Source organism: Salvia hispanica, chromosome 4, assembly GCF_029641045.1.
Source record: "Salvia hispanica isolate PSC_SH4W2 chromosome 4, Shi_PSC_v1, whole genome shotgun sequence".
Taxonomy (NCBI): Eukaryota; Viridiplantae; Streptophyta; class Magnoliopsida; order Lamiales; family Lamiaceae; genus Salvia; species Salvia hispanica.
The window spans coordinates 16,471,058-16,526,163 of NC_142695.1; the positions used below are offsets into that span (position 1 = coordinate 16,471,058).

The following is a 55,106-nucleotide window of genomic DNA, read 5'->3' on the forward strand; positions in this document are numbered from 1 at the left end:
CCTAGGGTATATACCATCCGCCAAGTAGTAGCCCATATCATGCCGGTTGCGTTGGCCACAAATGAGACAGCCGGACCGATGCCCAGACACTGCTCGTTGAAGAGGGGCGACGAGTTGAGGACGTTGAGGTCGTTGTTCGACCCGGTTACCCTAAAATACGCATGTCAGATCCACAGCCGGTAATCAGCTACGGCCTCGAGGATCATCGTGGGATTCTTTGACTTGTAGCCGGTCGTGTAGGCCCCCTTCCAGGCAGTCGGACAGTTCTTCTACTCCCAATGCATACAATCTATGTTGCCTAACATCCTGGGGAACCCATGCTGCTGCCCGTGCATCTGCATCAGATCCTGACAATCTTGGGGGGTAGGGCTTCGAAGGTACTGATCACGGAATATTTCAATCACGCCCTGACAGAAATAAATCAGACATTCCAGGGCTGTCGACTCACCGATGTGGAGGTACTCATCCCACATGTCTGCCGCACCTCCGTAGGCCAACTGCCTGATTGTCGTCGTGCACTTTTGAATAGGGTGTGGCCGAGTCTGCCAGACGCATCGTGCCTGAAGCGAAAATACAGATATCGACGCTTCAAAGCGTCAACGATACGCATAAACAACTCCCTGCGCATTCTAAAACGCCGCCTGAACATGTTTGCGGGAAACCGCGGGTCCGGAGCGAAGTAGTCGTCATATAGCTGCTGATGTGCAGCTACGTGATCCTGATCAATCACTGCTCGGCGGTGGACAACGGGTGGAGGGCGAGGCACCGTCTGCTGTTCGACCCTTCGCATGTACCGCTCTATCTCGCGGTTCATATAGGCCTCCATAGCCTCGTTCATCCGCCGTTCGTACTCCTCAGCATCTCCACCACTACTACAACTACCACCACTGCTACCACCCGCGTTACTTATCGCTCGATGTTGCTTTTGTACAGAAATTTAGAGAGAGAGAAAACTCGTTAAAACAAGTGGTGCAAATGAAAATGAAACTAAAATCGCGTTTATATAGTTTTTCAAAAATTAAAAAAAAATAATAAAAAAATAGCGCTGGCCGATCGGCACGACGGCGAGCGCATCGGCCAGCGCTCGCAAATCGGCGTGCTCTCGCCTATTTTCTCGCCGATTTAGCGCTGACCGATTTCAATAGTTCGACTAGCCAACCGGCTAGCGACGCGAATCGACTAGCCGGTGGACTAGCCGCCACTGGAGATGCTCTAATGCTCTAGGTCCACAAATGCGGTTCATAACAATTGATACGCCATCACGAATTTTCATAATTTAGTATCCAAATATCACATATTTTCAATTGAAAAATAAACTATTATTATAAAATAGTAACAAAATTGGAGATAGCTTCACATTGAACAACTTTATGCACTTTCAAGGACCAATCTTATTTTTTAAAATAAATTAAAATTTGAAGTTGTTATAAATAATATTCCAATTATGTTTTCTTTTTATTACTATGTTAATTTGCTAATTTTATATTAAAACACATTATGTTTAATAATATTTTTTTATGTGTAAATGAATTATAGATAGTGGTCCGTGGAGTATTAGAGAATTGGATATGAGTTCATGACCCTTATGATGTTAAAGTAAGTGGGCAATCCAGTCAATTTAATCTGTTCTTTCCTAAAACCCAAACGAGACATTTTTAAATAAATAAATATGATAAAGCCTAACGTAGTGAGTGATTGACAATTTAGACTAAAATCATCTGTTTTATAAGTATATTGTTCACAACGACTCGTAGATTGAATGTATACAATGGTAGAAGTAGAACTAAATAATAACATGTCGGAATTGTATATGACATGAATAATTAATTTCTAGTTTATTGGATGCGTACAAACTAGGATAATTTAATTAATGTATACTTTTTTTCGAAATCAAAATTATTATAGTCAGGATTGCCATTCTTTGTCGCATATTTGTTCTCGTTGATACGATTAATATCTTCTATAATTATTATATGTAGCATCGAACACAATAATTATAAAATACTAGTACTCAAGATTTAATTGGGACAATATCAATTTATATATTTAGATCAATATAGGATACACAATTGAAAGAAATAAACACAACAAAGAATCAAACAAGTGGTACATAAATTAAAGAATAAGGAATGGGAAATATGTGTTTGTGCCCTAAAAAGAATGAATGAACTCAATATTTGTTAAATCCAGCTATATGGATTGAGAAAATCTAAGAAGGTGAAGCAATTTAGTAACTAGTTTCCAGCTCCTGGGCTAGGACCAGATTTCTTGATTCCTTCAAGAGTTAAAGCATATCCATTATTTCTTAGCCCTCCACTTTTAATGTTTAGAACATCCAAAACCTTCGCTATCTCCCTCTCGATGACACTTTTAGGTTCAGAGGCTCCCAGGGGACGAGCGTCGCAGGAGATGGCAGAAGAGAGAAGAAGGAGAAGAGCGAGGAATGTGAGAGTTTTCGACATTACTAATAAAATCTTTTAGTAATAAACTCGGGTGATTTTATAAGTGATGTTACCGTAGACTTAGATTATGAGGGGATTTGTAATAGTGCATCCATATATGATCGAATGAAGCATTTATAGTGTAGAATTTCCTTGCATGCGTTGTGAATTTTGACCGTAATTGTTTAATTTTTTTCGTTTTGAAAAAGGGGTTGTCTAGTTTGACGTAACTTTTGTGATGGTGATATATAGAGAAATATAGAATCATGCATGATGCAAGTCAAATTTTGAATGTGGATTGATATACAAAGTCCAATTTAACTTGTATCAACAACATAAAGTAGTAGTATTTCAAAGTGAGAATCCATTTGCGACTTCCACTAAAATATTAGTAGTATTAAAGTTTCGTCCTTGCACACGTAACAACATGACACCATTTTAATTATGCATTAATCATTCTCAAGTTGGAAAAGACCTTCCATTAAATCACACAAATTTATTATAGTAGTGTCCAATTACAATTTTAAATTTTTTTGATAAACCTCAGCTATTGAAATTCATATTTCGTAATTGGATGTGAATTTTAATCCCGCGTCAATGATGTAAGGAAGTTGACGTGGAGTTTAAAGACTAAATGAACTCTCTCTATCTTGGTAAACTAGTGTTTTATGATAAATTCTCGTACTCCATTTGATTGTAACATTTGTGGTGTGTATGGAAAAGGGCTTGTCATGAGTTAGGTGATCATAACCGACGAGGACGTTGGCATTTAACGACATCTATTGTTATGGATTCTAGCGTCTCAAATAAATTTCATAATATAATTGGTGCGAGGTTTATAAATCAAATGAGCAGTATCCATAGCCTGGTAAAAAAGTCAACCTCGACCAACGTGGTTGTGATCCTATGACCAACAAGGCAACGAGAATATCGGCCTTTAAGAGGGTCATAGACTCATAGTGACCCAGTAAATGAAACTAGCTTTGATCAATTCATATGATTTTATAGAATAAACGAGTTCTCTATTGTATAAACTCATGGTGTAATATTTTGGAGATGAGAACTAGCATTATCTTTGTTGTTTGATTTCGTGTAAAGGACATGTGGATTTTGTGTACCAAGAAGATCAATTTTTTCTTACTCCTTGAGAGTTAAAAAAAAGTCGTCTACCTCTACCGTTTGTTCATATTAGACTTCCAACTAATTTAATCTATTTACTATGCGCCCATCTTAGAATTATATTTTGGATTCTCCACTAATCCCATTAAATGCCCTAAACACTTGTTCTATTTTATTATTTTATAATTTCGAGTTGCATGTAAATGATCAATAAGTGCGGCAACGACGAGTGGGAACTGATTTTTTTAATTTCTTTTCTTCTCTTTTTCGTCAAAGAAATATTGAAGTTCAAATCTTAACATGTGAGTAATTGGGAGATCGAATCCAATATTTCTTGTGTTGTTGGCTCCTAGAAAAAAGGCAAGTTAGATATATAGAATTTGATTTGAGAAAAGTTGGTTGAATCGACTGAATTATTTTTCATTGATGATCATATATCATTAACACAATTGTGAATCTTACAAACATGAGGAATTAGGTACCCTATATGAGTTTTAAGTATATTGCACTGTTTGTTGAAATTCAACATGTTTGTTTCTACATAATTTTGTGGTGATGAAGTTTTGTTAATCGGGAGAGGGATTTTAAAGTAATTATGCATTAGAAATACTATTTGAAGCTATAAGATCTACTTATAAGCTAAAATAGAAAAAGATATTAATAATTGATTTTATAATTGGTGTGTGATAAGTGTGAATCATCTTATCAATCCTTGTATTTGTTTGTTGTGTTAGATGCTTTGCAGTGGTGGTGTCGACATGGAACATATTTTGTGAAAGTATTTTATCGCAATGATATATATTTTGCATATAATTACTACTCCCTCCGTCCCGTTTAAGATGACACGTTTTCCTTTTTAGTTTGTCCCAACTAAGATGACACATTTCCTTTTTTGGTAACTTTTTCTCTCTAATTAATACACTCAACCACTTTTTCTCACTCCTATTAAAATAGTCATCTTTCTTTATCTCTCTACTTTAATACTTACACTCATCTTCTCTCTCTTCAATTAAACACTTTAACCAATAACTCCTAAAACCCCGTGCCGGTTAAGTAATGTGTCATCTTAGTCATCTTACAGTGTATAAAAAAAAAAAAAAAAAAAAACTTGATTATGTCACCCATGTCAATCATATGATATGAATCAGATGATTGGTGTGACGGAGAATGAGTGAATTGATTGTTGGATGAACTACATATAGATTAGAATGCATTTGGGAAGCTTGTTTGATGTTTCCAAAAACACACGAAGCGTCATAAGAGCATCTCCAATGCCGGCTAGCTGATTCGCGCCGCTAGCCGGTCGGCTAGCCGAACCATTGGAGTAGGCGAGCGAGAAATCGGCCAAATTTTTGGCGTGGCGCTGGCCGATGCGCTGGCCGCCATTGTGGCGGCCCGATCGGCCAGCGCCGAATTTTGATTTTTGATTTTTGATTTTTGATTTTTTTTTAAACCTATATAAACGCGATTTTAGTTTCATTTTCATTTGCACCACTTGTTTTAACGAGTTTTCTCTCTCTCTAACTTTCTGTACAAGAGCATCATCGAGCGATGGATCACAACAACGAGTTCAGTCCAGCGACGAGTGGATCTAAGACTCCCACGGTACCCGTGGGATCTGGATGGGGCCAGATGGGCGGGCAGATGGGCCCAGGGTTTAACGTCCCTTGGAATCAGCTGATGGGGATGATGGCCGGAGCGCCAGGGGGTGGGAACATGCCGTGGGGTATGCCGGACGGCGGACAGGCCAGCGGGGGCAGGGGTGGGGAGGTATGCCCCAGATGCAGCAGCAGATGATGGGTATGCATCCCGGGATGCAGGGGTCACCGGGGGGGGGACACGGTTTATCGTCCCTCTCTGGATTTTTTGACCGCTTCGTCTCACACGTCGACCCCAGTGGAGACGCAGTTCACTGGCGATGACCTTTTGTCATTGCATGACATGGGGATCGATCTCGGCGATCCGGACACTCCCGTTCCAGCGGGGCGGCCGTGGCGAAGAAGAAGAAGACGAGGGGGAAGGCCAAGGCGGTCGGCGAGTCGTCGCAGCCCGTTGTTGACGACACCCCCGGCCGGAGGAAGTGGACGGAGGATGAGTACGCCGGGATGGCCAGGGGGTGGTTGGAGGTGTGCGACGATCCGCTGGTTGCGAACAACCAGCGGGTCGTCAACATGTGGGCGAAGATTAGAGCTGCCTACAGGCGGCACTGCCCGCACGGGAAGGATTTCAGCAGGGAGGAGGTCCGGAAGGCGTGGGAGCGCATCAGGGCCGCGGTCGGCCGTTTTTCGGCGTTGTACGCCAACGCCCTCCGTCAGCTCACTAGTGGGCAGAATGAGGAGGACGCCCGGAGGATAGCCGAGAGTCAGTTCCCCTTGGCGGGGAAGTACAAGGAGTTCCACTTCTGGGAGTGCTATGTGTTGTTGAAGGACTCGGAGAAGTTCCGTGCGGGGTGCGACGCTGGGTGGCCGAAGAAGCAGAGGCTGAACTATACCGGCGACTACAGCGGCAGCAGCGGCGGATCCCACGACCTCCCCCCCGGATGCTGAGGAGTTTCCATCCCCTCCTTCATTTGCTAGTCGCCCTCGCTCGGTTGGACAGAAGTGGGCGCAACGGGCTGCGAGGGGAGGATCCCCCCTATCGCCCCATGAGGTCCAGTCCGCCGCCCTCCCACCCGCCCCACTCGAGTACACTCTCTATTCGCGTAACAAAACGCGGGAGCAGATGTACAAGGTCGTCCAAGAGTGGAAGAACGCCACTGACCCCACGGAGAAGATGTTTCTTCACTCAATGCTCGAGAGCATGCGGGTTGATTTGGATACCGCGAGGGCACAAATGGGGGGTTCCGACGTGGGGTCAGATACCCCGGGTGGCGGCAGCGACGGCGGCGACGACGAGGACGGCGGCGATGGCGACGAGGAGTAGAGAGTGGCGGGGCTCGTGTGTGGAAGCCCTTTTTTAAAAAAAAAAATCATGTATTTTTTTTAAATCTTTGTACTTTTTTGAATGAAATGAATTACATTTTCCGTATCTATGTCGTAAATTTAATCCGTAATTTAATCGTAATTTTAATTCCGTAAATATAGTATATTTTGAATTATTTTTATTGCGGCTGGCCTATGACTGGCCTAAATCTGATGTGGCAGGTGGATTTTTAGTGTTGCTGATGTGGCAGGGAGAGAGAGTGACTGGCCTATGGCTGGCCTATTTGTTTGCATTGGAGATGCTCTAATAAGCAAGAAATATGGGTTGCATCAAGGTATGTCAAATCTCACCAATATGTCAAGCTGGTCGTCTCTAGAAATTCTGACATCAGAACCAACCACCCACATCTTCCCCCCCGCGCTCCACCAAATCGATCCACTACTCCCAGATCGCACTTCACCACCGATTTGGACAAAGGAGGGAGAGGAGAGAGATGCAAGTCTATTTTGCAATTCCCTTTTTTTTAAAAATAATCATGTACTATTAATTAGGTCAAAATATCATTTCGGGTGTTGACTGTTTTGGACCAAATTCGTATTTCGGCGATATGTTTAGGATAATTTTTGACGTTTACTCTAATAATAATAATAATAATAATAATAATAATAATAATAATAATAATAATAATAATTTGATTACGCTGGTGGTGCTCATTCCTGATTCCCACCCGACACAAATAAATAATTAATACATTCCATAAATATAATCACAAAATACTGTTGTGACATAATTAAAAAAAATGAGCAGCTCAGGAGCTATAGAAAGCTCCACGCCAATCTCCGGCGGCTGCGACGACGGAGGTGGCACCACCAGCAGCGTCACCGATAGCCCGATGAGAGACGAAGCCGTTGATTCAAGCCCTTTCCAAGAAGGTGAACGCGTCCTCGCTTTTCACGGCCCCTGCCTCTACGACGCCAAGGTATTATCCTTCTTCATTTCTTCACTCAAAACCCTAACTACATTATTCAAATCAAAGCCTTTTCTTTTAATTGTCTCTTAGTATTCATCAAATACACTTTTTCGAGATTTTATCCCCAATTTGATTTCTACTGGATGATACTACAACTTTGATTCCTATATGGAGTACTGTATTTGCTTCAGTGGATGATTTTCAGTAATTGATTACCTAATTCCTTCTATTGTGTGCGTTATGCTTCACAAGGTGCAAAGAGTTGAATCGTGCTCTGGGGGATGGAGGTATTATGTTCATTATCCTGTAAGTATATTCGTCTAATTTCTGCTTCAGCTGTTTAGCTATTTCTTTTGCACTCTAAAAATGAGTTACAATTCAGATGCATATTTTGATATGGTCAACATGTTTGGGCAGTTTTATTGGCTAATATTTTGCAAGGTTTAACTGTGTGTTCCTTATGTTTTAATTGTCCAGGGATGGAAAAAAACGTGAGTGCACGTAATCTCTTACATTCCGATGACCTGAATTTTCTGGATTCCGACTAATGTATCCATTGAAGACTAGTAGTAATTTATTTCGTGAAGTTTGGGAATTTGGGATTTTTGTTTCATTAAACTATCCTTTTGGTGAATTATTGCTTTTCACTCTCGATTAGCACAGGCTTTTTCAGCAAACTCGTGTTGATCATAAGTGCATTTTACTTCCGACTGTCCAAGTTATCATATGCTTCCAAATTAGTCTCTGTACTGATAATCTTTCGATGCTTTGCTTTCTCGGAAGCTTGATGCATTTGAGGAAAACACGGCGCATTTGGAAGTTACTACTATTTCTCTAGATCAATATTCCAAGTGTCTGTGTATTGTTTTCTGAATCTATTGACTCTTGATTGGAATTCGTGGGTGTTACTCAACTTTTCCTTTGCAACACTACAGTTGGGATGAATGGAAGGGTGTCGAAGACATGCTAAAACATACTGAGGCGAATATTCAAAAGAAAGAGGATTTAAAGGCAAAGCATTCTCTGGAGAAGAATACGAAGCTTGGGCGTCCATCACTTGATAAAATTAAAAGTTCTACTGGTTGGCTTGTTGCCGCTCTTTCTAATGGCTAATTATTTGCTTGCGACATCTGTGTTTTAATTAACATATTTGATATCCTTGACATCAAATCTAGCACTTAATACAGTAGTATATGTTTTCTCCAACTAAAGAATTTAGCTTCACATGTCATTTAGTGGATCATTAGCAAGTTAAACTTCCCAATGAAACGACTGATTGACAACTAAAGCAGGGAGGCCTTAAAGTTATGAGTCTTTCTTCCGTGTTAAGCAGTTCAGAGTCTTTCTTCCGTGCTCACTCCATTTGAAATCATGAATTACATGATTGTTATATCTATCCTTTCTATATCCAGGATTAACCAATTTGTACCTTATTTCTAAGGCCAATAAATGTGTGTTAAGATGGTTTCTCCTTTCCATCGGCACAATGAAATTTCAAATCCAAATTATGTTTACAAACTCAGCGCTGAAATCTTGATTGCTATGCGATCACAGGGGTCAGAGGCAGGAAGCGGAAACATGAAACTGTCAAAAAGGTACAAATTGGTTGTATGTATAATACGACTTGATAACTAGTTGGTTAGTGTTAATTTTGTGTTACAGTGAGTAAGCTTTTGGTTTTAGTTAGTTGAAGGGTTCAGTGAAGTTGTATGTTGTTTTGCTTGGTAGGAGGAGAGTTTTGTTCCATCAGAAAAACATGTAAATCTCCAAATTCCATCTATTTTGAAGAAACAACTGGTTGACGATCATGAGTCTATAACTCATCTTGGCCAGGTAAATTGTGCTGCAAATATTATGGAATCTATTTTTCCTTGTATGCTAGTTAATATATGCCAGTTGGAAATGCTTTTCAACTGTAAACCCTTTTATGCAGCTAGTCAAACTTCCGCGCAATCCTAGTGCATGTGAGATACTGAACAAGTATTTGGATTACCAGGTGAAGAAAGATGGCAAGTAAGCCCATATTCCATATCTTGTTTTTTTGCAATATCATGTGTAGGGGATTTGTCCACCTAATCTATGTTGTAATTTGTGCTTTTTCGCTATTATAATCTATACACACCCAATTATTTTTCTTTCAAATTAACTTTATATTCTGAAATCAGTGACATCTATTACATGTTGCACTTGGCATCAAAATAATCAAACTTCCTGTTTATGGACATCATATCCGAATAAAATGAAGTGGTTTTACAGTCTACTAATACTAGTTTCTGGTGACGCCACTCAAGGTAGATTCTAAATTAACAGTTTTTGTGATTTTGGTGAGTGAAGGATAGTGGAGACTGTTAAAGAGATTGTAGATGGACTGCGCTGTTACTTCGACAAAGCATTACCTGCAATGCTCCTCTACAAAGAAGAACGACAGCAGTACAAAGAAGTGATTGCTGATAATGTCTCTCCTTCGGGTGTATATGGAGCTGAACATTTGTTAAGACTCTTTGGTTAGACTGGACTCTACTTATCTGGATAATCTGATTTAAGAAAACTTCCCTAAATATGTTTCTCAAATGAAATTGTGTTAATTGTTTGAAATTTCATTCTGAAATGTAAAGTTTTGTTCTTGGTTTGTTGCTCTTACATAAACAATGTTTCTCACTACAGTTAAACTACCTGAGATGCTCTCATGTGTGCATATTGAAATGGAGACACTGTCAGAGCTGCAGCAAAGATTGCTGGAATTCCTCAGGTCTTACGATCTTGTATTTTAAGCTTGGAATAACTTGTTCTTCCGTACATAACCTGCAGTCATAACATGATTTTGTCTCTGTTTATATTTCTATGAGTCGGGGGTGGGAGGATGTAGGGATCGAACCTCGGTCTCTGACCTTAATATATTTGTCTAATTGACCTCGAAAAATTAGGTTCATAGTTATTCAGCTAAAGAGATAATCTGATTGCTATCAAGGTGTCTTGAAAGATCTGAGATCCATGTTATGTTTAGTGTTAATATATAAATGCAAGAATGCACATAGGATATGTTGTTTGTTGCATAACCATCAAACTGAAGATTTTTGTCGTTTCGATTCAAGGTATGCATTGACCAACTGTAGGAGATTTTACACTTGATATATTCTTGCGGCTGGCATGAATGTGCTTCTTAGCGCATCTGTGTTTAGGTTATGTTTGTAACATAAACTAGAATTGTTTGTGTTGCGAAGCAGGTTCCTCCAGAGCAATCAACGTGAGTTCTTCGACTCGAATTATGAGAAGGTGGATGGCATTGATAATGCGGTGAAGGACAAAGAAAATTGAAGAATGTGGACAGAGGTAATAGCTGTTGTAAGGAAAGCATGTGGGATCTAAAGATGCACACCTTGCTATTTATGTACCACCCTGTTGTATAGCTCTCTAATTGTTGCCTTCTATTTTAAATGATTATGTCTCTTGTCTATCATATGCTTGTCTTGCAACATATCCCCTCTCCCCACCCACACATCCTATGAGCAACAGCGATGCATAACATTTACGCACTACATTGAGTGTGCATGCTGAATTGAACTGCGTTGGAGGTCGAAGAGCCCGGTGTGGTTACACTCTACAGAGTGTAAAAGCACACCACGGGCCGGTCCAATCTTCGCCCAATCAGCAGGTGCTGCTGCGACTGGGCTTAAAAAGCCTGATTTATATGTTTTTTTAAAAGTTGAAATCATTTTTTAAAAATTTAATATAATTTAATTATTGGTTTCTAGCTGTTGATCAATGATCTTCCCAATGTTTCCTTTTCAATGGAGTATATTTGCATTTATTTTGTCTTCTGGAAATAATCCTATTAGCCTACTTCATTTTCAACACATCTACATTATGTTCTCCTTTTTCTCAATCGTAATTTCTTCCATTTGTGGCGAATTTCACAATTGTGCTGTGTGGAACTTCTCAACCAATTTAGAGACGAAACCGTTGAAATTAATGCACAATTGATGCCATGTTAAAAAGACTCAGTGGCTTCCTTTCAAGTTAAACATGAAATAAAGTACCACTGAATTTAGGGGTAATATGGAATGGAAAAAATGAACAATGCCAATAGAGTAAATCATACTACTTAATAATCATGGCCTATCAAATCGGGTACCTGCAGATACCCGATCCGAATTTTTTTTTCAAAATCTAATACCCGATATTCGATTCGAAATTTATTTCGGGTACCCGAATACCCGACTTGGGTATCCAGTCCCGAAAAACCGGATATCCAGTCTCAATTTTGAATTTTTATTTTTTATTTTTTTAATTATAGTTTGAATTTTGATACACAAACTTGAAGTAGTTCGAAGTTATGAGAAAAAAAAACTACTAAAATTTAATTATTTAATTTTTAAAATAGTAGAATAAATAAAATAATATTTTAAATTTAAAATAAAATTAGAAAATCGGGTAATTTGGGTATATCCGATCGGGTATCGGATTACCCGATATCCAATAATCCAAAAATCCTATACCCGAACCCGATTCCGAAATCCAAAAAATCAGATATCGGCTATCCAATAACCTGATATTTCGGGTTTGGATATCGGGTATCCAATACCCGATATCCATTTTGACACCCCTAATCATGGGTGCTAACGGCTAGCGTAGGTTTAGAATTCAAGGCGAGTTGAATTCAAACGTATAGAAAAAAATAAGGGAATTAATTATGTTTGAATATTGATTGGGTCGACCAAACAGTCTAGTTTAGTAGGCTGTCGAAATTGTACGTGGATTTGAGAGTTTTTTCCCACCGGACTAACTCATATTTTCGTGCATTCTTCTAATAAAGTCACCTTAATTGTACCTACTAATACTACTATTTCATTCGTCCATAAAAAATAGTTAATTTGCTAACACGAGTTTCTAATATATAATTAGTGAAGTACAAGAAGAAAAGAAAAAAGTGGATAAGCAAGAGAAAAGGATAAAAAAAATATATGCTAAAAAAAATTTCATATAAAAAAATTCTCAAGACTTATTTTTTTAGGACGAACTAAAATAAAAAATGAAATTATTTTTCGAGTGCAATGGAGAAAAATATAGTGACATTATTTCTTTAAATATTACGGTGTAAATTTGAACTTCCAACTTATTTGGGGGCGTGTTGTATTTGTTCTTATAAAGTCCAGCTAAAACATAAATATTAATAATATTGTTTTAAAAACTTACTGTTATGATTTGAACTTCCACCCTAATAAAGACTTAATTACTCAAAAATTTAGTCCTAAAACATCTTTGCCGCCAAGGGCACATGGATGTGCTTGGTGCCTGCCCAAAGCAAGATTTCACATTCTTAGAGCCAAAGACCGTGTCTGCAATCTGGATATTTTATTTATTTTTAAATTTTCAAATATATTAATAAAAGATATTCAAAAATTCCCAACAACTTTAGGACTAGTTTGATTTTTGATTTCTAAATTCTCTTTTCCCTATGAATATAAAAACAATTGAAAGGTTATGCTTATATGAAGTCACAGAGTCGATCCATAATAAGTTGAACTTCGATCTTGATAATTCAAGACTCGGTCCATCTTTCAAGCCAATTAACTGTGAGTTGGACATAGCCTTGTATCAAGCAAAACAGTTGGATTAGTCTTTGAAGATACATGAGTGTGTTAGTTACTTGGGTTTCAATTAATTAAGTAATTAAGGAAGATCAATAAGTAAAACATGAGAAGCCCATCACGTTCAAGGCTCTACTCTTTTTCTTTGATTTTCTTTCTCTTCTTCCTCATCGTCTGTACATTTATCCCCAAATTATTCAAAACCTAAAAACATCGAAATTAACAACATTTTCCCTCCTTTCCTTTCCGATTCAAATCAATCAACATTGCTCATCCCCATCCGCTTAATCACGCCATTAACCATCGCCGCATCACTCTGCAAACACATCCCCTTCTGCCCCATCTCCATCCCCGCCATGTAATTCCTCACCTCCTTCCTCACTATCTCCTGCATCACCCCCAGAAATTCCGCGCTGAAAAACTGCTTCTCCACCGCCGATTGAACCTGACTAACCGGATTCGGATCCGGATCCGCCACCGGTTCGGGTACGGGATCGGTTCCGGGCAAGGATAAACTGAGAGAGGTTACGATATGTGCGGGTCGGGCCACGGGCCGGTACACATGGTGAGTGGAATGACCCGAATCGTCCGACCCGGACGGGCTGCCCGGGTTGAAGCAGAATCCGGAGCAGATCGGGCCGGAGCTGGCGGATCGCTTGTGGCGGTGTTGAGCCTCCGGATCGAATTCAGCGAGCTCCTCCGGCATGGAGAAGCACTTGCGCTTGAGCGTCGAGTTCCAGTGGTTTTTGATGGCGTTGTCGGTCCGACCCGAGAGGAATCGGGCTATGGTCGCCCATTTGTTCCCGAATTTGGCGTGCGCCTTGATTATGGTGTCGTCCTCCTCCGCCGTGAAGGCGCGGTGCTCCACCTGCGGCGACAACTGGTTGCACCACCGCAGCCGGCACGATTTCCCCGATCTGCCGGGGATTGATTTGCTGATGAGCGACCAATTTCTGGCGCCGTGCTTCTCCACCAGTCTCTGCAGCAGATCGTCCTCCTCGGGGCTCCACGGGCCTTTGATCCGATCCATTTCTCTTCTCTGTATTTGAAATTCCCCAAAAATTGAAGATGTAGATACAGATTTGAGAATAGAGATACAGTTTTATTGTGTGTGAGAGGAGAGTGTAACAGAGGCAAAGCCTCGCTTATGTCATGAGAGAAGTGAAAGGAGAAATGGTATTTATAGTGAGGGGAAAGGAAGATAGGGATGACGCGTGGGAAAGATTAAATATTTGTTCTACTATTAATTATTACTATTATCACTCTTTTTTTTTTTTTACTTTTATTAATGAGATAATGTTAACCGCCGTTAAACCAAATTTTAAAAAGATAAACGCCAAAGAAAACCTTGATTTATGGAATTTGATTTATTATTAATAACAATCCGGCGACGAGACGCGGCTCGTTTGTGCATCGGATTGTGTGTTTTGTACTTATCATTTTACTTTCTTATTGTATAAGTATTTTTAAATTAACATGACTTTTAGAAAAAATAATTCAAGTAAAAGAGAATTAATTTTGCAAACAAATTAAAATACAAATAGGACTATTTTTTGGGGCACTTGTATTTAATTTGATTATGAATTACAGTGGAGATTAAGACATGTTTTTTTTAACATTCACTTATTATTTATAGTCACATTTTCGACATATTATTACCTAGCATCGCTTATATATAAAGTATTTTATAGTTTTGAACGACGATTATCCTCGAAATATATGGGAAGATTAAAATAATGTAGGTAAAAGTGATGGTGATTAAGACTGAAATTTGAATACAAACATTGATAAGGATCTTATATAGATTAAGGGAGTGAGTGTGGAAATTATAGAAGGGGAAAGGTAGTTACAGCTGGGAGAGGACACGCGTCAGCTAGAGGGGGAGTCGTCGGAACCTAGCTGACCACGTTTTGTGAAAGCAAGGGTAAGTTGATGATGAATAAAAAAAGAAGAAGGGGTGTCAAATCACCGACCGTTTTGGAAGTTAATATAAGTCGAGGTTTGACTGAGGCCAGGCTGGACACCATTATTTTTCATTTTGTTGGGAGAGAAGAGAAACGACAAAATAGAGAGTGAAAGAGAAAGGAAGAGTAGTGTGGCGGAAGCCAGGCTGTCCAGCCTGACACAACCTAACGCCCACTGTGTCCCTCTCCACGTGCCGCTCTCTCTCTTCTCCTACTACTGCTCCTTTTCATTCTTAATTTACTCACGAGTTTAGCCTTAACCTTGGACCTAATTAAAATTAGGAAATGAATGTTTAACGACTTCAAATGAATAAAAATATACAAATATAAACAGAAAGTAGAGAGATGAAATTGTTGCCATTTTTCCATCCTATAAAAAATAATACTAATTACAAAGAACAATTTTTAAAAAATGCAACTCAACTATAAGTCAAATGTAACAGTTTACGTTTAGCTTTTTATTTGTTTTATATATATATATATATATGCTTTTTTTTCAGGACGCCCTCTTACTCTCCCATGGCACAAAAAAGAAAGTAAAGTATTCAGTGGTAGAGATGTCAATTTAGTTTTGATGAGTGTTGATTTAAATAGATTATAAAGGATTTGAGTAAAAAAAATTATGATAAAGATAAATTGTTTGATAGTGTTGGGGCTAGTTGGGGCTAATTAATCAGTTAAATTTCGTTATTTGCTTCTTAAATTTATTATTTTAATTTGATATTTTTGTCAAAAGTTGATAGTTATCATTCACTTAATGAGTCTTCCCCAAAATTGTATCGACAAATTTTTGTCATGATTTTTTCATTTATAAAAAGGGGATGTATTTAGAAAAATACTATTACTCTCCCCATTCCAAGGAAGACACTTTTTTTAGGTAGTATGAGATTTAATACAATTTTATTTTGTGTGTTAAGTTTAGAAAATAAAGTATGAGATGATATTGATGAGAACGAAAATATTTTTAGCAATGAATCATCTTAAATTGGACGAATTGAATAGGAAAATGAGTATCTATATGTCAGCTTTTATCAGTGTTATCTTTCATAAAATTACTCTATTCGATATTGCAATGACATACACTTTTACAATTAATATACTAAATGAGTTCAACTGTTTTGTTTGGCAAAACACGATCTAGTTTAAGTGATTAATATCATCCTTCTTTTGATGGCTAGAGATTTCAAGTCGAATCCCAATTTCTCATTTTCTAACCAATGCATTTAAAATGACTCATTTCGTTAAAAAAAAATTCAAACTAGGAGGGGATTAGTACTCTCTCCATTTCTTCGTAGTTACGGCTGAATTTTTGGATACGAAGTTTTAGAAATAAATGTTGGATGTGTTAAATAAATAGATAAAAAAGTAAGAGAGAGGAAATGGTGAAGAGAATAAAGTATAAAGTGAATAAAGTAGAGAGAATAAAGTAAGAGAGAGTAAAGTAACAAAAATGAAAAAGTTATCATATAAGGAAACGATCCAATTATAAAGAAACTTTTCGAAATGGTAAAATAAGTTAACTATGAAGAAACGAATGGAGTATTATTACATACAATCAAGGATTAAACTGGATATTTATTTTCTACTCAAATAGAACACGGATTAAACTGGATATTTATTTTCTACTCAAATAGAACAGTACGAGTAAGATACATTGAATAGAATGGCAAACAACAACTTGGCTTATTTAATGAAGTGAGACAGAAGTTGAGCGGCCGTTACTAGTCGGTTACAGCTGTATCTCTATCTTCATTGTCATAGTCACGTGCTACCGACGACCCATATATGTCCTTTCCCCGTACCTCACACGTGCATTCCTTGCTAATTCATGCGTATCCATCACGTGATCACTGCTCCTTCACACGAGTCTCTCATTCCCCTTAATCCTTTCTCTAATTCTTTTGTTTTCTAAGTAGGAGTATTAATTTGATGCAATTATAATATTTGCCCTTTCACATACTCGTAATATCTCTGAAACAACCCTTTAAATATAACATTATTTATAGGTATTTGAAGTTTGGTTCATTTCATTCCAACTCATCATTAGCTCAATTTTACACAGATCTTGCTTATCGTTTGGCAATGAACTAATGTAGCTGGGATTATACATACATGAGCAAACAGAAATATTTTAAGACATGTAACACTTCTAAATGAAATTAAAGAGTGATAGAGAAATACTCCATTATGTTACATATCTCAGTATTATTTATTTTATGTTTATAAAGTATAGTATTTAGTTTGATTCTTATAACTCAATAAATATTACTCCTACTACTGCTAACACCATTAATTTTGCAAAATATTAAAAAATTCAAGTTTATTTTATTATTTCATTCATTGTTTGGAGTTATAGTTAAAATGCACAATTTAAACTTTGATTTTATGAATTTTTTTAAAATTAGTGATGTGTAATTTGGATTTATTAAAATCAAAATAAATATACAAAATAAAATAAATAATGTTAATACGGAGTAAAAGAAAATGGTATTTTCATATATTGGTTTACGCCTTTCTCTTCGTATTTGTGTGATTTGTGGGATATATCATTGGAGTACAAAACAATTTTTTCTTATAATGTTGTTTTTTTATAAATTATTCCTAATTAGCAATAGGAATCCAACGTTTGGAAAGCTTCTTTAGGCAAGTCTAGTGCACATGGTTTTGCCAAATTGTCTTTTAATTATTGTTTATGGCCCGATTATTTATTTTTAACAGTTCATACGGATCTACGGAAAACTGAACCACACGTAGTACTTTCATTTTTGCTTTATTTGTTTCCTTTTACTATTTTAATCAAAAGTAGCAATTCTTATTATAGCCCAAAATATATAAAAAAGCACACACTATCGTTAGGCTAGGTATAGAGGTCTGAAAATTTTCTTAATGCGGCTCTTGATTCAATGGTTACCTAACCAATTAAAAAATTATTGCAATTATAATCAGAATATATACTTTTTCTCTCATGGCAAGTACACTGTAGTACAAGCGAGGAATTATCTTTTTCATCTTGTAGAAGTAATTTTCAATGATTATTCTCTGCATTTTGGGAGTAATAAATAATTTCAGTTCTTATAAGGGTTTTATCACATACTCATACTGTGTATATTAACAAAGTATATACTTCCTCTGTCCTATTAAATACGAAATAATTGAGAATTAGGATTTTATCAAGTATTGTTTTGTAAGTTAATGAAAAGATAGTAAAATAAGAGATATAGAAAAAGTATTATTTTGTAAGTTAATGTAAAGATAGTAAAATAAGAGATATAGAAAAATAGAGATAGAAATGTTTCAATTTTAATGAAATAATAAAAAAAAGAAAAAATATTTCATTTTTAGTGATACAGATGGAGTACACATATATTGTGGGTGTGTTCGCGAAAAATTCTACAATCTCAAAAGTTTACAAATTCTATGTATTATTGTGGGCAGATAAAATACCTATAAAAATACATTTTACCCAACAATATTAATACAACTTATAATTAAATGAACATTATAAAATAAAGGTAAAGCTCAAAACATTTTATTCCACTAGGATTTGCAATTTGCAATATTGCCAATATGTGTATATAAATATTCAAATCCGACTTAATATATACTACTTCATATGTCCCATAATAGATAGCACACTTGAGTAATAAGTAATAATACTGGATTTTAGGAGATGTTATTTGTGTGTTAGGGGAAGAGAGAAAATAGTACTCCCTCCGTCTCATAGTAGATGTAGATGTCACACTTGGGGATTGACATGAGATTTTAGGAGGTGTTGTTTTGTATATTATGTGGAAAGAGAAAATAATATATTTATTTAATGTGGGAGAGAACCTTTTCTAAAAAAGAAAATGTGATATCTTTTGTTGGACAAACTAAAAAGAAAAGTGTGACATCTACTATGGGATGAAGAGAGTACTTATATTAACGTGAGAGAAAACTTTTTCTAAAAAAATGTAAATGTGACAATAAATAATATTTTTTATGAAACAAACTAAAAATGAAAATGTAACATTTATTATGAGACGGAAAAAGTAAAGTAGCAAGTGCCTTTCGTAACTCATCTTTTTAGTAAGTGCGTTTCGTAACTCATCATGTTCCTTATATCGGATAACTTAATAAAGTAATTTGAGAGTTAAGAAAACTGTAAATTTTGGACCAAGAGTGATAAGTTTAACCTTTTATTAAAATATCCCAGCTTTATTGTTTCACTCATGGATAAGAAAAGAACAAAGCAAGAAGTAAATAGCTTTTACCCATAAAGTAACAAATGGTGAAAGCAACTTTAGCAATATTGTCGAAGAAGATATATAGAGTGTCTTGTGAATGATACCGTCCAAAATGACTAGAATATTATTGTTTGGTGTTCGATTTTATAAACTAATTAAAGCACTAAGTTTTGTGAATATTGTTCAATTATGTAGATAGGATAATCTCGGAATAATAACACATGATTAGTCTTGATTTATGAGGCTATTCCCTTAACAAAACTAATTTGATCAGTTCATCTCGTACAAATCAATATCTTGACAAATTAATATTACGCCACCAAACCAAACTATGCATTCGTCATTGCAAAATCACACCCCTCATCGGATATAGTATATTTTTTTAACATTCAATATTACAAACATTACTGATGCACATAATGTGATAATCACATTAAATTACTACATAGTAATGCATTGAGTAAAGACAAAGATATAATCATGCCAATGTGTGCACACATAGTAAATTACAAAATGAAACAATAATATTATTCTATACATAAATAATATTTTGTTGAAATATAAATCTTCATCAACCATAGTCGATTTTTCATAAAGGTGTTTCCGCAAGGTGGCATGCTGGATGAATTGCCATTTGCCACACACTCCCCCACCCCCAAAGAGGTCATGAATTCGTTGTTAAATTAATGATTCATTTTTTTTAAAAGGTTGCTCTAGAATAAGTTATGTACTTCTAAAAGGTAATTCCAAAATTAGGTATTGTACATAAGTATTTAACCATGCTTTTGAAAGAATTTTCTATTGGCAAATTGAAACAAATAAATAGTATAACAAAATTAGTGGACTTTGATCATAATGTTAGAATGGATTGACTGTTAATAGAGGAAATTTTAGTCGAAAGAGAGAACCGAGACCTTAATTTTAGATATTTTCATGTATTGAGTAATGATTAGGTGATTTTAAAACATTTAGATTTGCATTTACTCTCATGTCATATTTTTTCATTTTCGTCCACCAATCAATAAATATCATATTTATTTTTGTACTATTTTTAGTAATAGACTCACATAATCACATTCCACTAACTTTATCACACTCATATTTTCGTTATAAAGTACTCATACCAAAGTTAGACTAATCTTTCATCAACTTTTTTCACTATGTTTCTTAAAACCCATACCTGATCAAAGTAGGTCTTGTATTAGTAGACGAAGAGAGTATATAAATTGATTGCTATTGTCATCAATGTAATGTAATTAAACAGTAATATTCTCAAAATCATCTTCCCTCTTATTTAGAGCGCTAACGAACGTTGTTTTAAATTTACAAGTAAATTAAGCAATAGACAAATTGAAAAGTGTCGTAATTCCCCCTTTTTTTTTTTGTCCGATTATGTCTCTACATGCATTATACAAAAAACTAATTTGATACTATATTAAAAATTGCGAAGCTTAAATAGAAAATGAAATTTGTAGTGGATGAAACAAAAAGTAATACGTGTATGTGATAATGGGGTTAATGATAGCCCGTAAAATACAAGAATGGATCACCTACCACACTTCCTATTCCATCACCTAATACACACCACAAACATGATAAGTGATGGTTGGGTCCATCATACATGTTTTTGTGTGTATTAGGAGATGGAGGAGGAATTGTGGTAGGTGATCCTTACCGGTAAAATACGGGTAAGGCTGATGACCCACTAAGGATTCGGATCCGGAGCAAGTAGTAAGCGGATCGGATCTCCTGTCAGAAGTTTGTTGAGTGGGACCCAAGGGTAGTGATTTGTCGTTTAGTTGCTTTGGCCTAACCGCTTCGTAGCTTTAGTTTTGTCAACTACTTTTGCCAATCACTCTGTTTCATGATCCCAATGTACACTATACACTCCAATGTGATTTAATAGCTCCATCAATTTCTCTCAATTATCACTATCACTAATGGGATGAGGATAACTCAGCTAAAAATTCACTAGTATCCGTCTAAAACAACAAAATATGCAATTTTTGTTATTAATTACTCTTATATCTAAATAAATTGGAGTATATAAAGAAATTGAAGAAAAAAATCATTTACAATCATATATTAACATGAATAATAATTGTTTTTTTTTAAATGAACAATAATTTTTTTCCTATTAACATGAATAATCTCTAATAGTAATTTATTTATATAAAAATAATTATATTGTATTACAATATTTATTTCCTAGGTTTTAATAGATATGATCATAAAGATATAATCAAATGATAATATCTTTTCTAATAAAACTAGTAGTGGTAGTATAATTTTTATATCGTTCTAGATCTGATGTTAATTGATGACAGATAATGTTAACACAATGTCTTATTTCATCTGAATTGATATGTAACAAGTTGATATTCATATACTTTAATCATGATTGACATTTTTATGAACAAAATTGAAATTCATTTATTTTAATCTCGCTGGTTCATTCGATAGATTCAACCATCTCACATTGTTTAGTTGTTATCCACTAAATAATAGTAGTAATAGTAGTAGTAATATTTTTGTGGGATCCTATTTATATATGTCATTCGTGACTTTTCTTGCTTCATGAGTAGTCAAATTTATTACGTTCATTTACCTTGAGATGATATAAATTTCTATTATTCACCTCTCATTTTCCACGTCATCTTTGAGATCTTAAATATTAAGGAGTTACATTCTCTGAATCGTATGGTGTCATCTCTTTCTTAAAAAAAAAGCCATAGATTGCGTTACAATTAGCAATTAAATATGGGGTTTAATTAATACAAAAGTTGAATAATAATCCATGTCTAATGCATATATTGATTATCATTTCCTTTTCGAGTTATTTGGTTCTTACACCTACATATAAATTTGGTAAATAAGAATTGAATGCAATTTATTTCGTTAAAGTGAAGCATATAGGAGTCTGTTTTTAATTATGATATTACAAACTTAAATCGTGAATAACGTGGTTTAAGTCACACCATGTGAAGGAAAAGTGTATTGCATAAGAGTGACACATGGGACCTATTATTATTTTACTATTTAATCTAATTGGGAAAACGGCTAAAAGCATGATTATGAATATGAGTTTTGCTAAGAAATTAAAAATATATTCCTTTTAAATTAGTATATGATATTTTTCTAATGGAGTAGTCAATATCAAATCAGAAATAAAGTGGGTTACAACCGGAAAAAAAGTTGTGGCCGATTAAGGCTTTAACTAATTGTGGTGAACCAAACAAAAGCGATCCATTCTTATCATGATCATTTGTGTTAATTATTGTTTAGAAACAATACATTTTTTTCCACTATTTTAGATGATGTAATGGTTTCAAGAAAACAAATTTTTTATGATACGTTCTTATAATATGTACTTGAACCCACATTGTTTCTCGTATCAACAATTAATTCTATCCCATTTCATAGAGAAAAAATAACTCGATTGCTCAAATAAAGGACAATTTTAATTCGACGAGATGATCCAATCTATATCCCCATTAATAAAACGTATTTTAATGGAGTAATATTTTTATATGCTCAACTAAAAACAAATCGTAGATGTTGTAGTTGTTGTTTTTCATTTGGATAAATAATGATTCTTCATTTACATTTGTTCGTTGCGGCCGTGACTCAAATTCCAAATTTATTAATTGGAGAAGAAATTTATTACCATTTACTAAATAAATTATCTTTTATTATAGCATCGCATATGTTACATGCTAAATCGGATAACTCATTCTAAAAGATTAGCTTATTAGGAGAGAAAATTCATTTAGTCTATAAACTCCACACCAGTTACTCTTACGTCCGATGTGGGCCATTAAGTCTGTAACAATCAACCCATCAATGTCCTCATTGATCAAGGTTGGTTCTTTGCAAGACCACCACTCCGAGTTCTTGTAGGTCACGACGAGTTCTTTGTCTGACCACCACTCTGAGTCGGCCACAAATGTACTTGTTGGTCACAATGACTTCTTTACCCGACCATAACTCCGAGCCGTTTGTGCTCTCCACGAAACCTCACGCTGGTTACTCTTACTGCCGATGTAAACATTGAGCTCATAATATTGAATACTTTTTACAATTCCATTTCTAACCATATTTAAAAGTCAAAACTCTAAATCTGAAAGCATTTAATTTCTATAGGCCCACTAAATACTTAGCCCATATGACCTTAACGGATCCTCCCCCATAATCCAATTAAAATTAAAAGTACTTTTATAATCTATACTATTTCTTTAGTTAAAATAATACATTTGGACTTATTATTAAATAATTTATATATTTCAATTTTTTATAAGAAATTTTTTAATTACAGTACCAACATCCAACTTGCACCAAGTAACCAAAATTCAAAACAAAAGCTAAGCAAAAAAGAGAGTCATATGAGTATATGATTGTAAAACCAAATGGAAAGAAAGATGTATTCAAAACATTTAGGCAAACAAGTGATAACCCTGGCCTGTTGCAACACATACAAAATGTTTCGCACCTAACCCTTCCAAAATTTAGGAATCTAGGCAATTTATTTTAGAGGGAAACACCACATAGCAAATTAGCAATAGCAATACTACTACTACTAAATGAGACTATAAAATACTTATGTACTAATTCCAAATCCCAACTTCCATGAATCCATCTTCAGTAGCACAGCCCCTGAACATCCCATTGGAATTGAACCCACACACCACCTCCCCTTTGCTCGACACCGCGATGAGCCCGGCCTGGCCGCCGCCGTCGAGCCGCGTCTCGATCACGAAGTCCACCGCCTCCTGCAGCCCCAAGCCCTTGTACTCCATCACGGCCGCCACGTCACGCGCCACGGTGCCGCGTATGATGGCCTCGCCCTCGCCCGTGCACGACACCGCGCACACGTCGCACGCGTACGTGCCCGACCCGATTATCGGGGAGTCCCCGATCCGGCCCGACATCTTGTTCATCAGCCCGCCCGTGGACGTCCCCGCCGCGCACCGCCCCTGCCCGTCCACCACCACGCACCCCACCGTCTCCGGGGCGTACACGCTGATCGGAAGGCCGTTCATCATCAGCGGCGGAGCGTCCGCCGCCTTTTCGCAGATGTCCGACCCGGTTAGAGGGATCCGGTAATCGAACTGTCAATGTGATTAGTATTAGTCATGAAAAATCAGTGCACATTTAAATATTTTCTATTTATTCAATCTAAATCAAGAATTTGTGACATACTATGATGGAGTTGGCTTCTTTGGCCAATTTGAGCATTCCGAGGTTGTCCTCGGTGATGAAGTAGTCATTGTCAACCATCTCCACGCCCTAAAATAAATCCAAAAACACCAAATTAAATCGATAAAAAGAATGAAACAAGCGGTGCATGCACTTTTGGATTTTGGGAATAATTAAGACAGGTGGAATAGCAATTTATTGGGACATAGATATATTTTACTTATATTTCAGATAACAAAAGGTGGCTAAGAAGAGAAAATACATACCACAAATTCCCAGTAGACGTTTTTTTTTATATAATTCGAACCTGAGACCTTTGGCCTGATTATAATTACCTGTTGTTTGGCAAATTCCTCGGCGCCGGAGAAAGCAAGATAGGAATGCGGCGATTTGTCCATGACGAGACGGGCGAGAGAGATGGGATTCTTGACGGTGGTGACGCCGGAGACGGCACCGCAGCGTCGCCCGACCCCGTCCATGATGCTGGCCTCCATCTCCGCCGTCCCTTTCGCCGTGAGTGCGGATCCACGGCCAGAATTAAACAGGGGATCACTCTCTAATTCTCGAATCTACACGCCCAAATCAAAATCAAAACATGCATGTTAATTAATTAATTAATTGTTGAATGGTAAAAAAAGAAAAAAAAAAAAACGTACGACGAGCTCGACGACATCAATTGGAGAGAGAGAGGAGCGGAGGGCGGAGATGCCGATGTTAAGGCAACGAGTGAGGAGTTGCCTGGCCTCTTCCTGACGTTGAATAGGGAGGTTTGGGTCCACACCAGCGCCGCCGTGCACCGCTATAGCCCAACCGCCCATCTTCTCTCTCGTGAATGCCGGCGTCTCCACCGTGCTTTTTTATATATTTGCGGTTTCTGTATATTCCGTTTTGGTACTACTTGTATATAAAGAGGCGATGAGAGGTCCACATTCTCTAACCTTATTTATACACAACCAACCATTACCACATCTCTATTTATTACTACGAAACACGTCATTATATTTTGGATTTCTTTTGAATTCAGTTACAAAGTCCAAATAGATAAAATTGTATTTGTTGTGATGAAACAAATCTTTATATTAGGACTCTTCATCAATTTTACAATATAACTATCTATTCAATGTATCATCAATGTAAAATATGTTTGTGTAATCGGATAATTGCGAATATGTTAAAACTTCGTAGTATTTCAGTTAAAGTTACGAAATGGAACAAAATCTAACCAAATTTCATTTTTACAAAATTTACATCTGTTTTTTTTTTTTTGTTAAATTAGAGTATTTAATAATTTGTTTTATAATTAGTTTTGGGTTCACATGCACAAGACTACAATTATGTCAAACTTGTGTCAATCCCAGATACTGTAAGAAATAACCTCATTTTTTTGTCACGATATCACAAAATACACGTGGTGCATGAACCTCATGCCTAACATAACAAAAATAATTTATTATTCAATTGAAACTGTTAATCAATATTCTAAAACAAAATATGGTTTTATTTTCCAAAACAGTATTACTTTTTTCTATAATAAAAATCATTGTAATCAATAGCATTGCATTGTAAATTTTTATTTGTAGGGATATGAATATATGATGGAAACATATGTTGTACACTATTAAATCTATAACTATATATATTTGTAACATTAATTAATCGTAGTAAAAGAAATAATTCTAAAAATAATAGTCTTATTAGGAAGTTGATATATTATAACATTGAGGATGATTAGGATGTGATAAGGATGGTGATTGGTTGATGTTGCTTAGTTGGACGATTAAGATGCCACTAATATTCTTAGATTAGCTTAGAATTGGTCCGAATAAAAAATCATAGAGTTAAGGAAGGAATGCTGCATAATAGTCAACGTGTCGCACGTGTATTATTTTTTAGGTAAGTGTATGTCTATATAAGATAAAATATTATAAATGATATGAATAAGAAATATTTTTTGGTATTGGATTGGGAATGGAATGGGTTATGGAAGGATTAATTGAATTTGAGATATGATAAGCTTCATGGCATGCGTGAAATATATTATATTAAGCGTTTTGCCATATCTAGTGGACACAATTTTACGAGTTTGGTATTTGTACGAATTAATAATGAGGTATAATTCAAAAGGTAAATTGCAAATTTTATTTTTGAAATTTAATCAAATTTGGGTTTGATAGTCAAAGTATGGATTTATTTTCAAATATTTCATGGTGAAAATTTGAGTTTCCGCGTGTAATATATGGTTTATATTTTTAAACCAAACGACATAATTTACTTTATGAATATGGAGTACAACATTGTTTAATTAATTCATCAACGGTGACGTCCATGTATTTTTTTCGAGTTTCATATCACAAAATGTTTCACCAAAGGATTGTTGAAAATAAATTCAAACTTTATGCATTTTGTTTGGCTAATTTTCAAGATTGTAGGATATACTAGAATTTGACCAAATTTTATGATTTGGATTTATTTTACAATTTTCCCCAATTGAAATGAGTCAAATGACAAAGTTGAGGTGTTATGAGACTATCTCCAGTGAGATGTTTTGAATTTAATCTCACTTGTTTGCGGACCATGCGGTGTTTATTTCCAAAATTTTAAGTAAATTGTCTAAATTTTCTAAATTTTGACAAAGTTAAGTGTTTTGAGTGAATTGTCCAAATCTTGTGTTTACGATTTCGGGAAACCAAAGTAGTCTAAGGTTATCTAGGTTTTTTTTATAAAGGATGAACTTCGAAAAATTATCATGCTCGAGAATTAAATGCATATTATTTTTTTAGGAATATATTATAAATGAAAGAAAATGTACTAGATTAGATTAATAGGAAACAATTTTATTGGGCTTGACCCAATGTTACAATTATTCTATTATATATATGCTTTATTGTAGAGAACAAAAGATATAGAAAACCTAATTCTATGAGAGAATAAGGCAGGCGCAAGAATACATACGTTCAACAAGAGATTCCCTAGCTTTCTCTATAGAAAGATTGTACCGAGGAATTTTTTCTGTATCGGATCAGAATACACGTAGACCTCGATAGTGGTGGATATATTCATCTTGCAGGATTCGTACAATCAATGGAAGATAACGACACAACAAGTAAGATTTAATTCCATTACATGCTCAACTTGCAATATGATTATGAATCTAGATCTGTTATTCTTCTATGCAATTTCCGTTGCGCTCATTAGATGAATACAAGGATTACCAACAGTGATATCAGATCCCATGGCTTGATTCATTATTAATTTGAATTTGCTAATTACTTGTGGATTAATCGTATTTATATGGTTGGGGATAAAATTAGATTTACATAATTGCGTTGGAATGAGAAATTAGATTTCTTATTTCGTTTCTGGAAATCTACGGTCTAAAAACTTTTGGAGTTTCATAATGAAATTTGATTTCATTTAATTTTGTGTAAGTGTACATGTGGCGGGAGGTGTTGGCTGTCATCTGATGGCAGGCTTGGGCCAGCCAATACCCGAGATGGACTTTGATGCGTTTGGACATACACCATGTGAAATAGAGCTCAGTGGTGGTGATGTTGGATCTAGCAGTGCCCATCAAATTGTAGCCAATGAATTCCTGGGCAAACCGGAGGAGGTGGTCAGTGATATGGATCCCTTTCGACACACTGGTCTTGAAGGTCTCACTCCTTGCGTGTGTTAAATACTCCCAAGCTGTTTGCGGCGTGAATCCAGGCGTATCTCTTGGTGGGCCGTACACTCTGTTATCCCAAATGCCCTCGTCATCTTCAGCGTTTGTAAATAGTCCCATTCTGAGGGACCACTCCCTGACACTCATTGTGTGCTCGATGGTAAAGAGACGGAAAGAGATGGAGTTTGCGTCCGGATCGGTAGTTTCCTTGAAGCGAAAAGTGGAGAAAAACTCTCGTGCTGCTTCCACTGGCACCTCCTGCTCGTTGTGGTTTAGTAGCCACTCGAAACCGATTCCCTTGATGTGGTCAAGGAACTCCTCCTCTGACTCTATCTGCTTCAGAGAGTCTCTGTCATATCGGTTTCCCGACTTGGCCAGCTTCCCCACTGCACTCCGGTCCTTGTGCGTCTGTGCCCTCCTGGAGTCATTAAATTTAGCCATAGAACCTAAGAGTTTCTTTGTGATCCAGATCTCTTCCCGCTCAAAGTTGGGGACTTCCTCTTCTCCCTCTGACTCTTCCTCTGACTCGCTGTCAACATCACCAGGTCCAGAAGCTTTGGGTAGCGTGTGAGGAGATTCCCTGACTGAGTGGAGTGTCTGTGACTTCCTAGGCCGAGGAGTGATCACTGTCTTTCCTTTCCTTTTGCGCTCCCTGGCCACCCGACGCTCTTCTGCGGCGTCCACCTTTTCCTCCGACTCAGGAGTTTCTCCCTCCTGCACGCTCCTCGCTCATGGGGCCAGGAACCCTGATCCCCTAGACTGGTCTCCTTCATCAACCTCATCCAGCACGCTTCTCCGTGCCATTCTCCTCGACTCCCGCAGATTAACCGGCGAGTCCTCTGGCACAGCGTCCATATCTATAACTTCCAATGGCCTGTCCTCCTTGGGCCCTTGTCCTGCAGCAGTAACGGGGATCTCATCCCCTCCAGATTTCCCAGGGATTTCTCCCTCGGCAAACATAACTGGGTTTTCCCCCTTAGATTTTTTCGGAGTCTCCTCCTCAGGTTTTTCAGGGATTTCCCCTCAGACACAATTGGGGTTTCCCCCTCAACAAACAAAGTCGGGGTTGCCCCCTCAAAATTCCCAGGGATTTCTCCTTCAGCGAACAAAGTCAGGGTCGCCCCCTTAGATTCAAACGGGGTTCCCCCCTCGACATACAGACTCGTGGTTTCCCCATCCATATTCCTCGAAACAGGGGTTTCCCCCTCCACAGACTTAACAACAAGGATTTTCCCCTCCACAGATTGTAATACAGATGCGTTACCTTCCCTTGCGGCTTCATCAATAGAGTAATCCACTGCCATCCTAGATCTCGTCCGCAAAACCGCTGACGCTCTCCTCTTCAGTTCCGCCACCACCATTTCCCTGTTCTTCGATGTCTGGGCTCGGCCCAGTCTACGTACGTGCCAGATCTAGGGTTTGGGATCCTTCTGGGTGTGAACTAGGTGGCTGCGCCGTCGATTCGTCAGGAACCATCTGTGGTTGTTGGCGGAATGCCAAGAAGCGAGAGAAGAGTTTCATGGCCTCCTCTTTACTGCCAAATTTCTCCTCCAACTCCCTCAAGAACGTCTCTTCTTCAGGGTTACTGACGACGGTTGGCTCCGGTAATGCGGGCGCATGCCACTCAGAGCGTATATCCAGGACTGGAAAAGTCGCCTGAGCCGGCGATTGTCTGGACGACTCGCCGGACGGTGGTTTGGTGGCGGGGTTTCCCTTCTTTGCGATGGTATCTTGTGCCTTCTTCATGATTTTTCTGCAAAAACTTACAGTAGCTAGGGTAAATTTCGGGTTATGGTTTGAAGAAATTGGGGAAAATTTGAGAGAGAGAATTGTGAGAGTAGAGAGAGAAAAGATTGATTAATTTTGATTTGAAGAGATCTCTTGGCTTTTCATGGTGGCAGGCGAACGGTTGCGTGATGATGTAAGCAACCATATGTCCCCCCCTCGAAAAACAGAATTTGAAATTCGAAAAGTAACCGCCTTCCCTCCAAATCTTTACTATGAAAATTCTTCCTCCCCCTAGCAACTCACAATTTCTAAAAAATTGAAACAGCAAATTATTGGGTCGGAGATCATGAGTGACAAAACAATTTCCCCAAAGAGTTTGGTGCTTCGAAAATATTTTTGGAAGATTAAATTTTTTTTAATTTGTTTGAATTTTCTTGTATTAGAAAGCAACTAGATTATTTACACTTGCAAATGAGTATCCTCAAGATTTCCTAGGTCAGTGTACAGATAAAGTTTTATTTCCCATTTTACTTGACCTAGGAGTTCATTGAGAATATCCATTTGCCTGACCAATTAAGAAATAATAGCAGATGCATGTAGTGGCGTCTCTTCCACCACATGCAGATCTGCATTATCTCTATATTCCTTCACCCTGTGTCCATTGACTAGGAAAGTAACAGAATTTGGGGCGCTTCCTTGGATCTCCACTGCTCCATTTGCTCGAAGGCCAACGATCGTGTATGTTCCTATCCACTTGGATTTTAACTTCCCAGTCATTAGCTTGAGTTGAGATTGAAAAAGAAGTACTTTCTGCCCTACTCTTAGTTCCTTGACCCAGAGGTTTTTATCATGCCAGAACCTAGTTCTTTCTTTATACCACATGGCTGAGTCAAATGCCTCTAGCCTTAGCTCCTCCAGTTCTTGTAGTTGCAGCTTCTGTTCTTCTTCACAGGCTGACGCCCTCATATTCATCTCTTTTATGGCCCAGTATGCTTTATGTTCCACTTCCACGGGCAGATGACACATTTTCCCGAACACCAACCTATAAGGTGACATCCCGATCGGTGCTTTGTAAGCAGTCCTGTAGGCCCAGAGAGCATCGTCGAGGTGCTTACTCCAATCTCTCCTCGTGATGTTCACCGTTTTTTCCAAAATGCTTTTGATTTCCCTATTCGAGACTTCAGCTTGACCATTTGACTAGGGGTGATATGGTGTAGACAGCCGATGATGGACACCGTATTTCCTCATCAAAGCCTCTATGGTGCGGTTGCAGAAATGCGTTCCTTGGTCTGAGATAATAGCTCTGGGTACCCCATACCTGTTGAAAATGTTGGCCTTCACAAATTTAGCCACTTCCTTTGATTCACAGGTGGGTGTAGCCTTTGCCTCTATCCATTTGGATACATAGTCCACTGCAACCAAAATGTACGTGTTACCATGAGAAGATGGGAACGGTCCCATAAAATCCATTCCCCAGACGTCGAAAATTTCACAAACTATTATTGGCACTTGAGGCATCTCATCTCTCCTTGAAATCCCTCATGTTTGTTGACATCTTTCGCAAACTTGACAGAATTCGAAAGCATCCTTATTCAGGGTTGGCCAATAGAATCCGCTATCCAAAACCTTTCTGGCAGTTTTCCCGGGTCCGAAATGACCTCCACACGCCAGGGCGTGACAATGGTTGAGCACATCCCTTTGTTCCCACTCCGGTATGCATCGTCGAATCACTTGGTCTGAGCACATCTTCCAAAGATAAGGATCATCCTAGTAATAGTATCTGGCCTCACTTCTTAGCTTCATCTTCTGGGCCCGGGAAATTTCTTGGGAACCTGGCATTTCTCCTGTGACTAAGTAATTAGCCAGGTCAGCGAACCATGGCTCTACATTCAACGGATGCTTCCCTTTGTCTGATGTTCCTGGACCTGTTACCGCCAACACTGCTTCCCAGTTGATAGGTCTAGCATATTTCCATAGATAATAAAGATGTTCCTCGGGGAAGGCATCGGATATAGCTTCGTCTGTGTCCCCTTGGAATATTCAACTTAAATGATCTGCAACTCTGTTCTCTGTCCCTTTTTTATCCTTTACTTCCCAGTCAAATTCTTTTAGTAGTAGCACCTACCTAATCAACCTTGGTTTAAACTCTCTCTTGGCCAGGAAATACTTAATGGCTGCGTGATCAGTGTAAACTATCACCTTCGACCCTAGCAAGTATGGTCGAAACTTCTCGATTGAGTATACCACTACTAACATCTCCTTTTCTGTGGTATCATAGTTCTTCTAAGCCTGGTTGAGGGTCTTCGAGGCATAGAAAATGATATAGCTTTTCTCGTCGATCTTCTGGCCTAGGACCGCTCCTACTGCAAAATCACTTGCATCACACATCACCTCAAAAGGGTAGTTCCAATCTGGTGCTCTAATTATTGGGGCAGAGACATGTCTATCCTTTAACAATTGGAAAGCATTCTTGCAGCCTTCATCAAAATCAAACTCCACATCATTGTGCAAGAGATGCGTAAGTGGCTGGGCAATCTTTGCGAAATCCTTGATGAATCTTCTATAAAACCCTGCATGACCCAGGAACCCTCTAACCTCATTCTGATTCATGGGGTAGGGTAGTTTCGAGATCACATCCACCTTGGCCTTATCCACTTGAATCCTTCTCTCAGAAACCACATGACCTAGGACTATTCCTTCTGGCACCATGAAATGGCATTTCTCGAAATTAAGGGCTAGATTCTTCTCCTGACACCTTCTCAATACCAGATCTAAATTGGCCAAACACGAATCAATGGAATTTCCATACACCGTGAAATCATCCATAAAGATTTCAATATACACTTCCAACAAATCTGAGAATATGTTCATCATACAACGCTGGAATGTGCCTGGTGCATTGCATAAACCAAGCGGCATTCTTCTATACGCATAAGTGCCAAACGGATAGGTAAAGGTTGTCTTTTCCTGGTCTTCAGGATCCACACATATCTGGAAGTATCCACTGTATCCATCTAGGAAGCAAAAGTATTGCTTCCCAGCCAATCTTTCCAACATCTGGTCAATGAAGGGTAAAGGAAAGTGGTCCTTTTTGGTGGCTTCATTAAGCTTTCGGTAATCAATGCACATCCTCCATCCAGTCACCAATCTAGTAGGTACCAACTCATTCTTGTCGTTCTCTATCACTTGTATTCCTGACTTCTTTGGCACCATGTAAACTGGGCTGACCCGTTCACTGTCTGGAATAGAGTAAATAATACCCAAGGATAGCAACTTCAAAACTTCTTTCAGAACCTCTTCCCTCATGTTTGGATTTAGCTCACGCTGCGGGTCTCTACGAGCCTTTGCCCCTTCTTCCAGTCGGATGTGATGCATACAAAGGTTGGGGCTGATTCCCACCAGGTCGGAGAGAGTCCACCCTATGGCCTTCTTGTTTCTCCGGATTACTTCCAGTATATCATTCTCCTGCTCCGCTGTCAAGTGGCTGTTGATTATTACTGGGAATGTTTTATCTTCCCCAAGGTAGGCATACTTTAGGGTCTCGGGCAGTTTCTTCAACTCCTTCTTTGGTGTGATGGCTTCTTGGGGCAGGGGATTTTTCTCCAGGCCTCTAGTTGCCATTTCACCCAAGTCAGTTCCCTCGTCTGGGCTCCTCACTTGAACAGACCCTGTAGACTCGAATGACAATGGTTGGTGGTAGAATGCCATGATCGCTTCATTGATCTGTTCGTCTGACATGTCCCGAGTTAATAGGGTTTCACACCACCCTGCCACCTCCTTGTCAACAGACTGACTTAACTCCGAATTGTTGAACTGTTCCTACATTAATTCGGTCTCAAGGTACACCTGGACCAGGGGGTTAATAACATCAACAACATGCAAATTTTTCACATCCAATGGTTTTTTCATGGCTTCATCAATGCTAAAGGTGTATTTCTCCCCATGGTAGTTGACAGCCCGGAGGTTTTCCTTTCCCCTTGTGGTTTTTCGTATGTGAATTGGAGTGTATCCAACTGATCAGGAAGAGATTCCCGACCCAGCTGAGTCGTTGGTACGATAACCGGGACCTGGCTTCAAACAAGTTTCCTCAACCCACTTCTACTGGTTAGTATAATGGAGGTAAGGGTCGAATCCCACGAGGATGGACACGTTTTGATAACTGCGGTGACTTTCCTGGGTGTTTCGGTTAGCTACCACGCTTGGGTTGAGAATTTACCAAGACACGAATTAAAGGTGGCACTCTACTGACTAGTAGGCGTAAAAATAACAGGCATGTGGTGGTGTTCGTGAAAGTAGGGGACAATGTATCTCAAAGACATATGGAAAGTAGACAGTTACTAAAAGAGGAAAATTAGACAACAAGGTATATCTGATGGCTGGGTGGTTCTCTGACAGGTCTGGGCAGTACATCTGAAAAGTAGGGAACAAAAGCAAAAGTAACTTAAAAGTAAAGTGGTTCAAACTAAAGTTGATTTTGACGTTTTCTTCTTCACCAAGTATTAACAGAATTCAGATAAACACAAACACCATGACTGAACTTCAGATTCACAAATTCAAACTCAAGATCCATCGATTTAAATGCTCAAACTTAAATTAAACGGTGAAACTGCAACTTTACTTCTACTGACTGACATGCAAGGTGGTAATCACGGCGCAGAAAAGAAACTCATGCACGAAAACTTGACTAAACATAGCTACAACTTTGAATCAACAACTCCCGATAAGAAAACACTTAGAAATTGAAGGCAATAACTAAATCTAACTTTCCTAGGCAGAATGAAGCAAACTCGAACCAAAGTGACATGCGAAATAGAAACTTCATAATGTAAATGTTGGAAAATAACAAAGTACTTCAAAAGAGCAACAACGATGAGTGTTTGCAAATAACTAACGATGAAAACAAGTAACCTTTAAACTAAGAAAGCGATTAAGATTGTTTGTGTCACTCCGGGCGATGATACTACTACACTGCTACGATAACTGGCTGGAACGGCGGACTGATGACTTCTCCGGCAAACTCTTGGACGTCAAGTGACCTTGGCTGTGGCGAGGAACGAGAGGTGGGATAATGCTAAAGGAACTGATCTTCTAGACAGAATTCTACTAAGTGTGTTGAGAACCGAGAACTTCTAATCGAAATCTAAGGAACCAACTCTAAGTGTGATTGTCGAACTTTTTGTTTCTCTCATCCAAGTGGCTTCTTTTATAGGGAGGCTTGCCCCTTGCTTTTAGGGTAGACTTCTCCCGCATTTTGACCTTTTTGCCCTTGTCAATGATCATCCCAGCTATCCTCCTTCTCCATCTCGAGCCTTTTCTCTGGCATGCATCCTGGTCAGTATCGCACCCTTCTGGCGCCCTTTTCACTTGCGTCACCTGAATCATCTCCTACTGACTTGGATCCTTTAATCCTGCACACTTAAGCAACTGTTTTGCAGATAATACATGCATTTCATGACATACTGACCAGTAACCAAGGCTTAGAATACGACTTATCAGTATTCTAGGCATATAGTACCGTCAAACACATCAATAATAGTCTCAGCGGTGCGTAGGAATGGTCTTCCTAAAAGCACTCTGCTAGACTCAGCAGATTCGTTATCACTCATTTTTATTACATGGAAATCAGTTGGGTACAGGAAATCATGCACTTTTACTATCACATTCTCCAGCACACCCTCAGGTGAAATGCATGTTCTATCGACTAGCTGAATTACTACTTTCGTATCAACCAGACTTACCCCTATCAACTTCTTATATATCGAAAGTGGTTAACATTTATCGAGGCTCCTAAATCACACATTGCATGCTCAATTTTTATGTCACCCAGAGAAATGGGCAAAGTGAACATACCTGGGTCTGTGCATTTTGATGGCATTCTCCTTTTCTGTATCACAGCCGACACATTTTCTCCAATTACTATCTTCCCGCCGGGCTTAGCTTTTCGAGCTATGAACTCCTTAATGAATTTACTGAATGTAGGCAGCTTCAAAGCTTGTAGGAAGAGTAGGTTGATTTTCAGTTTGCCGAAGATCTCCATGAAGTCCTCAGTGTCATCCTTCTTCTTCCTAGCTTCCCCTCGGTGAGGAAATAACTTCATGCGCTTCAACGTTCCCGCTGGACCCCCGACTGAAGATTCCCCGATTTATTTTCTTCCTTCCTTAATCTCCACTCCAGGCTCTGGGTCTAAGAAAAATGGATCAGCCATACGAGGTAGTGGTTTCTCCAAATCACCCGTTTGAAGACCATCTTCTACCCTGGTGTTCCTTATCTCAGTATCCCCTTGATCAGTGGTCAGTTTCCCGTCTCCATGGCTTGTCATAGGAGGTATACTCTCATCATCTTTCATTACTGGACCCCCCATAGCCCCGTCCTGACCTTAGAGTAATCTGACTGATATTTTCCCGGTCAGGTGGTTTTACTGAAGCTGGTATCCTTTCCTCGTGTCCCCTCATCTCATTCAACGAAGTGGCCAATTGCGACATTTGCTTGGCCAACATATCCATGGCAGACTTCTGCTCTTGTTGTGCATCTTGAATTTTGTGTACCACATCATTGTTTGCCTGCATATTGTTCTGCATGTGTTGTTGAGAGCTGACTAGGTCGTGTACCATATCATCCAGATTCCTCGGAGGCTTATAGTTCGATTGATTTGAACTCGACCCTTGATTGTGGCCCGGTCCACTCCCCTGATTTGGGCGATAGTTCCCTTGACCTCCTTGATTGTTGCTGAACTGACCCCCTGATCCTTGATTTCCCTGGTGTGTATGCTGAAAATTCTGATTGTTTCCCTTTGCGTTCCTCTGGTGTGGTGGCACATAAGAAATTCCTTGATTATTCTGGTTTCAATTGTTCCAATTGGGTTGGTCCCCTTGATTGCGATAACCCCAGTTGTTTGGCCCTTTCTGATTCTTCCCCGACCAGTTCGAATTATGCCGTGGTCCGTCTTGACTGCGGTTAGGCCAACTTTGCTGGGCTTCTGCTGGACGTGGGTACTGTAGCTGGAGCTGTTGGTTCCCATCTGCCCACCTGAAACAGGGGTTGTCTCTCCATTGTGCCTCCTTAATCTCCACTGATTCCAGCTTGTAATCTGATTATTTTGATTCCAATTCCCCAATGCATTCACCTGGGCTTGAAATTCTCCATCGGGCGGTGGACCATAATAGAGCTGGAGTTGATTTTCCTCTGGACCTGGCAGTTTCTCTTTCTCCTGCGAGGTAGGGGAATTCTTCTTCTCAATTGCACTCAGAAGTGCCTTCTCCAACCGATCTATCCTGTCCCCAACTCCTTCTCCTTCTTGTTCCTTTACTGCATTAGCCGAAAATCTCCTCATGATACGTGGGTTGTCGTACGCCTTCTTTGCATCAATCAACCTTCCCAAAATCTCACGTGCTCCACTTGCCTTGTTCTTGGTAAAAATCCCCCGCTCGAGGAATTCATTAAGTCCTTAGACTCAGGATTAACTCCTTCATAGAACAAGTTAAAAGTCTCAGCCTCCATCATCCTATGATTAGGACAAGCGTCGAGCAGCCCCTTAAACCGAGACCAGTCTTGGCTCAAGGACTCATCGTAGTCCTGCTTACATTCCTGAATCTCCTTCTTTAAGGAGTTTATTTTGTTGGACGGGAAGAAATAATCCAGGAATTCTAGTTTGAAATCCTTCCATGTGTTGATCGAGTCAGGTGGAAGCCTCAGCAGCCAAGTATTGGCTTCCCCTTTAAGGGCAAATGGGACTGCACACAGGCGGTAGTCCTCCTCAGTGGCATCGTTTGGCCGCTTTTGGATGCTGCACAGCTTACTAAACTCGTTTAAGAACTCGTAAGGACATTCATTCCTCCGTCCAGAGAATGTAGGTAAAACACCCAGCACGTTTGTCTTAATATCAATAGATCTCTGTCGCTGATTCGAGACTATGGCATGGGCGGGTTTACCATCCAGATGCACGGTGAGTGAACCGATCTCCGGGTCAGGATCCTCCAGGTGTGCCATATCTACATCTGCCTCCTCCTCTGTTTCGGAGTGCTCTGTTTCTATAGAAGACTTCGGGTCCTCTCCTCCTGACGAATTCCACTTTTTTTCACTTTCTGATTCGAACGAAAATGGATCTACAGTCGTAAACCCTAATTTAGTGGTGATTGTGGATGTTGATTCCTTGACCTGCCACCTAACTTGAGCGTCCCTCGACCCAGACGGGTTACTCCAGTTCCCAAATCGTGAGCCCTTGCTCAAAAACTGTCAGGAAAAACAAATAACAGAAATTAAAACTATATACACCAAATCTTTAAACACGTAAACAAACTACGCCATCCATCCCCGACAACGACGCCATTTGAAGAGACGATAATTCAGCGAGGTGTGTTTGAATTAAAATCTCCCGATCCAGAGAATCCACTAGACACCGGGTCTATGAACTCAGAGAATCCTTGGGTTACCTGTCGTTGGGCACACAATCACTTCCTTCGCCTTTCAAAACCCTCAACCCACTGTTGCTAAAAAGGTTAGTACAGGGAAACAGGGATCGAATCCACAGAGATAGATGCGTAAGTAAACATGCTCAAAGACCTGGAAGCTATTTTTTGGCTGCTGCCACGTAATTTTCGGGGTTGAGATTGTATTCCTGGACTTGGGAAATGAAATACTCTACTCTAACAGCTAGATCTAGGCAGGGACATGCATAATGACTAAAAGTATTTGAAACAACTACTGGATTGGGTAAACGACTTCCTAAGCTAGCCTAGACAGAGGAAAAGTTAAACGTGAGAACCATTTCCTTAAACGGCAGAGTACGACGGAAAAAGCTGCAGATTAACCAACTAAAGGACTAACTAACAACGACATCATCTTCTCTAACTTTTATCACGAAATAAACGGTGAAAAACAGAGCAAGCAAGGATCCAAACAGGGCGAACAAAATTAAACCGGTAAACAAAATTAACTATTGAAACTAAGACAGATCTACGATTACTAGACGAGGAAACAAGTAAATAGAATTCAAAATATCATAACCATGCAAATGCGAACAGATCTACACGTCGGATGCTTTACCCACTCCGGATCCAAGCAATCCACAACAATCAAACTCCGTTTCCATCTTCGATCTTCACAGATTCCACTAGATTCAACCGATCAACTACAAATCTCCATGCAATTCAAACTCCAAACTCAGATCAACCAACAATATCCACCAAAACAAACAGATAACATGACAACATAACTGAAACCAAAATAGCAATTTCCAAAGCAAAATACGAAGTATCTAACGAGAGAATAACAAACACGACCGAGCTTCGAACAGAGAAGACTCGGGAAATACGAAATATAAACAGAAAGCAATAAAGGATTGTATCTTCACCTTCGTAGAGACGGTGTTACACCACAACTGAACCAGAATCGTGAACCCCCAAATGATTTAGTGTGTGTGAAGAGAAAATGGAAAAGCTAAGCTAAAAGCCGATGTTGAGAGGAGTCCCTTTTCATGTTGATCGCGTGCTCTTATTTATAGTAGATAGAGCTTCTATACTGTTCTTGTGATTCCCATTTTTCCCTCCGTTTGGATGCTCCTTCGTCTAGCAACTCTTCCCTCTTCTGCTCACTTCTCCCGCCAACTTCTTCCTCCAGGTAATCTTCGTCTTTTTCCTGGGGCTGACGGTTTCTCTACACACCTGGCTTAGACCCAGGAAATCACAAAATTTATCCCCATAACCAATGCATGAAATTAGCCTTATCAATAACCCACGTACAATTATGAGGAGAAGCTCAGTTAATGCAGTAAAGGAGCAAGAAGGAGAAGGGGTTGGAGACAGAATAGATCGGTTGGAGAAGGCACTTCTAAGTGGAATTGAAAAGAAAAATTCCCCTATCTCGCAGTAGAAAGAGAAACCGCCAGGTCCGGAGGAAAATCAACTCCAACTCTACTATGGTCAACCGCCTGATGGAGAATTCCAAGCCCAGGTCAACGCTGTGGGGGATTGGAATCAGAATAATCAGAGTACAAGCTGGAATCAGTGGAAAATTAAGGAGTCCCCGTGGAGAGACAATCCTTGTTTCAGATGGGGTGATGGAAATCAACAGCTTCAACTGCAGTACCCAGGTCCAGCAGAGACCCAGCAGAATTGGCCCAACCGTAATCAAGAAGGACCACTGCACAACTCAAACTGGTCAGGGAAGAACCAGGAATGGCCAAATAACTGGAGCTACCGTTATCAAGGGGACCAACCCAATTGGAGCAATAGGATCCAGAGTAACCAAGGGAATTCTTATGTGCCACCGCACCAGAGGAATGCCACTGGAAATAATCAGAATTTCCAGCATAACCACCAAGGGAATCAAGGGTCAGGGAACCAGTTCAACAACAATCAGGAAGGTCAGGGAAACTATCACCAAGGTCAAGGGAGTGGATCAAATCACAACCAAGGGCCAATTTCCAATCAGCCCAATTATAGGCCCCAGAGGAATCTGGATGACATGATGCATGACCTAGTCAGCTCTCAACAACATATGCAGAACAACATGCAGGCCAATAATGATGTGGTACACAAAATTCAAGATGCCCAATAGGAGCAAAAGTCTGCTATGGACATGTTGGCTAAACAAATGTCTCAATTAGCAACTTCGTTGAATGAGATGAGGGGAAACGAGGGGAGAATACCAGCTTCGGTAAAACCACCTGACCGGGCAAACTTCAGTCAGATCACTCTGAGGTCGGGATGTGGTTATGAAGGTCCTCTGATGAAGGATGATGAGAATGTACCCCCCATGATGAACAAGGAGGAATGAAGTTCTTCCCCTAATCAAAGGGATACTGAGACAAGAAGTACCAGAGTAGAAGGTGACCTCTAAAAAGGTGATTTGGAAAAGCCACTGCCCCGTATGGCTGATCCATTCTTCCTAGACCCAGAGCCTGAAGTGGAGATTGAAGACATAAGAAAGGAGACCAGAGAATCTACAGCTGGGGGTTCAGTAGGAGCGTTGAAACGCATGAAGCCATTGCCTCACCGAGGGGAAGCCAAGAAGAAGAAGGATGACACGGAAGACTTCATGGAGATTTTTGGCAAGTTGGAAATCAATCTGCTGTTCCTGCAGGCTCTGAAGCTTCCTACTTTTAGCAAATTCATCAAGGTGTTTATTGCTGGAAAAACCAAACCATCGGGAAGATAGTGATTGGAGAGAACGTGTCAGCTGTAATACAAAAGAGAAGGATGCCATCAAAATGCACAGACCCAGCCAGGTATGTTCACCTTGCCCATTTCTTTGGGAGACATTAAAATTGAGCATGCAATGTGTGATCTAGGAGCCTCGATAAATGTTTTACCTCTTTCAATATATAAGAAGTTGATAGGGGTAAGTCTGGTTGACACGAAAGTAGTCATTCAGTTGGCTGATAGAACATGCATCTCACCCGAAGGTGTACTAGAGAATGTGATAGTTAAGGTGCATGATTTCCTGTACCCAACTGATTTTCATGTAATAAAAATGAGTGAGAACGAATCTGCTGAGTCTAGCGGAGTGCTTCTAGGAAGACCATTCCTACGCACCGCTAAGACTATAATTGATGTGTTTGACGGGACTATATGCCTAGACTATCATGGGGAGAAATACACCTTTAGCATTGATGAAGCCATGAAGAAACCATTGGATGTTGAAAATTTGCATGCTATCGATGTTATTAACCCGCTGGTCTAGGAATACCTTGAGACCGAATTAATGCAGGAACAATTCAACAATTCAGAATTAAGTCACTCTATTGACAAAGAGGTAGCAGGATGGTGTGAGACCCTATTGACTCGGGACATGTCAGACGAACAGATCAATGAAGCGGTCATGGCATTCTCCCACCAATCACTATCATTCGAGTCAACTGGTTCTGTTCAAGAAAAAAGCCCAGACGAGGCAACTGACTTGGGAGAAATGACAACTAAGAACTTGGAAAAGAATCCCCTGCCCCAGGAAACTATCACACCCAAGAAGGAGTTAAAGAAATTGCCCGAGAGCCTAAAGTGTGCCTACCTTGGAGAAGATGAAACCTTCCCGGTGATAATCAACAGTCATTTAACAGCTGAACAAGTGGATAAGTTACTGGAAGTAATCAGAAGAAACAAGAAGGCCATATGATGGACTCTCTCAGACCTCAGCCCTGACCTTTGTATGCATCACATCAGATTGGAAGAAGGGGCGAAGGCTCATAGAGACCCGCAGCGTAAGCTGAACCCGAACATGAGAGAGGAAGTTCTGAAAGAAGTCCTGAAGTTGCTATCTTTAGGTATTATTTACTCAATTCTAGACAGTGAATGGGTCAGCCCAGTTCACATGGTGCCATAGAAGTCAGGGATACAAGTGATTGAGAACGATAAGAATGAGTTGGTATCTACTCGGTTGGTGACTGGATGGAGAATGTGCATTGACTACCGGAAGCTTAACGGAGCCACTAGAAAGGATCACTTTCCTTTACCCTTCATCGATCAGATGTTGGAAAGATTGGCTGGAAAGGAATATTTCTGTTTCCTTGATGGATATAGTGGGTATTTCCAGATATATGTGGATCCTGAAGACCAAGAGAAGACAACCTTTACCTGTCCGTTCGGCACTTATGCATACAGAAGAATTTCGTTTGGTCTATGCAATGCACCAGGCACCTTCCAGCGTTGTATGATGAGCATCTTCTCAGACCTGCTGGAGGTGTATATTGAGATTTAATGGATGATTTCACGGTGTATGGAAATTTCTTTGATTCTTGTTTAGCCAATCTGGATCTGGTGCTGAGAAGATGTCAGGAGAAGAATTTGGTCCTAAATTTTGAAAAATGCCATTTCATGGTACCCGAAGGAATAGTCCTCGGACATGTGGTCTCGGAGAGAGGTATCCAAGTGGATAAGGCCAAAGTGGATGTGATCTCGAAGCTGCCCTACCCTACGAATCGGAAGGAAGTTAGAGGATTCATGGGGCATGCAGGATTCTATAGAAGGTTCATCAGAGACTTTGCAAAGATTGCACAACCACTCACTCATCTCTTGCACAATGATTTGGAGTTCGTCTTTAATGAAGACTACAAGAAGGCATTTCAAATGTTAAAGGATAAGCTCGTCTCTGCACCAATGATTAGGGCACCAGATTGGAATCACCCGTTCGAGGTAATGTGTGATGCAAGTGACTTCGCAGTAAGAGCGGTCCTGGGTCAGAGGATTGAAGGGAAGAGTTATGTCATTTTCTATGCCTCGAAGACCCTCAACCAGGCTCAAAAGAACTATGATACCACAGAAAAAGAGATGTTGGCCGTGGTATACTCATTTGAGAAATTCTGACCGTACCTGATGTCTTCCCCGAGGAACATCTTTACTATCTGGGAAGATCTGCTGGACCTATTAACTGGGAAACAGTGTTGGTAGTAACAGGTCCAGGAATAGCAGACAAAGGGAAGCATCCGTTGAATACAGAGCCATGGTTCGCTGACCTGGCTAATTACTTAGTCACCGGAGAGATGCCAGGATCCCAAGAAGTTTCCCGGGCCTAAAGAATGAAGTTGAAGAGTGAAGCCAAATACTACTTTTGGGACGATCCCTACCTCTGGAAGATGTGCTCAGACTAAGTAATCCGATGATGCATTCCAGAATGGGAACAGATGGACGTGCTCCATTATTGCCACGCCCTGGCATGCGGAGGTCACTTTGGACCTAGGAAGATTGCCAGAAAGGTCTTGGACAGTGGATTCTATTGGCCAACACTGAACAAAGATTCTTTTGAATACTGTCAATGCTGTGAGAGATGTCAACAGACAGGAGGAATTTCAAGGAGGGACGAGATGCCCCAAGTGCCTATAGTGATTTGCGAGATCTTTGACTTATGGGGGATGGACTTTATGGGACCGTTCCCATCTTCTTATGGTAACACTTACATCTTGGTTGTAGTGGACTATGTATCCAAATGGATAGAGGCAAAGGCTACACCCACCTGTGAATCGAAGGAAGTAGCTAAATTTCTGAAGGCGAACATCTTCAACCGGTATGGGGTACCCAGAGCTATCATCTCAGACCAGGGAACACATTTCTGCAACCGCACCATAGAGGCGCTGATGAGGAAATACGGTGTGCATCATAGGCTGTCTACACCATATCACCCTCAGTCAAATGGTCAAGCTGAAGTCTCGAATAGGAAAATCAAAAGCATTTTGGAAAAAACGGTGCATACTACGAGGAAAGATTGGAGTAAGCGCCTTGATGATGCTCTATGGGCATACAAGACCGCTTACAAAACACCAATCGGGATGTCACCTTATAGATTGGTGTTCGGGAAAATGTGCCATCTGCCCGTGGAAGTGGAACACAAGGCATATTAGGCCATAAAGGAGATGAATATGAAGGCGCCGGCCTATGAAGAAGAAAGGAAGCTGCAACTACAAGAACTGGAGGAGCTAAGGCTAGAAGCATTTGACACAACAATGTGGTATAAGGAACTCCGAGTATGACAAGAACCTCCGGGTCAAGGAACTCCGAGTAGGGCAGAAAGTACTTCTTTTCCAATCTCGGATCAAGCTGATGCCTGGGAAGTTGAAATCCAAATGGATAGGACCATACACTATCTTTGGCCTTCGAGCAAATGGAGCAGTGGAAATCCAAGGAAGCGCCTCGAATTCTGTTCCCTTTCTAGTCAATGGACACCGGGTGAAGGTATATAGGGATAATGCGGATCTGCATGTGGTGGAAGAAATGCCACTGCATGCATCCGTTATTATTTCCTAATTAGTCAGGCAAATGACTATTCTCAATGAACTCCTAGGTCAGGTAAAAAGGGGAATAAAAGTATATCTGTACACTGACATAGGGAATCTTGAGAATACTCGTTTGCAAGTGTAAATAGTTTAATTGCTTTCTAATATAAGAAAATCCAAACAAAGAAAAAAAAATTAATCTTCCAAAAATATTTTCGAAGCACCAAACTCTTCAGGAAAATTGTTTTGTCACTCATACTCCTCGACCCGAGAATCTGATGTTTCACCTTTGTTTTTTTGTATGGAATTGTGAGTTGCTAGGGGGAGGAAGAATTTTCACAGTAAGAATTTGGAGGGAAGACGGTAACTATTCGAATTTCAAAATTCGCTTTTCTAGGGGGCGTACGGTTGCTTACATCACCATGCAGCCGTTCGCCTGCCTACCCTGAAAAGCCCATTACCTTTATTCTTTCCTTTCAAATCAAAATTCAACCGACTTTTCTCTCTCTACTCTCATAATTCTCTCTCTCTAATTTCTTCCAATTTCTCTCAAACCCTAACCCGAATTTTACCCTAGTTTTTGCGAGTTGTGCAGGAAAAAAACCATGGAGAAGGCGCAAGATTCTGCTGCGAGGAAGGAAAACCCCGCCACCAAGCCACCGTCCGGCGATTCGTCCAAACAGCCGCCGGTTCTGATGACTTTTCCAGTCCTCGATATACGCTCGGAGTGGCACCCGACTTCCGTTCCAGAATCCCCTACCGTCGGAAATCCTGAGGATGAGGCGTTCTTGAAGGAGTTGGAGGAGAAATTTGGCAGTAAAGAGGAAGCCCCTGCCTATTTCACACCCAGAGGGAGCCCAAACCCTAGATCGAGCACATGCAGAGACTGGGCCGAGCCCAGACATCGGAGAACAAGAAAAGGGTGGCGGACTTGAGGAGGAACAAGAGGGCGTTAGCGGTTTTGCGGACGAGATTGATAGAATGGCGGTGGGCGACTCTGAGAAGAAGCCACGAGGGAAGGTAATACATCTGTAGTACAGTCTGATGAGGGGGAAACCCCTATTTTAAAGTCTGTTGAGGGAGGGATCTCTATATTGAAGTCTGTGGAGGGGGATACCCCAAGTCTGTATATTGAGGGGGGGACTCTGTTTTAATCTGAGGGGGCTACCCCGACCATGTTTGCTGAGGGAGAGATCCCTGAAAAATCTGAGGGGGAAACCCCGAAAAGCACTGAGGAGGAAACTCCGAAACCATCTAAGGGGGAAACCCCGACCATGTTTGCTGAGGGAGAAATCCCTAAAAAGCCTGGAGGGGATGAGGTCCCCATTATTTCCGAAAAACAAGGGCCTACGGATGACGGGCCATTAGAAATTGTGGATCTGGACGATGTGCCAGAGGACTCGCCGGTGAAACCAAGGGCGTCGAGAAGAATGGCGTGAAGGAGTGCGCTGGATGAGGTGGACGACGGAGAATAGTCCGGGGGATCAGGATTCCTTGCCCCGAGGGCAGGGAGTGTGCAGGAGGGAGAGACACATGGGTCGGAAGGAGAGGTAGACGCTACCAAGGAGCGTTGAGTGGCTATGGAACGCAAGAGGAAGGGCAAGAAGGTAGCCAATCCTCAGACCAGGAAGTCACAGAGGCCCTCCTCCGTCAGGGAATCTCCTCGTACACTACCCAAATATTCTGGACCTGGTAATGCTGAGAGCGAGTCAGAGGAAGAGTCGGAGGATGAAGAGGAAGTCCCCAACTTCGAGAGGGAAGAAATCTGGATCACCAAGAAACTCCTGGGATCTATGGCTAAGTTTAATGACTCCAGGCGAGCACAGACACACAAGGACCGGAGTGCAGTGGGGAAGCTGGCCAAGTCTGGGAAGCGATATGACCTAGATTCTCTGAAGCAGACAGAGTCGGAGGAGGAGTTCCTTGACCACATCAGGGATATCAGTTTCGAGTGGCTACTAAAACACAGCGAGCAGGAGGTGCCAGTAGATGCAGCATAAGAATTCTTCTCCACTTTTCGCTTCAAGGCAACCACCCTGACGTAAACTCAATCTCCTTCCGTCTCTTTAACATTGAGCACACAATGAGTGTCAGAGAGTGGTTCCTCAGAATGAGATTATTTACAAACGCTGAAGATGAAGAGGGCATTTGGGATGACAGAGTGTACGGCCCACCAAGGAACACGTCGGGATTCACACCGCAAACAGCATGGGAGTCTATAACATACGCTAGGAGAGGAACCTTCAAGACCAGTGTGTCGAAAGGAATCCATATCACTGATCACCTCCTCCGGTTTGCATAGGAATTCATTGGCTACAACCTAATGGGCACTGCCAGTTCCAGCCTCACCACCACTGAGCTCTATTTCACATGGTGTATGTCGAAGCGCATCAAAGTCCACCTCGACTATTGGTTGGCCCAAGCTTGCCACCAGATGACAGCCAATCTCTCCCGTCACATGTATACTTGCTATCTCCTGGGCGCCTACATAGAACGCAACTTTGTGATGAAAATTGGAAAGGCGGAGCCCAGCGTCACGATGTGCGAGCTCCCAGAGCTGTTTAGCGTGGAATATTTTTTCAATAAGGGGCTCCTATACATGGAGGGACATGAGTTGTGCTTCTACAATGTGGGAGCGAATGTGGACAAGGTGAAAAAGGAGCCGGAAGAGTAGGTGGCGAATGCCGATATGGAGGAGCTAAGGAAGGAGGTCGTTGCGATAAGAGAAGAATTGGGCGGGGCCAGAGGGGAGTTGCGGGCCATTAAGGAAAGCATGGATGTCTTGGCTAACAGATCATCAGCTCAGAACGAGAGGACGACTGACGCGGTCAATTTAATGAAGAAAATGGCAGAATGGCTTGGGGAGACGCTTTCCCAGACCCAGCAAAGGCAGCCTCTAAGACCCGGCACTGCGGTCAGGCAGCCCGGTCAGGGAAGCTCATCACACCAGCAGCTCCCGCCCTAGTCTAAGCCTTTGGTAGCCCCACTGACATCACCGTCCCTTGCGTCTATATCTACGAAGAAGCCCCTGTCAAAAACCTCTGTGATAGCTGAGGAGGAAGCGCCGGCGTCGCCGGCAAAGAAGAAGTTGAAAGTGAACCGCCCCAACGTACCACCCAGGTCTGGCTCCCAACGGGGCCAGACTCAGAATTGAAAATCCCCCATTGACCAAGTAATTTTTTTTTTTTTAGTCGTTTTATTTTATTTTTATTTTATATGTTTGTGTTTTATCTGTGCTGAGCATGTGTAGTTGTTGTTATGTGTGTTCTCCCACTTAGCCCAATCCTTAGAATAAGTGTGAGAAGTTTTTGTTTAAGTAAGCATGTTGTTTATCTGTTATAATTTTCTCCCACTTAGCCCAATTCTTGGTCTAAGTGTGAGAAGTTTATATGTATCATCAGCATTTTATTTTCCTGTTTTGTATCTTTATCTTCTCCCACTTAGCCCGTTGCCTGGTCTAAGTGTGAGAAGTTTGTTTGTGTTTTTGAGTATGTTGTTTTCTGTGTTTTATTTTGATTGTGCGCACCAACCCCCTTATTTCCCCTCTTCACTAGGATAGCTTGGAGACAAGCTGGAGTGAAGTGGGAGGGGGTAGGAGAGTTAGTGCAGTTTGTGCTCAGCATGTGTAAGAGTCAATAGGTCTAGGAGTTAGTTTTTTTTTTTAGATTTTACGTGTTTGGCATGAACTGGTGATAATAATAAGACAAGATTCCCTTAGTAAGAGTAATTGAGAATAGGATGCACGACAACTTTGAGCCCTCTTTCTTTTAAAAGCTGAAATCGGTTTGGAAGAAGCAAGAACGATAGAAAGTGCCTTAGCTGACCTAGTTGTGAAGGCCCACTACATAAGTGAGTTATAAGCCTTAACATTGAGTGCTAACATGTTAAAAAGGGGCTGCCACCTGATGCTTAGGGAGAAGAATTTAGAAAGGAGATAAATAGGGGAAAGTAAAAAAAAAAAGAAATAAAAAATGATTAAACATCTGGAGGTATAAGCTGGACGAAGTCCAGGAAAATGAGGAGGTATAAGCTAGACAAAGTCCAGGAAAACAAGGAGGTATAAGCTAGACGAAGTCCAGGGAAAAAAGAAAGAAAAAAAATAGGAAATGAGGAAAGAAGGAGAAATTCTCATAACCCGAGGCATCAGTGGCAAGAAATAACTAAGAGTGATCGATCCTAACATCCCTGGTGAGGAATGAGTGATCGAGCAAATCCAACAATTAGTAAGCTATACGCCATCTGGACGAGCTGACAAACCGACTAGATAGATAAAGGAAATGAGAAGATTTGGAGTGTGTAGACTATCTGATTGACCTTGATCTTGTGGATTAATCGTATTTATATGGTTGGGCATAAAATTAGATTTACGTAATTGCGTTGGAATGAGAAATTAGATTTCTTATTTCATTTATGGAAACTATGGAAAACAATTGCTTATTAGAATTGGGATTTGTTTCTTGATTCTTAAGTATTTCCAAAGAAAATTATATTCTGACAAAAGAAAACTTTATTATGTTTCAAAATTTTCGTTTAAATCTGATTCAATGTTTACAAAATTTTTCCAAGCAAGATGATTTTATGAGTAATTGTTTCAGATGCTGTTTTAATTGAAATGACTATAGACATATAATTAATTAGATTAATTATATAAAACCAATTACAGAAACATAATTTATTAATTAGATTAATAAATTTTAAGATAGTTTTTATTAATTTAGAATTAATATTAAAATATGCAATTAAATTAATTAGGAATTGATATAATCGGTTAATCCACATTTAATTAAAAAATAAAATTTGATTTTATTTGTTGAGCATTATTTGATATCCTATGTGATAAGCTTGTTATTTGATTTATGCTTATTTATTTAACTATAGTAGTTAGAGACCATGTTATATTATGTTTGGGTAGGCGGCGCCCAGTATTTGTAGTCCGTGTTATACTATGTCTGGGCAGGCGGCGCCCAGTAATTATTTGAGATTTGATATTGGATATTATATTTACATAACTAGTATCACACTTTTTCCCCATAAAATATAAGTCTTGTTTTTGAAACAAACTCATCATCCATCACAATTGTTTGATGTTCTGATAAGACTAATTTCATGCATTGGTTATGGGATAAATCATGTGATTTCCTGGGTCTAACAAAGTTTTATAAGCCAGGTGTGTAGAGAAATTGCCAGCCCCAGGAAGAAAGAGAGGATTACCTGGAGGAAGAAGCTGGCGGGAAAAGTGAGCAGAAAAAAGGGAAGAGTTTACTAGACGAAGGAGCATCCACAAGGAGGGAAAATGAGAAACACCAGGAAGAGTCTAGAAGCTCCGCCCCTTATAAATAAGAGCACGCATCCAACATGAAGGGAGTTCTCCTTTTGCATCATCAGCTCTTAGCTCGGCTTTTCTCATTCTCTACACACACTTTAGGGGAATTATTTTAGGGGTTCACGTTTCAAATTAGTCATTGTGTAACACCGTCTCCACGGGAGGCGAAGATACAATCCTTTTATTTGATTTCTGTTTACGTTTTGTATTTCCCGAGTCTTCGTAGTTTGAAGCTCGGTCGTGTTTTGTTACGTTCTCGTTGGATATTGCACTATTTAGCTATGGAATTTGCTACTTTGGTTTCGGTTATGTTATTGTTGCATTTTCTGTTTGCTTTGGTGGATATTCTTAATTGATCTGAGGTGGAGTTTAAATTGCATGGAGATTTGTAGTTGATCGGTTGAATCTGGTTGAATCTGTGAAGATCGGAGATGGAAATTGTGTTGGTTTGTTGTGGATGGCTTGGATTCGGAGTGGATGAAGCATCCAGCATTTAGATTTGTTTATGCTTGCATGGTTGTGATATTTAAATTCTGTTTACTTGTTTATCTCGTCTAGTAATCGTAGATTTGCTTTAGTTTCGGTAGTTAATTGCGTTAATCGGTTTAATCTCGTTTGCCCCGTTTTGATACTTACTTTGCTCTGTTTTTCTTCTGAAATTTCGTGATAAAAGTTAGAGAAGATGATGTCGCTGTTAGTTAGTCCTTTAGTTGGTTAATCTGCAGCTTTTCCGTCGTATTATGCTGTTTAGGGAAATGGTCCCCACATGTTGTTCGTTCCTGTGTCTAGGTTAGCTTAGGAAGCCGTTTACCCGGTCTAGCAATAATTTCAAGCGTGTTTGGTCATTATTATGCATGTTCTGTTATCTCTGCCTAGATCTAGCTGTTAGGATAGAGCATTTCATTTCCGGAGTCTAGGAATTAAATCTCAACCCCGAGAAAATTGCATGGCAGCAGCCAAAAATAGTTTCCAGGTCTTTTAGCATGTTTACTTACGCATCTGTCTCTGTGGATTCGATCCCTGCTTCCCTATACTAATCTTTTTAGCATAACGGGTTGAGGGTTTTGAAAAGAGAAGGAAGTGATTGTGTGGCCAACGACAGGTAACCCGAGGATTCTCCGAGTTCCTAGACCCAGTGTCTAGTGGATTCTCTGGATCGGGGAAGTTCCATTTTACACAGCAATACACACACTAAGCTCTCCCTTCGCTCTTCATGTTCCTAGCCTTTTCGACCATGAGTTTTACGCCCTCGCGTTTACTCTAAATCCACAAGGTTTAGGCTCATTCATAGATGCATGGTTGGCATCGTGTGATGGGGTTGACTTGCTTAAATTATTTTGTGTAGCTCTCGCAACCAAAATAATTTATGGACGTATATTAATTAGATTAATAAACCAAGAATTGTAAAATTGTTGTTACAGTTGGCTTGGAGGCCTACCTAGTGATATTATTGTAGTCATCAGCCCTCACAGAGGCTACAACTATATAGACTTGGATCTTGGACCACTAAAATTTATATTTGATATAAATTCGTATTTTATGTTTGGGGGTATAATATATGTTAAAATTAGTGGGATCTAATCAATAAAATAAACCCTTGTTTGATTAGTGATGCGAATGTGATCTTTGTATGTTTTTCTAATTTGCTTTTCGTTTTATTTTCTGTTCAGGTAATAGGTCAAACTTATCTTATGAGTGTATGATGGAAACAAACAAATTAACTAGGTCAAATTTCACGGAGTGGCAGAGAGACTGCCCAAACTTCAAGGCACAAGGTGCAATGAGTGGGAGCTCAGCTATGTTTGTCATTGAGATAAATATGTCTATGAATAACTCACAATCTTGGGTATTGGATACCGCTCGTGGTTCACACATTTGTAATAATGTGCAAGGTTTAATTGACAGCTGGAAAGTGAGGCCTGGGGAAGTAGATCTACGTGTTGGAAATGGAGCAAAAGTTGTTGCCGAACGCGGGGGAACTTATAGATTAGATCTTCCTTCAGGACATAGACTAGATTTACATAATTGTTATTTTGTTCCAGTTATTTCAAAGAATATTATTTCCATTCCTATGTTGGACATCGAAGGTTTTTCCTTCCATTTTGCAAACAGCAGATGCTCGTTTTCTAATAATGGATTGTATTATGGAAATGCCTCTTTAGAAAATGCATTATATATGCTTGAATGTAAACGGAATATTCTCAATGTGCAAAATAAAAGACTTAAGCTATGTAATACGGATAATGCTACTTATCTTTGGCATTGTAGACTTGGTCATATCAATGAGAAAAGGATAGCGAGATTGAGAAAGTTAGACTATCTAAATTCATTTGATTTTGAATCATATGGTGCTTGTGAATTATGTCTGAAAGGAAAGATGATTAATAAGCCACTTTCTGGGAAAGGGGGACGTGCTGATGATGTGCTAGAGTTGATCCACACAGATGTGTGCGGACCGTTTCCAACCCAAGCAAAAGATGGTTATTCGTACTTCATTACTTTCACTGATGATTTGACAAGGTATGGATATGTGTATCTTATGAAACACAAATTTGAGGCCTTTGAGAAATTTAAAGAGTTTAAGTGTGAAGTTGAGAAACAACTTGGGAAAAGTATCAAAACTCTTCGATCAGATCGAGAAGGGGAATACTTGAGCCGAGAATTTCTTGATTACTTGAAATCACATGGAATCCAGTCGGACTGGACACCTCCTGGTACACCACAAATGAATGGAGCATCTGAAAGGAGAAATCGAACATTATTAGATATGGTTCGATCCATAATGAGTTTAGCTAGTCTTCCTTTATTTCTCTTGGGTCATGCTTTATTGACTGGTATTTACATTCTGAATATAGTTCCATCCAAATTAGTTAAGAAAACACCATATGAGTTATGGTATGGCAAAAAGCCTTGTCTTAACTATATGCGGACCTAGGGTTGTCCAGCTTTTGTTAAGAAACAAATGACTGATAAGTTGGAATCTAAAAGTGAGAAGTGTTACTTTGTGGGATATCGTAAACAAACTAGAGGATATGAATTCTACTGCCCTGGAGATCACAAGGTGATAATCTCTAGGGATGTGACGTTTCTTGAAGACAATTATGTCTTAAAGGAACAAGGTCACAACATTATAGATCTTGAAGAAATTCAAAAACCACAAGATAACATTGAGGATGAGGTATTGTCAAATGGTTTGAACAATAACTCAGTGGGAGTTTTTGATGATCTATTGGGAAGGGAAATTACTATTAGAGGAGACCTTAGAGGGACTCTCGAAGAACCTCCTCAAGACAATGAGATGCATCAAAGACAAGATGATACAATAGTTGCATCACCTCTACCTCAAGAAGATCATAGTGATATTCCTGAACCTACTCACATTCAGAATGAACAGCCCGAGCCAGAAGAAAACCAACTCAATAGGCCTAGAAGGTTTTGTCGTCCACCTGAGAGACTGAATCTAATGGTTGAGAACCAAGATGATGAAGTTGATTTATATGACGATGAGCCTAAGACCTATACCGAGGCGGTGTCAGACACTGATCGAGAGAAGTGGCTTGAAGCCTTGATATCTGAAATGGACTCGATGTACTTCAACTTGGTCTGGGAACTAGTTGACTTGCCAGATGGGGTTTACCCTATAGGCTGCAAATGGATCTTAAAAAAGAAGAGGGATGCAGATGGCAAAGTACAAACCTACAAGGCTAGGTTAGCGGCAAAGGGTTATAGTCAACGCGAAGGCATTGACTATGATTAGAGGTGTCAAGTGGGCCAGGCCGGCCCTGGATTTTGGTTGATGGGCCCAGCCGAACCGAGCCCAGTTAGTAAACGGGCCGGGCCGGGCTGGGCTGGGCTAAATTTAATTCATGCTTTAGTTACAAATTTACTACTATCAATCTATAATTTTTATTAAATAGTTCGTGGGCAATTGAGTTGTAATATTTACATAAAGAAGGTTAAAAATTAAAAATGAAAGAAGTAACTTGTTTACGTATTAATTTATTGATTTACATAATCCCACAAATTTAGGAATCAAGAAACTAAAATACACTATTTAGAAGGAAACGGCTAAAATCAAATATTAATTGGAACTAAAATCATGGAAATATTAATTGGAATTATGGAATATTGGAAGTAGAGAATGAAAATATATATTGAATATAGGGAAAATGCTAAATGATGGAAAGATTAATTGAAAAATTAATTTGAACTAAAAAGAGATGTTCCATAATTAACACATGCATAATTAACCATCTATATTAGCATGTGATCGTGTCTATGTATATGGATATATAATATAGGTATAGGAGGGTCTTATTCTAATGCTTATAGCACCCTAATCTAAAATCAAGACTAAATCTCCACTCTTAGATTTTAAAATGAGTGGATGAGATTAAAGCTCACAAATCTCAATAAATAGTAGACAAAATATCAACAAAAGGGTAATATCGTCATTATGTTATCATATGATAATTTTCGTGAGTGTTTTTTATATCAACATTGTGTATTACAAATATCAACAATATGACATTAGAATATCAACACAAGAACAAGAAAATATCAACACATTTTTATTGAGATTGGACATGCATAATATTGAGATTTTGCCTACAATATATTGAGATTTTTTGTTGCATTTGTTGATAAAAGCTGCTTATCAACATGTACGAAAATTGAAATATAATTTATCAAATTTCATCTCCCGGACATCGTCGGAACATATGCAATTGAGATCTCGTTGGAATCCTTATTAAATTATCTTTAATTTGATATATTTTTTGCGAAAAAATAATTTAAATTGAAAGAGTTACGTAAATTTAAAGATTTGAGATGATTTTGAGGAGAAAGAAAGTAGTTAGTTATAATTACTACATATAGGATTTGACATTAATACCCTTTTAATTTAATTAATAATTATTTAAATTTAAAATATATTACTCTTGGCATTATATCAACCACAAGATCTTCTAATCTAATGATTAAAAATTGGTCTCAATTTTGGATTGATAATTAGTTAGCAATTGATCAAATCCCAAGTATAGGATATATGCAAATACCATAATTATATATAATCCCACAAAATCAGGATTTAAGAGAGATCTACTAAAATAACGATCTGCTATATACATATTGTAACATACACATATTATAATACACGATCTAATATATATATATATATATATATATATATATATATATATATATATATAATTTAACTATTTCATCACTATAATCATGAATGAATTAATCTCTATAATTATGCAAAC

General features: G+C 39.3%; 4 protein-coding genes across 6 annotated transcripts; 1 reads left to right on the plus strand and 3 right to left on the minus strand.

The window, feature by feature from the left end:
- The first annotated feature begins 7,251 nt into the window (after positions 1–7,251).
- On the plus strand, positions 7,252–10,909 carry LOC125193588 (protein MRG1-like). 3 transcript variants are annotated; one of them, XM_048091417.2, is made up of 10 exons: positions 7,252–7,461; positions 7,705–7,758; positions 7,930–7,943; positions 8,388–8,533; positions 9,007–9,047; positions 9,181–9,285; positions 9,386–9,465; positions 9,787–9,956; positions 10,117–10,201; positions 10,677–10,909. In XM_048091417.2, the coding sequence occupies exons 1-10, from the start codon at positions 7,282–7,284 to the stop codon at positions 10,765–10,767; spliced, it is 966 nt and encodes a 321-aa protein (XP_047947374.1). In that variant the 5' UTR covers positions 7,252–7,281; the 3' UTR covers positions 10,768–10,909. The 3 variants fall into 3 exon arrangements, with proteins under 3 accessions (XP_047947374.1, XP_088912399.1, XP_088912398.1); XM_089056273.1 differs by lacking the exon at positions 8,388–8,533 and having other exon boundaries at positions 7,705–7,739; XM_089056272.1 differs by lacking the exon at positions 7,930–7,943 and having other exon boundaries at positions 7,705–7,739.
- A 2,227-nt stretch (positions 10,910–13,136) lies between these two features.
- Positions 13,137–14,200, minus strand: LOC125193589 (transcription factor MYB73-like). The gene has a single exon (XM_048091420.1). The coding sequence runs from the start codon at positions 14,068–14,070 to the stop codon at positions 13,297–13,299; it is 774 nt and encodes a 257-aa protein (XP_047947377.1). The 5' UTR covers positions 14,071–14,200; the 3' UTR covers positions 13,137–13,296.
- Positions 14,201–23,624: 9,424 nt separating this feature from the next.
- Positions 23,625–25,345, minus strand: LOC125193272 (putative isoaspartyl peptidase/L-asparaginase 2). The gene is made up of 4 exons (XM_048091042.2): positions 25,083–25,345; positions 24,762–24,995; positions 24,430–24,516; positions 23,625–24,338 (listed from the first exon to the last, which is right to left on the minus strand). Exons 1-4 carry the CDS (start codon positions 25,242–25,244, stop codon positions 23,835–23,837), a joined length of 987 nt encoding a protein of 328 aa, XP_047946999.1. The 5' UTR covers positions 25,245–25,345; the 3' UTR covers positions 23,625–23,834.
- A 5,046-nt stretch (positions 25,346–30,391) lies between these two features.
- Positions 30,392–30,844, minus strand: LOC125194746 (uncharacterized). Its single transcript, XM_048092976.2, has one exon. It carries the CDS (start codon positions 30,842–30,844, stop codon positions 30,392–30,394), a length of 453 nt encoding a protein of 150 aa, XP_047948933.2.
- Positions 30,845–55,106: the final 24,262 nt, after the last annotated feature.

Coding starts and splice junctions, on each gene's coding strand:
- LOC125193272 (XM_048091042.2), bottom strand. CDS start 25,244: ATGGGCGGTTGGGCTATAGCGGTGCACGGCGGCGCTGGTGTGGACCCA. Junction 24,517..24,761: donor AGGAATTTGCCAAACAACAG/GTAATTATAATC, acceptor GATTTATTTTAG/GGCGTGGAGATGGTTGACAA. Junction 24,339..24,429: donor AAGAAGCCAACTCCATCATA/GTATGTCACAAA, acceptor TCACATTGACAG/TTCGATTACCGGATCCCTCT.
- LOC125193588 (XM_048091417.2), top strand. CDS start 7,282: ATGAGCAGCTCAGGAGCTATAGAAAGCTCCACGCCAATCTCCGGCGGC. Junction 7,462..7,704: donor CCTGCCTCTACGACGCCAAG/GTATTATCCTTC, acceptor ATGCTTCACAAG/GTGCAAAGAGTTGAATCGTG. Junction 9,048..9,180: donor AACATGAAACTGTCAAAAAG/GTACAAATTGGT, acceptor TTTGCTTGGTAG/GAGGAGAGTTTTGTTCCATC.
- LOC125193589 (XM_048091420.1), bottom strand. CDS start 14,070: ATGGATCGGATCAAAGGCCCGTGGAGCCCCGAGGAGGACGATCTGCTG.
- LOC125194746 (XM_048092976.2), bottom strand. CDS start 30,844: ATGTGTCATCTGCCCGTGGAAGTGGAACATAAAGCATACTGGGCCATA.